Raw genomic sequence first — 72089 nt, 5'->3', positions numbered from 1 at the left:
TTGTCAAAATTGTCAAAATTGTCAAAATTGTCAAAATTGTCAAAATTGTCAAAATTGTCAAAATTGTCAAAATTGTCAAAATTGTCAAAATTGTCAAAATTGTCAAAATTGTCAAAATTGTCAAAATTGTCAAAATTGTCAAAATTGTCAAAATTGTCAAAATTGTCAAAATTGTCAAAATTGTCAAAATTGTCAAAATTGTCAAAATTGTCAAAATTGTCAAAATTGTCAAAATTGTCAAAATTGTCAAAATTGTCAAAATTGTCAAAATTGTCAAAATTGTCAAAATTGTCAAAATTGTCAAAATTGTCAAAATTGTCAAAAATGTCAAAATTGTCAAAATTGTCAAAAATGTCAAAATTGTCAAAATTGTCAAAATTGTCAAAACTGTCAAAATTGTCAAAATTGCAAAAATTTATTTTGTTGACAAAATTGATTGAATCAATTATCAAAATTGACAAAATTGTAAAAATATACCCTAAATGAAAATCTTAACAATTTTTCGAAGTCTTCAAAATCTGACGAGAATTTACAAGTAGGCGTTCTTAAATTTATTAACAATTTCTAGTTTTCACTTGCAGAAGTTTACAAATCGTTTCGTACCAAATTTCAAGTCATGAATCACTCTTCAAACGGAAGCAACGATCTGGAAATCATTCTGGATATCTACGAAGACGGACAAGTGAAGCTGGCCAGTTCCTGTGAAAACTTTTCCCTTCTCGAAAAATCCAGTTTGCGAAGTGTATGTTCCGAATGTGGAGTCAGCAGGAGCGTTTCTTCCGTTGGTGAATCCACCGTCGTAAGGTTGTTTCCCAGAGATCTGCCATCAGTCAGGGAACCGGATATGCTTCAGGTGATTCCGGAAAGTGATGATGAAGATTCCGAACGGGAACCGGAGCTGGTGGATGCTAGGCCTAGGTTTTCTTGCGATAACGAGTGCTGTGTTCAAAGAAGAGCTGGACCGATGAAGCATTTGGACGATGAAACTGTGATTCTGGAAGCAAATATTCAGCTGACTTTTCCCATCAAACGAAAAAATCTAGAACAGTTGCTAAAACTTACAAATGTAGTGCAGCGTTTTTAATGACAGATGCTTCGAAACCTTTAACTATCTGTCGTAATCTGTTCTTGGTGCCGTGTGATTAAAACCCATTTAAAATATGTTAAATAAACAGGGAAGCATTGTCAAAGCTGCAAACGGTCTCCCTTCTTTCATTTTTATAAAACACCTGAAGTTTTTCAATCGAGCTAATTTGTTTGATTTTTTTAGTGAGCTGGAAAACTCACCCCAGCTTCAGATGCTGAAATAAAACAAAGATGAGAAAAACTACATTACATAAGAGTCTGACTCTGATTTTTGAATTGAAGAAACTAAAGTGGTTTAATGTGGCAAAAATACAAATGTATGTAAATGGAAATCGAATATAGAATATTCCTTATTTTATCAAACACCAAAAAACTAAACATATTTAGTTTTAAGGATGATCATCTGAGTTGATGAAAATCCCGTTCAAAAAACATCTATTCCGTAGGGTAAAGCAAAGAGACTCTTTTGCTTTACTTCGAAACCGAAATGACTTCCAATAACTAAGCTGTTAGCTCAAACAAAAAATTTAATTTGATGTTTGTATGTTTTGTTGACTTTTTTTTTTGGAATTTTGGCCTCTTGGGTTTATTCATCCCATTTTAGAATTTATGAACTTTAGTTAGAAAATTTTACAAAAACTGGCTTGAGATTTTTGTCGTCACTTTCAAATGTCCAAAACATGAAATTTTTTTTCAAATAAAAATATTTAATCCAATATATCAATCGTTAGGGGAGAATGAGGATACTTGATCCCTGGGGATACTTGATTCCTTAGCTATATCTCGAAACTGGAATGTCTTACAAAGATCAAATGTTCTAGAAAAATGTGCCAAAATGAGCAAAATAACAATATTTGAAGTTTAAAAAATTTTAACAAAATAATTGTTTGAGTAATTGAACTTTGTTTGAAAAATTTCACAAAATGTAACTTGAAGATCTTTTTTCATCAGATTAAAATGTTCCTTACTTGGGAAAATTATGAAAAAAATATTTGTTCCAATGTATCAATCGCTCGAGCGTAAAATGAACTTCATAATGCCATATTTTCAAAGTAATGGGAAACTCTCAACTTTATTCAGAAAAAGTTTTCTAAAATTTGATTATGGGTACAATTGATCCCCCTTCCAAACGGCATATTCTTCTTCTGAATTGATCGTTATGATTGCTGATTAAGAAATTACTAATATTTATCCAAAAACTATTATTTATCGAACAATTGTCTGAAGAAAAGAGCAAAAATAATTGTTTTTCTCTGAATTATATAAAATAGCGCCTTTAAGTATGCAATGTTATTAGCGTTGAGACAAAGTTATAAAATTTTCTTCTTATGTCTGCTTTAAATTGTGAAATGAGAACAAACATGACCAAAATAGTCAATTAACATTCTATCTTGGGGTTTTGTTTGATTTTTATTCAAGGATTAGGGCTTCCTGAATAAAAGATCAAGCCTCCTTCAATAGGGGATCAAGTCTCCCCTAACTTCAGAAAAATCGCATTTTTTTTACTCCCACGAAAATGCGTCTAGTTCATCAACGGGTTCAAGTATCGCTCTAATTTTTGGAGCATAGAAACTTGAAGTTACAAGCTGTCAGAAAATGTCAAAGACGGCGAGTTGCTAAATTTTTCCAAAAAGATATGGTGAAAATAAGAAAAGGGGATCAAGTATCCCCACTCTCCCCTATAGTATTGTAAGAACTGAACTGTGATGCCATTGTATCGATGCAACTCTCAATCTAAAAAAAAGTTTTCTAAAATTATAGTACCTAATGAGTTCAATTGAATACGAAAATGGCTTAATATTTAATTTTAAGCAATCACGTTAAAAAATTTGAGAACAATATTTTCGAAACACCAGAAACAAATTTAAATTAAATTTCCAATTAAAACTTTACTTTAACCACCTTATGCTATTGAATTAAGAGAACTTTATCTAAATAACATATTTAATTTTGTTGTTATCATTATTGGCGAAAAAATCAAAATTCTTCCAGTTATCAAAAAAAGGGCTGAAAAAAATCATTTTTGAAGTTCACAACAATAACCATTGTCCTGATTTGCGCCTTTTTACGCTGCAACGGGCTGCCTGAAATCAGCGTTTGTGCTGATCCGCTTTCCAATGACCTCAAGTTTAGCGCTCATTATTGATTTCGGGGAACCTTCTTCGGGGAACTTTCTTCGGGGCAACCTTCTTCGGTTAAACTTTCTTCGGAGAAAACCTTCTTCAAAGAAGTTTTCCTCGGGTAACCTTCTTCGGGAAAACCTTCTTCGGAGAAAACCTTCATCGGGAAAACCTTCTTCGAGAAAACCTTCTTCGAAGCTCAAGTAGTACACTGGTTAAGATGTCGAATTGGCAAGACGATATAATTGGTGATGTGAGCTCGATTCTCATTAGTTTAATTCACCATTGAAAGCTTATTCTGACAAAGTAAAGGTTGAGAAATGTAGTCTCTCTAATAATCAATAGCAAATTGTTAAAAATTTAAATATGGAGTTTCAAGCGCAAGTTTAGCAGTTTTAAATTTCAAGCTATGAATGTTTTGAAATGAAATATTGGATCTTGTAAAGTAGCTTATCTCCATTGCCTGTTTTTTGTTTTGATTGAAAAGAATACCAAATATGATAATCGAAAAGCTTAGGCTTTTAACATTTTAAAAGAAACATTTTTTAATTTGAAAGGCCATTTTAATAACTTATTTATTAAATTTAAAAGACAACTCAAGACATCTTTTTTAATGCCTTTGTTTTATATTTGATTTGGAAATTTTGGCGACCTGTACTCGAAAATTCTGTTGAGTATTGTGTCACATGGCTATCAGCTTGTTGATGTGTCAAATAAGAATTTTACGTTTGAATTTCGAAATTGAAATGGTTTATTTCAATATCTGAAAAGGATTACCGTAAAACGGGGTAACTTTGATCACCGGGGTAAATTTGACCAACAATCAACTTTTGCACGTTATCATCAATAACTCAGTCTATAGTTTAAGTATTTGAAAACTGTTTTCTACGTTTGAAAGCCTATAAATAGAGAATTAAATAGGCAAATTTGGATTAGTATTTAAAAAAAATTCTGTTCATGAAAATGTAATTTCAAAATCTGAAAATATCTATTTTTCCAAGGCTTGCAAACAAACAGCTCTTCTGATGGAAACAAAAAGCTCTTAGAAGCAAACGGGTTGTTAAATGTGAATGGACTACTTTTTTCCTTTGTATAGGTATAGTTATAGTGCTATTTTTATAGTCATTAAGTGAAAAACATTTCCAATAGTAAGCCCGTACTGGACGAATGGATAGGAACCCTATCCCCCTTTGAAGAAAAAATGAAAACGGAAATAGTGGAGGTCCTACAGGAATGTGTGAAGGTAAAGTTTCATATGTATTTTGTAGCTCAAACTATTTAGCTATTATTTTGATTTTTGCCCCTAAATGTATGCACCATAATAGTTCTTTTTTCGATTATAAATGTTTTCAAAAGAAAGAGTTAAAAAGCAAGGTTCAATTGATAAACTAGCATTTATAAATATTATGAAGGTGTTTTGTATTTGTTATGGTCAAGAAAACTCGTTGAAACCGTCAAAATAGCAGCTGATTAATGTAACCCCAAAGGATCAAATTCTAAACAGAGACGAAATCGATGTTTAAATCAAATTAAAAGTAATCTTATTAATTTCTGCAATCATGTTCTACGTTCATAGGAGTCCAGTACTGCCACATTCCCCTTTATAGAAAAAATAATCGAAAAATATTGAAAAAAGTGATCAATATTACCCCGGATTACGGTAGTTACATTTATATAAAAACATTTTGAAAACAAATAAAGGTTTCTAAGCGTAAAGGTTTGAGATTCAACGCAAAAAGTTAGTGGAATTGCAATTTGAAATTTACCATTAAAATTATGTTCAATTTATGAACGCTACAGTGTCGTAAAATGAAATGCCTTAGGCCTAGAGCAATATAAAGCAGGGTTCTCGCTTTTGGCCCTCGAGACATATTATGCGGCCGCTCAAATTAAATTTATTTCACGATTTTTTTCTACGAAAGATGGTTTATTATCATTAAACAGCAGTCCTTACTGAACCAAAAATAATGTATTAATTATTTAATCATTTGCCCCATAGTCATCCAGATTGTTGACTTTTTTTGTAGGATTTCTCGACAAAAACAATATCTGTAATTATGTTATTCAACCCAAAAATTTGTGACAATTACTCAGCATTTTTGGTGCCTAAGTTTCAATAACTAATTTTGTTTGTTATATCTTGGCGACCTGAATTCAAAACACTTTACAGATTTGATCTATCTCTTCTAGTTTCAGTGATATGGTTTGTGGAAGTTTTAAAATCGATCAGTTTTAGGAAACATCGATCTTTTATAACTGATAAACCAATAAACCTTCATAAACAGTTGATCATTGAATCAAGAAGTGTTTGTTTTTTTTTAAAGTTTTGTCAAATAAGTACACAAATTGAATCACTTATTTTTTACCTACACTGCCGGCCAAAAGTTTGGGATCACCCGATAAAAAACATGCAAATTTTGATCGTTCATATCTCAGCCGTCTTGGGACATATTGCAAATCTCCTGATTTCATTTGAAAGATAATGAGCAATAGCTATTTCGGAGGTATTTTGTCCATAAATAATGTTTTAGTTTTGCACCTAAAACTTAACCTAAAGTTAGAGCATTTTCAAAAAATCGCACTCAATAATCAAAGCCAATCATCTCGCGATAGGGTGAACCAAATTTCAAAATTTGAGTTGCATTAGAATCCTTATTCTATACTTCTCAAAACACAATCAAAAAATTTTGTGCAAAAATTTAAGAATGTAGTTTTAATTAATAAAATAGACACTTAAGTTATCGTCCAAAAGTTTGGGATCACCCCTCAGTATGGTGTATCGGCCGAAAACATGCAAATTTATCTCATTCATATCTTTCTCATCTAACATCGTATTGCAGATCTGAAGGGTGCATTTGAAAGCTTAGGAATTGTTGTTTATTCATAAATTCATACAAAAATTATATTTTAAATTGATAACCATAAACAATTTACTTGAAATTAATTTGTTTTTGAAAATTCACACTTATGATTGTGAATTTTTTATGGTTATGGATTTAAAATATAATTTTTTAATGAATTTATGAAAAAACAACAATTCCTAAGCTTTCAAATGCACCCTTCAGATCTGCAATACGATGTTAGATGAGAAAGATATGAATGAGATAAATTTGCATGTTTTTGAAAAAATGATCCCAAACTTTTGGTCGATACACCATACTAGGGGTGATCCCAAACTTTTGGACGATAACTTAAGTGTCTATTTTATTAATTAGTAGTACATTCTTAAATTTTTGCACAAAATTTTTTGATTGTGTTTTGAGAAGTATAGAATAAGGATTCTAATGCAACTCAAATTTTGAAATTTGGTCCACCCTATCGCGAGATGATCGGCTTTGAATATTGAGTGCGTTTTTTTGAAAATGCTCTAACTTTAGGTTAAGTTTTAGGTGCAAAACTAAAACATTATTTCTGGGCAAAATAACTCCGAAATAGCTATTGCTCATTATCTTTCAAATGAGCTCAGAAGATTTGCAATATGTCCCAAGACGGCTGAGATATGAACGATCAAAATTTGCATGTTTTTTAGCGGGTGATCCCAAACTTTTGGCCGGCAGTGTATATTTACCTTATTTCCAAAACTACAGTTGACAAAAAAACTCATTGAATGACCTATTTGGATTCAGCGCCCCCGAATAAGTCAAAATTAATTCGAAAGTCATAAGATTTTCATGATCTAAACTAAACTAAATTATCTAAAAAAATTATGAAACCTGACAAAATTTCTTGAATCAAAAATTCAAACTGTTGCATTGACAAACAAATCTGGATAATAATCTGTGAAATTATTAAATTTTTAATGATTTTTAAACTTTGATAATATCTCAATGAAATAAATTTTTACGGAACTCAAATTAAAAAATAATCACCGTTTCTAGAAAAAAATGAGGCTTCACGATAAAGTTTATATTAATTGTGAAAAAACCTTTCGAAAGTGGGTACAAAAAAATCGCTATAGTTAAGTACCATTTAACTTTTAAATGAAAGTGACGACGAAAAATACCATCGCCTTTGTTCGAACAACACGAGGTATTCTCAGAAAACGATTCAAACCTTTAAACAAACCATAAAAAGACTTTCGAAAATTTTCGTTTTGAATTAATAAAAGGGCAGCAAATGATGTTTCCCTTTTGTCAAAATGAATATTCGCTAAACATTTCAAATCAATTTAAACATTATGGATCTCTAATCTAGATTGAGTGATTATTCAATTTCGGCTGATTTAATTACCTTATTCTTAAAAAAATGTTAATGCAAATGCATGAATTTGTTTTATTCATCCTTTTTCAGTTTTATTCTGTTAAAAATTTGTTGTTATAAAAAATCGCGAAGCTTTGCAATTATTTTAAACTAAATGTTGTTAAGAATGCGGGCCGCTGAAAAAATTTCAAATCAAAAGTGGCCGATTGCTTCAAATGGTTGCTCACCCCTGATATAAAGTATTCCGGTTTTTCGTTGCACGATACACGGCAGTTCTTAAGAAAAACCTTACATAAACCATACATTCTTAACGTGAATGGGCGATTGCTTGACCTCATTTTCGTTAATGAAAATGCGCTGCTGTACAGTGATACGATCACTGCCCCCGAACCGCTCATCCCACTTGATCTACACCATCCCGCAACATTAACTACCCTCCTAATCAAACCATCAATTCAGTACCATGTACCGCAGGATAGAAACCGTCTGAACTTTAAAAGAACAGATTTTATCCTGCTAAATGAAATGCTCCGCACTGTGGACTGGACTCAACTTGCTTCATGTCAAACAATCGATGATTCCGTCACACTTTTCACAAACCTGATAACCGATATGTTCCAGATCACAGTACCCAGAAGTCACCCCTGTCCGAAACCACCGTGGTCTAACCGTCAACTGAAAGTTTTAAAACGCAAAAGAGCCTCAACATTGAAATTTTATACGCATAACAGAAATCCCACATCGAAAGCTGCTTTTACTGCAGCAAGTAACGCTTACAAGAAGCAAAACCGTTTTCTTTACCGGCGTTATGTATTGCAATCTCAATCAAACCTTAAACGCAACCCTAAGAGCTTCTGGAATTTTGTGAACAACAAAAGGAAGGAAAATGGCCTTCCCTTAGCGATGTACCTCGGGGACAAAAACAGCAACAACGCCAGCGAACATTGCGAGCTTTTCGGGGAGCATTTCTCTTGCGTCTTTTCGAACGATCCAATTCATGATTCAGATATCCAGAAAGCACTCGTAAATCTTCCTGCTGATTCATTCCACATTTCCGTTCCAACATACACCGAAGAGGAAGTTCGAATTGCGATCACGAAACTCAACTATCCACTTGCCCAGGGCCAGATGGTATACCCACAATAGTGCTAAAAAACTGCGCCCATGTTCTCTGTAAACCATTGACGATTCTTTTCAACCGTTCGCTGCAGACATCTACGTTTCCTTCACGATGGAAAAATTCGACAATGTTTCCCGCATTTAAAAAAGGAGACAAACAGGACGTTCGGAACTACAGAGGCGTTACCTCACTTTGTGCATGTTCTAAGCTCATGGAAATACTGATATCAACGACAATTCTCACAAATGTCAAAGCATACATATCATTAGACCAACACGGATTCTACCCAGGACGCTCAACAACTACAAATCTTCTGCTGTTTACTTCGACCTGTCTGAAAGCAATTGAGGATGGGTTTCAGATCGACACAATATATACAGATCTGAAAGCCGCCTTTGATAGAGTCAACCATCATCTTCTACTAGCCAAGCTTCAACGACTGGGATTCTCACGCGAATTAGTTCAATGGCTAAAATCCTACCTAACAGACAGGAAAATGACCGTTAAATTAGGCAGCTGTGAGTCGAGTGAATTCACCAACTTTTCTGGAGTCCCACAAGGCAGCAACCTAGGTCCTCTGTTGTTCTCATTTTTTTTCAATGATGTACACTTGCTGCTCCCACAAGAATGCAGGATGTCTTACGCAGATGATCTTAAAATTTTCGCTAAAATCAGATCTGATGCTGACTGCTTCACATTACAAACTCTCATCGATACATTCATCAAATGGTGTGAAACAAACTGTCTCTGCGTTAGTGTTAACAAATGCGCTATTATATCGTTCAACCGAAGAGTCGATCCGATACAGTTTCCTTATCATATCTGTAATACACAAATCGAAAGAGTGGTTGCTTTTAAGGACCTCGGAGTGCTTCTAGACTCGAAATTGACCTTTCGCGATCACTATTCTCATATAATCTCCAGAGCAAATCGCAATCTCGGATTCCTCAAAAGAGTATCGAAAGAGTTCCGAGACCCTTACTGCCTTCGATCCTTATACTGCTCCCTAGTACGCTCATTACTAGAGTATGCCTCGGAAGTTTGGTCTCCTTATACGATGGTTTGGTCCAAAAGACTTGAAGCTGTTCAATCGAGATTTGTGAAGTACGCACTCAGATTCCTGCCGTGGAACCACCCCCAGGAGCTCACTGACTACAGCGAACGTTGCAGACTGCTTGGTCTAGACACTCTTCTGGAGAGAAGAGTCACAGCACGAGCTTTACTTGTGAACAAGATCTTCACAGGCACTATCGACTGCCCGGAATTACTCAGCTCCTTTAATATCAACGTTCCGGCAAGAACATTAAGGCAACGAGATTTCCTTCAAATCGACTTCCGACGAACTAATTACGGACAACATGAACCAATAAGAAGCATGAGTCGGATCTTCAACTGGTTTTTTGAACTTTACGAATTTGACATTACAACTAACTGTTTTAGATCTAGAATAAGAAATTCGCCACAACTTAGAAATCTGATTGTCTCGATAGAAAATTATACATTTTAGTGAATTATATTTGTAGTGTTCCCGTTAAACTTAGAATTAATCTTTCATGTAGACTATTCAGTCAGATGAAATGCGATAATAAATGTAAATGTAAATGTAAATGTAAATGTAAAAATTTTTTTATTTCAAATTTGCAATTCAAAAATGAAGCTTTATTCAAGCAAATCTGAGCAAGATTAAAAATTGATAAGATAAACATGTGAGAAAATCATTTCAATTTTTATTCTAGTTCACATGATTCTGTTTTTTTTTTTTTTTATTTTGATGTTGGCATTTTGCTGACCAAAATCGAGAAATGTCATTTTTAGCTTGCCGCGAATGTGCTACTCTTAGGAACATAACTCATATTTTTTTTAATTTTTTGAAAAATTCATATGCTATGATCACAACACGTTTAATAACTCAAATATACTAAATTTGTAAAAAAAAATCCAGTGATTTTTGAGACGAATGACAAATTTTTATGTCTTCCGGCTTAAATTTCTCGGCCGCCGATAATGTGTTAAAAGCTCTTAAAAAAATCATTTTTTAAACCTTAAAACAAAACTTGCATCACTTTATTTAGGTTTCTTTCTTTGTTTTGCAAAAAATATCTTAAAAATCCGGCCAATATTTAGGCAGTATCCCAATAATTTACTTGGAAAAAATCTCAATGGGGTGTTTAAACTCCTAAACTCTTCTAAACCCTGCAATGATTGATTTAAGCTTCCTAGAGCTTTACTTTCACAGGGACTACAATAAGCTTTTAAGACTTTTGTCCACACAGAAAATGAAACCTGTAGGGACTATTTCAAGCTTCCCAGAGATTTGTCCACACAGGAATGTGAAAAAGCTTCACAGAGCTTTGTCTTCACAAGGACAACTTAAAGCATATAAGAGCTTTTTCTTCACAGGAACTTCGATAAGCTTCGAAGAGCTTTATCCTCACAGAAATGTGAAGAAGCTTCACAAAGTTTTGTCTTCACAGGGACTACTTTAAGCTTCCAAGAGTTTTACCTTCACAGCAACTACAATAAACTTCCAAAAACTTTGCCCACATAGAAATGTGAAAAAGCTTCTCAGAGTTTTGTCTTCACAGGGACTATGATAAGATTCCAAAAGCTTTGTCTACACATGAGTGTGAGAAAGCTTCACAGAGCTTTTTCCTCCTTGAGACCACTTCAAGCTTCCCAGAGCTTTGCCTATAAAGGAATGTGAACAAGCTTTACATAGTCATCACAGGGGCAACAATAATCTTCCAAGAGCTTTCTCCACAAGAATGTGAAGAAGCTTCACAGAGCTTTGCCTTCATAGGAACTTCAATAAGCCTCCAAGAGCTTTGTCTAAACAGAAATGTGAAAAAGTTTCACAGAGTTTTGTTTTCCCAGGGACTACAATAAGCTTCCCAGAGCTTTGTCCTTACAGGAAATGAGAAAGCTTCACAGAACTTTGTCTCCGTAGGGACTACTACAAGCTTCACAGAGCTTTGCATTCACAGCTTCACTGAGCTTTGTCCTCGCAGGGACTACTTAAAGCTTTCCAGAGCTTTGTCTTCTCAGGGACTACGATAAGCTTTCCAGAGCTTTGTCCCCGCAAAAATAATTCAAGCTTCCCAGTGCTTCACAGGGACTACAAAAACTCCCCAGAGCTTTGTCTACACAGGAATGTGGGAAAGGTTCACAGAGCTTTGTCCTCACAGGGACTACTTCAAGCTTCCCAGGGCTATGCCTTCACAGGGACTACAATAAGCTTCTAAGAGTTTTATCCACACAGGAATTTGAGGAAGCTTCACAGAGCTTTGTCTTCACAGGGACAACTTTAAGCTTCCCTGAGCTTTGTCCACACAGGTGTGTTCACAGGGACTATGATAAGCTTCCCAGAGCTTTGTCTTCACAGAAATGTTGAAAAGCTTCACCGAGCATTCTGCTTTCAGGGAATACGTTAAGCTTCCCAGAGCTTGGGAGTAACGTAGCCTATCTTTCAATTAAACAAAAAAAAATCATCTTTGGAAACCACTTCGAAAATTACATTCTCATGCAGATTTGACATGTGCTTCTAAGACGATGTTTGCATTTCAGGGATAAATAAACTTTTTTCACACCATCCATCAAAGAGACCGGTAACTATTTTTTCAAGCTTCAGTACGGCGTCAATTTTGTTAAATTTGAGTTTTTCTTTGAGCAGCCATAATCTTTCTAAAGTTTCACTTTGACCAGGTTAACTCTTTACCTACCTTTCGATTCTTTAAACCCGTTGTTAGCCCTTTGTGCATTTTTCACTCCGAAATTCTTAGACCTATCCGACGCTCACTCTCTCTTTTTTTTTTTTTTTTTAAATATGTCTTTATTTGTACCAATTCATCATTACATTTGTATTACATTATTACATTAAATTAGGTGTTCAGTTCAATGATGAACTATCCAGAGCCCTATAGTTTATTATTCACTATAATTTATTTATTTGAATTAATTTTGCTGAGTGCAATCAAGTATTTTTATGTAGGAGAACATCCTGTAATGTCAAAAAATATTTTAAACTTACTACTAAAAACTAAAACTATCCTAAATTAAAACTAATTATAGAGAGAACGAATCTCTGCGATGGAAGACTGCATCGATTTGCCTCTGAAGTTGGAGATGATTTTGTTGGCCATCTCTTCGATCGATTCAATGCCCGCAATCCGATGAAGATCTTCGGTGCTGTGCCAAGGTGGAAGCCGCAAAATCATTTTCAGAACCTTGTTCTGAATCCTCTGGATGGCTTTCTTCCTCGTCGCGCAGCAGCTAGACCAAATCGGAACTGCATACATTATCGCTGGTCGGAAGACTTGCTTGTAAATAAGCATCTTATTCTTCAGGCAAAGTCGGGATTTCCTGTTGATGAGAGAATAAAGAGATTTAGTGTATTTATTACACTTAGATTGAATATCTTCAATGTGATTCTTAAAAGAAAGATTCCGATCAAGTGTGAGTCCCAAGTACTTCACGTGATCAGACCATTCTAAAGAAACCCCATTAAAAGTTATGGAATGATTTTCATTAGGTTTTAAAAAATTTGCTCTCGGCTTATGGGGAAATAAAATAAGTTGAGTTTTGGAAGTGTTAGGAGAAATTTTCCACATTTTCAAGTAATTCAAAAAGGAATTTAAATTTTGTTGCAATCTACTGCGTACCACCCGTAAATTTCGACCTTTGGCTGAAAGCAAAGTATCGTCAGCAAATAATCTTCTACCTTTTCCTTCTGGGACATCAGGAAGATCAGAAGTAAAAATATTGTATAAAATAGGCCCAAGTATACTACTCTGAGGGACACCAGCTCTAATGGGTATCCTTTCAGAGCATGAATTTTGATAGCTTACCTGCAAAGTTCGGCTAGTCAAATAATTTTGAATAATTTTGGTGAGATATACAGGAAAATCAAATCGAGCTAATTTAGCTACTAAACCTTTGTGCCAAACACTGTCAAAAGCTTTTTCAATATCAAGAAGAGCAACACCAGTTGAATAACCCTCAGATTTGCTAGCGTTAATCATATTAGTTACACTCAAAAGTAGATGTGTAGTAGAATGTCCATGACGAAAACCAAATTGTTCATCAGGGAAAATAGAATTCTGATTAATGTGATTCATCATTCTGTTCAAAATAACTCTCTCAAATAGTTTACTTAAAGAAGGAAGCAAACTAATTGGTCGATAACTTGAAGGCTCTGAAGCACTTTTTCCAGGTTTCAAAATTGGAGTTACTTTGGCATTTTTCCATTTATTGGGAAAATAAGAAAAGTGAAAACATTTATTGAAGATTTTAACTAAAACATTTAAAGTGCTTTCAGGCAACTTTTTAATAAGAATATAGAAAATCCCATCTTCCCCCGGGGCTTTCATATTTTTAAATTTTTTGAAAATCAATTTAAGTTCATCAATATTTGTCTCACAAGAACTTTCAAACACAATTTGCTTAGAAAGAATATCATCAAATTCTAGGGAAATTTGAGCATCAATTGGACTTACAACGTTTAAATTAAAATCATGAGCAGACTCAAATTGTTGGGCTAATTTTTGAGCTTTTTCTGAATTAGTTAAAAGAAGTTTATCCCCATCTTTCAAAGTAGGAATTGGCTTCTGGGGCTTTTTAAAAATTTTAGTTAATTTCCAAAATGGCTTTGAGTAGGGTTTTATGTCCTCTACTGCTTTAGCAAAATTTTCATTACGAATGAAATTTAAACGACGTTTGATCTCTTTTTGAAGGTCGCAATAAATTAATTTCAAATAAGGATCCCTAGTTCGTTGAAATTGGCGTCGACGAATGTTTTTCAGTCGTATCAAAAACTGAAGATCATCATCAATTAAAGGTTGATTAAATTTATGTTTAACTTTAGGTATTGAAGCGGCTCTAGCATTGACTATTGAAGATGTCAAATTTTCTACAGCCAAATCAATATCTTCTATTGAATTCAATGGAACGTTTACATCTAAATTACGTTCAATAAAATTCATATATCGCTCCCAGTTAGCCTTTTGAAAATTAAAAGTTGATTTTAAAGGGTTTTCAATGGGACTTTGGGATAAAGAAAATGTTACTGGAAGGTGGTCTGAATCGAGGTCCGCATGAGTAACTAATTGACTACAATGCTCGCCTAAATCCGTTAGAACCAAATCAATTGTGGAGGGATTTCTAATTGAAGAAAAACAAGTATACCCATTAGGATATTCAACAGTATAATAACCTGCAGAGCAGTCATTAAACAAAATATTCCCATTAGAATTTGATGAAATATTATTCCAAGATCGGTGTTTTGCATTAAAGTCACCAATAATAAAAAGTTTAAATTTATTTCTGGTGAGTTTTTGTAAATCTCCCTTCAAAAAATTTTTCTGTTCACCGCTACATTGAAAAGGCAAATATGCGGCAACAATTATAATTTTCCCCATAGAAGTTTCTAATTCAATTCCAATTGTTTCTAAGACTTTTGTATTGAAAGAAGGAAGAAGTCTAAATTTGAGACGACTATTGATGACAATAGCTACACCCCCACCTTGTCGATCAAGTCGATCATTTCGTAAAATTTTAAAGAAAGCATTGCTTTTCAAGTTATTGTCTGGCTTTAAAAAAGTTTCAGTGATGGCAGCAATATGTATGTTTTGAGTTTTCAAAAATAAAAAGAACTCGTCTTGGTTAGCCAGCAAAGATCTAGCGTTCCAATTCATAATATTTAAACATCTATTTGGATCCATGAGGGAATCGTAAAGTCATAATAATTTTGTTAGCATAATTAAAAGAAGTTTGGAAAGCTTCAAACATTGAATTTGCTTTCAACATAAGTTGCATCATTTCCATTAAATTTTGATGCAAAAATTTTAATTTTTCCTCAGTAATCTCACCCAAATCAACAAAATTGTTAGAATCAGAAGAGGAAGGAGAAGAAAAAGTATTTGAATTTCGGGGATTTTCCCAAGCCTTCGCATGACGTTGAGACTTGGTTTTTTCCCATTTTTATTAGTTAAACCTGAAGAGGGCAACCCATTTTCAACCACCTTTGAGAACGATAAACAACGAGTCTGGGGCGCAGAATCAGCCCAGGTAACATTAAAAGCACTTCGGGTATTACCCAGCCGTGATTCCAATGTAGGCCGAGGCTGACCGCGAACAGGCAGGTTGTTTGCCGGTCTGACGTGTGAAGACGAAAAAGAGGAAGGAGGAGAAGAAACTTTTCTGGAAACTTTGGGGTTTTTCCTAGAAGCAACAATTTTTGCCCTAACGGGACAATCTAGAGAATTCGAGGAATGATTACCTGCGCAATTCGCACACTTAAAAAATTCTGTTTTTGGCTTATCACCACCAAAAAGGCATTTAGATTTTTCATGATCGAATGAGCCGCAAAACATGCATCTGGCATTCGTTCTACAATTTTTAGTGCCATGACAAAAAGCTTGACAACGACGACATTGCGTAATATTTTGTAAAAAATTGGTAGTAGATTTACGAAAAGGTTCAAATTTTACTCGACAATGAAACATAAGACGAGCCTTTTCCATAATTTTTAAATTATTAACCTGATCCTTTTTAAAATGGATCAAATAAAGTTCAGGAGCAAAACCAACACTACTGGTATTATTCGTGTTGGTTCTTTTCCTCATTTGAATTACTTGAATTGGAGAAAAACCTAACAAAGAATTTAATTCATTTGTGATCTCATCCGGTGTCTGATCGCCGGTGAGACCACGAAGTACAACTTTAAAAGGACGATCACCTCTAGTGTCGTACGTAAAAAATTGGTGTTTTTTATTATTCAAATAATTTAAAATTTTTTGAAAATCATTAAAAGATTCCGCCAATATACGAGCAGTTCCCCTTCGACCGATCTGAAAAGAAATCTTCACATCCTTGACGGAAGTGACGATTTCTTTTCGAAAGGCATTGAAGTCAGGAATCGTGACCGTTATTGGTGGAATCTTTTCGTTTTTAAGAGTATAAGAAGAAGAAGAAGGTTTCTTAGTACTCTTATCAGAATTAAATATGAATATTTCCTCATCACCGATGTTATGAAGGACATCGAATGAATTGGAAATTTCAACTTTTTTGGCAGATGGCCCTGGATTAGGTTCAGCAATCCGTTTTCTTCCGGCCCTTGAGCCGGCCGAAGACTTCCCCATGCTGGAAAGAAAAGAGAAAATATGAATAAAAGAAAATGAAAATAATTTTAGCACTGAAAAGTGCTGATTGAAATACAGGTAAGGAAAAAATAAATAATGTAAAATGTTCCTGCAGGTACACAGCAACGATACGATGCTCCGGCGTACGTGTTGACGGCTCAACGGTACAGATGGAGGTGACGCTCACTCTCTCATTTTTTGTTTACTCTCAGTATACACTCTGATGATCAGAATAGTGCATTTCCATGTATTTTTAGCCCGTGTATTTTCACCATCTTCACTGATAGAAATAATCATTTTTAAATATTCTGATTGACTTCCATTTTTAAATACTTAATTATAATTATTTTCCTCAGCTCATTTCTCATCTAATACTCTTAACATTCATTGAGGTTCCTCTGAATAAAGGATAAAGTCATTCTTCCCTTATCTCTCAATAAGCTCTTAACACGTTCGTCGCCATGGGACCCATATTCGGGTTACGGGTGTATTTCCTGGAAGGCCTCGTCACATCAAAAACGTGTAACGTTCTCTTACTCAAGATAGTCACTCAGTGGATAGTTTCGAATTTTGGAGTTCTCCCTCTTTTCTTTCTCGCTCCGAGAATTTCTTTGGTTAAATTACCAAAATAAGCGTGACGACGAACGTGTCAAAAGAAGTTAAGAATTCTTTTCATAAGATTCTATATTTGTAGGTATCCACTAAATTTCGGTATGGATCGCGATTTTGATTCAAAAACCTTCTTAAAAATTCACATATGTTTGACATTTTAAAAAGTAGAAGAAACTTTTTGTTTTGGAGGTACTATTTTTGTAGAAGACATGGTAATTTCGGATGTTTTAGTTAAATGAAACGCAACAGTAAGGAACAGTTTTGAATCAAAAATTTCAGTTTGTATTTTTCCTGTTCGCTATCCTTTTTTGAGGGAATTCGTGGGGAGGTTATGTGCTTCCACAATACAACAATGTTTTTCATGTTTTCAAATCTTATCCGTCCCATAGGATATTCTGGTGTTTTGAATGGTACATTCTCCATCGTAAAAAAGCATTGGTCGTATTGAGAATAAATTATTTGCCTTGTGAGGTGGATTTCTTCTAGTACCGATTTTTAAGCTCATGGAAGCTCACTAACTCACTGATTAGGTTATTTTGTTTCAATTGGTGTGGGTTTGTTTGTTATGTAACTTGCTACAAGATATCTTCATACAAATATAACACCTTCATGCAAGGTTATCTCAATCTTTGTAGAGGAGTATTTTAGGTTTATGTTTGATTGCATTGATTCACTTCTTAGTGATTTGGGTTCGGATAATTATGTTTTTCTTCTTCAATCTAACTGATTGAATGACTTTCTAACAGAGAAACAACAACTAGATTCGTAAGTATTTTGTTACGTTTTTCTTTCGAGTCGATATGAGCGATTCGCAATTTCAAACTAATGATAGAACGAAGAAAAAATTGACTGAATTTGTACAGAAAATAAGAAAAACATAATCAAAGTAAAGAAAGTAATTCTTCTGAAGATTGTTCAAAATTCTTGGTTGTTTTAAACGAACAAAATTGTACTAACAACTGGTCAAACTTCTTTAAGGGAAAACTTTCCCCGTTCTTCGGTTGACAGTTTAAAAATAATCACAACTTACTGGAGCTTAAACCGAACTAAACAAAATAAAGATACTAAAACCTACAACTTACGGGCGTAACGTGCAGTGCAAAAGAGCTTAACATAATTATTCGCAAACTGGGAAATAATGATGAAAACCAAGTGCCATCGTGTCGTGAGAAAGGGTCCTGTTGCTGGGTGAGTATAATCTTTTTGGCAGTTTTGGCAATAAAACTAAAAAACTTAAAAATAAATAATCGAGTTCGTAACAAAACTCAGAAAAAAAAAAACTGAACGAATTAAAACTGCAGCGAAACGAATCAAATCAAATAGGGTGGTTTCTGTTAGTAACAAATTCCAAATTCCTTTCCTTGACTGATTGAACAGATGAATGGGTAGTTTTCATGAAATTAAACTTTTTCTGTTATTTTAAACAAAAATAAATCTGAGTATTAACAAAGTTTCGCAAGAGATTTCGTTCGTTTTTTCGTCGTTTTGAATTCTAACGTAGAGGGGAGTTTGCTTAAATAATTACGTTTTATCAACTGTTATGTGTGGGTAGGTGCTTCTGTAAAAACAAAACTGTACAAAAATTGGTAATTGGAGTGTGTAACAATTAAGTTTCTGTTTATGCTTACTAAAACTAAACCGGCTGAGCTCAATTGAAGATGCCAAAGTTTTGGGACCGTTTGAGTGTAAAGCCTTTCATATGCCTGTGAAGATTTCTTTCCCCTAATTTCCTGCTCTGGCTAAACACAACTAGTACTAACAACAAAATCAACGACTAGATTCAATTCCTTAACAATCTTCTCATCAATTCGATCCACCCTGCGCTCGCATCATTTGGGGTTAGATGGGTGGGATTTTCAATTTTCAATAGAGGTTTTGCTTTTCCATTTCCGGTTCCGATCGCCAAGTGTCTACGCATTTCACGATAGTCATTTTACATCATCTGAAAGAGGAAAGTTGAATTAGAGTTGGAAGAGATGAAAAATAACTACATGGTTTTAAAATAGTCGTACAGATAAAAATGGTTATTAAAATTCTAAAATATAAACTAGAAAGCCGCTTGGAGACATGAAACAATCTCTTCAGTTTAAAAATGGTAAAAAATAGGTCTCAAACTTAGAAGGTGATGGGTAATTTTAGAAAAACATGAGGATAAAAAAGAAGAACATTAGCCGTAAATATTATGAATTTTTCGAAAAAGATTCAACGGATCACCGACAGGACTTGAACCTGCAATCTGCGCTTCAGTACAACGGCGCGTTAGTCAATTACACCACGGTGACACGGTGATGAGCTCACTCGGTTGACTGCTGGACTTTCCATCAAAACACTTGAAGAAGTAATATGTCTGCCATAGCCAAATTTTTATTGATACTTTCTAGTTCCAAAACAAGTCTAAATGACCTTCTATAAAGTTTCCAGCAGCGTTTTCAGTCTGCTTCCTAAAATAAACAAAAATTATCTCTTTATCTCAATTTAAACACCTTAGGCATCAGTTCATAAAACTTCCCTACATAATTGACTGAGTTCCACCATGATGACACGCGCCTTGCTTCTTCCTACATTCAACATGAATGGTCTTTCAAGTATCCAAATTACTTTATGAAAAAAACTTGCCCAGCATGGGAATCGAACCCCGACCTTCGTGGTGACAATCATACACGCTATTCTTCTAATTGAAACTTAAACTCGAAGTGGTAATATGATTTTGTAGCATCGTTGCAGCTGGAACGTGCAACAGCGAGTCCAATCGTAAGTAACTATATGAGATGATCAAAGACCAACTGAGCTTCAAAAACATCTATAAAAGTATGCGTGCAAGAGGACAGAAATTGTAGTTTCCCTGGGCTGGGAACAATCAAGCAGACCGACGGCACCGCTACGGAATACCCGGCCAACCTGCATGTTTGGCGACCGTGACAGTTTATTTTTCGTGAATTTAATTGAACAGAAAATTATCAAAAAATCAAATCAAAAAAAGTGAACAAAGCGATCAAGGATTCACGTTGAATAAATGTTCATCACAGTTGCCTAGAATCCAGATATTTTATGAATTACCATTAAGTAAAAAAATGCTGTGAAATGGGTAATTCGTAGTTGAAGCCAAAAATAAGTACAGTCAGATGATTTCCGGGAACTATTTCGATCAAAGTGAAAAAAGATAACATAGTGCCGTATGTGATAAACAATTAGCATTTTTACAAATGACTCAAAAGTGTTTTAAGAAATAGTACCTAAATAAGAATGAAAATGAAATATAAGGCAAGTTTAAGGACAGCTTGGTTATGGTTGTGAGAGCAAAACAACATCAATGAACGAGTTGAGATGACAGCTTGGTGATAAATCGAATTGCAAGGATGAATCGAATTGCAAGGATAAATCGAATTGAAAGTGATTAAGCGAATTGAGAGTTCAGCTTGAAATACATTTGACAAAAAAAAAATGAATAAGCAGGTAGTGAGGACAAAACAACATCAAGGGACGAGTTGAGAGGGCAGCTTGAAATAAATAAAAAAACACCATTAAGCGAGTTGAGAGGGCAGCTTGGTGATAATTCGAGTTGAAAGAATAAATCGAATTGAAAGTGATTAAGTGAATTGGGACAGCTTGAAGTAAATTGGAAAAAATACAAATAAGTGGGTCGAGAGGAAAAAACAACATCAAGGAACGAATTGAGAGGACAGCTTGGTGATCAAGCGGGTTGAGAGGGCAGCTTGAAATAAATGAAAAAATAAATACCAATAGCCGAGTTGAGAGGGCAGCTTAGTGATAAATAGAATTGGAAGGACAGCTTGAAAAAAAAATTAATAAAAAACAACAATAAGCGAGTTGAGAGGACAGTTTGGTGATAAATCGAATTGAAATAAATTTGAAAAAAAAATTCAAATAAAAGGGTTGAGAAGATAAAACAACATCAAGGAACGAATTGAGAGGGCAGCTTAGTGATAAATCGAATAAAAAAAATGAAAGAAAAACACCAATAAGCGAGTTGAGAGGACACCTTGGTGATAAATCTAATTGAGAGAATAAATCAACTTGAAAGTCATTGAGCGAATTGAGAGGACAGCTTGAAATAAATTAAAAAAAAAATACAAATAAATGGGTTGGGAGGACAAAACAACATCAAGAAACGAGTTGAGAGGACAGCTTGGTGATCAAGCGGTTTGAGAGGGCAGCTTGAAATAAATGATGAAAAAATACCAATAAGCGAGTTGAGAGGACAGCTTGGTGATAAATGAAATTTAAAGGACAGCTTGATATTAACTAAAAAATAACACCAATAAGCGAGTTGAGAGGACAGCTTGGTGATCAAGCGGGTAAATAGGAAAGCATGAAAAAATTTAAAAGAAAAACACCAACAAGTGAATTGAGAGGACAGCTTGGTGATTACGTGAATTGAGAGGACAACTTGGAAGAAATGAGAAAAAATCTCCTCAGAACTGTTTGTGAGGACAATTTAAACAACAAATCGTGAAATGAGTTAAGAGATCATCTAGGAGAAGATGGAATCTCAAGTGAATTGAAGACATTTCGAAATAAGGTAAAAAACTGTTGAAAAGAGTTGAGGAGATAGTTTGTAATTTCTTCTGAAGTGCATTGAGAGCACATCTTGAAAACTCGCAGGTGAGTTGAGAAGACAACCTATGTGTATTGATCATCAAGCGAGTTGAGAGGACAGCTTGCAAATTCGTTAGCGGATCGAGAAGACAGCTTAAACGAGTGTATTAACTAGAAAAATAAATCGGGTTGAGAAGATAGCTTGAGGTATGAGGGAAGAAGCGAGCGAGTAGAGAGTAGGGCAGAAAAAAATTGTAATCAATTTCGAGTGCGTTGGAAGAACAGCTTGAAATAATGACAAAGCAAAATGAGTAGAAAGTTTTAACGAGCATTACATGAGATCTGAGGATATGTTGAGAGGACGATTGATTTAAAAAGAGTACTATTGATTAAAATTACAAGCGTGTTGAAAAGCGAGCGAAATTACAGTTGGAGATAAGAAAAATTTATGGAGTGTGTCGAGAGGACAGTTTGAACAAATCGTTCAATTTTCAAGTGAGTTTAGATAACAACTTGAAATCTAAAAAAGTGTAAAGTCTGTATCACATAGAATCTGGTCGCATCTTTTCATTTACTGCAGCGCCCCTAGTTGTCACATCGTGAATCTATTGACAGTGTTTTGATCCGGATGGTTTGTTCACTTAGTGGTGAAAATTTCATCAGGATTGAAGCAGCCAGTCAAAAGTTATCGACGATGGAACGCGAAATGCGAGAGAAAATTCTGCACACTCACGTAGAGAAACCGACGTGGTCAGGAGTAAAGATCGCGAAATTCCTGAAATATCCAAAATCTATTGTGAATTCGGTGCTGCAACGTTACCGGGAGACCCTTACGGTGGATCGAGCAAAACAAACCAGGCGTAAAAGTGGAACATATGACCGGAAGCTGCGAGCAAAGGTAATTCGATCAGTTAACAATAATCCTGCAATCTCCTTGCGAAATTTGGCGAAAAAGTTCAAGAAGAACCACAGTACAGCTCGACGAATTTGTTTGCGAGAAGGCTTGCGGTAGTATCATGCAAGCAAACACCCCAACAGGACGCTGAAACAAAACCTGGTTGCCAAAACCAGGGCATGGAAGTTGTACAAGAAAGTGTTGACCAAGTACAACGGATGCATTTTGATGGACGATGAAACTTACGTCAAAATGAATTTTGGACAAATACCCGGTAAAAAATTTTACCTTGCGAAGCGTGAAGGGAATGTTGCAGATAGATTCAAGTTTGTTTTCGCAGATAAATTTGCTCGTAAAATGATGATTTGGCAAAAGATCTGTAGTTTTGGGAAGAAGACTAAGATTATCATCACTGGGGACACAATGAATGGAAATGTTTACAAAGAAGATATATGTAGGTGCCACGATACTCGATTCTAAAATAAACAATGATAATAATGTGTTGTTATTGTTTGTTGACAGGGTTTTTTCATAGGGTGTTTCACGCCCTAACATCTTCTCCCTTAATACAGCAGGTACGGATCAAACCGGATCGGGGTCTTATGGTCCGAGAAGATCGACGAGGAAAGTATACAGCTGTTTGCTCGATGGCTGATTGAAACTCAACTGTATCAGAAGAGGTGAGGTAGAAGAAGACGTTGAAGGCAATGGTGAAATCGAGGGGATATATGGAGACTCCCAAGTAACATTTCAAACTCCTAATAGTTTTGTAAGAAAAAAGGGAGGTTTTTAGGGGCATTGGAAAAGTGTTGTTCGCTGTAAAGCTTATTTGGCGAATATCGTAATATATTTTATCTACAAGAAGGCTTCAAAATGACTTTAAAATAATTTATAAAACCCGTATCTATTTCAATATCTATATATATAAAAAGCAATTATCTGTATGTTTGTTTGTTTGTTTGTTTGTTTGTTTGTCCTCTATAGACTCAGCCGTCTTAAGAGCTAGAGATCTGAAATTTGGCATGGATGCTCATTAGGACCAGGAATGATGAAAAATGTTTTTAGATTTTTGGACGACCCCTTCTGAAGGGGGTCGTCCATACAAGACAAATAATGTTTTCACGTTATTGACGTTATTTTCCGTCGGATTGTGATGAAAATTTGCACATGAGTGTTTTGAGAGACGAGCAATCGATTACAGTTATCAAATTTAGGGTCAGGGGTCGGCCAAAGGGGTCGTCCATATCAACTGATTAATGTTTTTGTGATATTGGCGTTATTATACACCGGTTTGTGATGAAAATTTGCACATGAGTGTTTTGAGAGACGAGCAATCGATTACGTTTATCAAATTTATGGATAGGAGTCGGCAAAAGGGGTCGTCCATATCCACTGATTTATGTTTTTGCAATATTGGCGTTATTATACATCGGATTGTGATGAAAATTTGCACATGAGTGTTTTGAGAGACGAACAATCGATTACAGTTATCAAATTTAGGGTCAGGGGTTGGCCAAAGGGGTCGTCCATATTCACTGATTAATGTTTTTACAATATTGGCGTTATTATACATCGGATTGTGATGAAAATTTGCACATGAGTGTTTTGAGAGACGTGCAATCGATTACAGTTATCAAATTTAGGGTCAGGGGTCGGCCAAAGGGGTCTTCCATATCAACTGATTAATGTTTTTGCGATATTGGCGTTATTATACACCGGTTTGTGATGAAAATTTGCACATGAGTGTTTTGAGAGACGAGCAATCGATTACAGTTATCAAATTTAGGGTTTGAGGTCGGCAAAAGGGGTCGTCCATATCAACTGATTAATGTTTTTCCGATATTGGCTTTATTTTACATTGGATTGTGATGAAAATTTGCACATGAGTGTTTCGAGAGACGAGCAATCGATTACAGTTATCAAATTTAGGGTTTGAGGTCGGCAAAAGGGGTCGTCCATATCAACTGATTAATGTTTTTCCGATATTGGCTTTATTTTACATTGGATTGTGATGAAAATTTGCACATGAGTGTTTCGAGAGACGAGCAATCGATTACAGTTATCAAATTTAGGGTTTGAGGTCGGCAAAAGGGGTCGTCCATATCCACTTATTAATGTTTTTGCGATATTGGTTTTATTTTACATTGGATTGTGATGAAAATTTGCACATGAGTGTTTTGAAAGACGAGCAATCGATTTCAAGTTTCGAATTGAGGATCAGAAGTCAGCTGGAGGAGTCGTCCATACCCAACTTTAATGTTTTTGCGATTTTGACGTTATTCTATATTGGATTGAGATGAAAATTTCCGCATAGGAGTTTTGAGGGACGCTCTTTTGCTTTCAGGTTCCAAATCTTGACTCAGGGGTCGGCAAAAGGGGTTGTTATCTGTTCACTGTTTTTACGATATTCTCTTGATTGAGCATAGAATTGTAATGAAAATTGGCACATGGGAGTTCAACAGAAAAGATATTTGATTTCAGGTGTCAAGTTTTGAATCGTGGTCAAAAAAAGGCCGTCCATGTTAGTTGCTCACTGAATGAAAATGTTCAGATGAGGGTTATAAACTAAGAACAATTGACTCCAGGTAGCATGTTCCGTGTTCGCATGTTCACTGATCACTGTTTTCAAGTTCCTGACGTTATTTTACATATAATTTGAAAAGAAAAAATGGGACAAGGGAGTTTTGAGGAACGTAAAATTGGTTTCAATTATCGAATTTCGGGCCATGGGACAGAAAAAGAGGGTTTCATTGAAAGTTCAGTGTTTTGTGCAATAATTTTGTTGGAGGCAGTTAATTGATACCAATTTAAGTGTGAAGGTCAAGCAAAAGAGTCGTGCACATAAACAAATAGTACATGTTTCTGCCATAATGTCTAGATTTTGCAACCGATCGAGAAGAAAAAACTCTCACATAAATTTTAATAAAAAGCCAATCAACCGTTTAATTCGAATTTCAAGTAATAGTAATAGTAGCGACTTTAAACACTGAATTTTTTTCCCCAAAATTGTCGAAAGAATGTTTCGAATTCATTTTCTTAACTCATTTTGACGTACCAATGATTTAAAGCGAAACGAAGTTCGTACGGGATCAGCTAGTTATTTTATATTAAAGTCTTTATATTCGCATTCAAGGCCACTATACAGCAACTTCAAAACCTCGTATAAAACCGGAGTAGGTATTCTTAAATGAACGTGCATGAATTGTCAAACGGCTCAAAAAAAGAAAAAAAAATCATCAGGTTGTAATCAGAGATGCCAGGTGTTTTTGTCAAAAATATTTTATTTGCACCGAAAATTATCATCGGTTTAATGGGTTGATTTATTTTATTACGGATACGTTTCATGTTCTTATTTTTAAACTTTAAATTTACATAGTTATAATCGATATACTTTTTCGAAAAAGAGGATCAATCGGTACTTTTAAAGACTATTTTTTCTATTATCAGGACAGTTCAAGATTTTTTTTAAATATGGACGGTATCTTGAAAATCAAGCTAAGCTTGCATAGATCTGGACACTTGGCACCTTTGGTTTAAACGTAAACAAACTGAAAATAATTTTAGAAATCGGATCCGAATTCTTGGAGTGGTTTTCTCCAACGATTAATCTATTGATGAATACTAAAACTGAAGGAGATTTCATGAAGGTACATCCAGCTGGCTGCATTATCAATTGACATGCAGAAATTAGGAAAAAGTCACTCACGCCACCGTTTAAAAAATATAGAAACAATGCAAAATAAACGGAGCAAGAAGAAATTGGTAGGTGTTTAATTAATTTATTATATTTTAAATCTAAAATTATTGTGAATTTTACAGAATCCTGCACGAATTCCCAAGGAAATACAGCATGCAAGCCAAACTCTCGGAATCCGGAGAACTCAGACAGCTTCGGGAAGTGCCACGGAAGTGAAATGACTTACGATTTTAGTGAATTAGCTTGCGGTAGCCGTCTGTGTGAAAGTGTTTTTTGTACGAATGGAAAGTTTAAATAAACATTTTCTAATCGATTTATACCCGCAGTGAGTTTTAATTTTTATTATTTAGTGGTCCTATTTTGTCATCTAGTCGAAAAATCCATATATCACTGAAACAGATCCGGTGAAAGTTTGATTGTGAACCAAAATCATGCAATGAACTTTAATAATTCGTCACTTTAAGTGGGCGCACGGTTTATCTCCCAGTTTTTTTCAATTTTAATCGATAAAATTGAAAGCGCAACAATTTTACTCATGGAGATATCAAGAAGTTGATAGATATAATACTGGGAATATAATAGTCATTCTTCAGCCTTTGCAAATGAAATCTTTTTTTTTTTTGTTAAGTACGCTAATTTTATTCTAATTAAAAACCCATTGCGGACAAAAAATTCACGAAAGATTATTTTTACGCATCGAGATTTAATTTAATTATCTGCAACCTGCTCTCGGATGGTTTTATAGGGTGTTTGAAATGTTCTCTTCAGAACCTCCTGTAGATGGGCCTTTTTACTCTTATAAGTGTTATATAGATGTTTTAATGGGGTTAATATAACTTTTCGTTGTTTTATAACGAGGTTTTGTAGCGCCCTTGCAGTTTCTTATAGAATTTAAATTGTTACTTGGAACTGTCTTGTATCTCGCACAACAGTGTTCGGTGTAAAAGTTGGCAGCGAAGCTGTACGACCATACGCTGTTGATGGTGGGCTGGATTGCACAGAGGCTGAGGCCCGTATTGGAGGTTCTGGCAAGTTCCAGACGTCCAGCTGAATGGTCAACGGAAGTTGCGATGGTTTCGGAGAATTTGTTGGCCCACTTGGAATAGGATTGCGAAGCTGGCTTAAGTTGGATCGCACGAGCTTACCGTTCTCCAGATGCACGTTGGACATGACGTTTCCGATTCGTGTGACAATCGTTCCAGGTTTTAAGTGCCATTGGTTCCATGAAAACAACTTCGTGTTAATCGTGTCATGGCTCTGGAAGCTTCGGTTGAGCTCAGCTGGTGGATTTTCGCTGTGAACTGGTGGGCGAAGTAGATCCAAGGATGTTCGAATTCCCTTCAGGCGTCGCTGGATTGGGTGTGCTTTTGTAGGTCAGCAAAAATGTACACAACGCTTCGCTTATCGGTACCGAACTACTCATCCTTCGAATTTTTCGAATTTCCCGTTTGAAGGTGTCCACGAACCGTTCAGCTTGGTCGAGGTGGGGTGCTGAATGCCGTTTTCAGCGCAGAAGGTTTGGAACAGAGCGCTGCAAAGCTGGGGCCCGTTGTCGCTCACCAAAGTTGTCGGCATTCCAAAACGAGCGAAGAGTTCTCGGAGAATGTTGATTGTGGCAGTGCTTGTGGTGCTGCTCGTCCGAACGATCTCAGGCCACTTGGTGAAGGAATCGATCAGCATAATCGATGTGCACTCGTTCTCATGGCTTGGTGGATTTGGGCCACAGCGCAGAGTGTGGTGGAGATTTCACTGTCAGTGCACAGTGTCGGCAAGCCTGGACGTAGCTGGAGATTTCGTTGTCAACATTCGGCCAATACACGTATGAACGAGCGATGGCTTTCATACGCTTAGTGCCGGGGTGGCCACGATGAAGCTGGTCGAGACAGCTCTTGCGGAATGGAGCGGGAATGGCCAACCGTTCCCCGAAAAGTATGCTACCTTCGAAAATTGTGAGGGATTCTCTTCGGTTTACGACCGGTTTACGCTTGAGCTCTGGAATAGATAGGGCTTTTGGATTGGCCCAACCTTAGACCTTCTTCATGATCAGATCGGTTTGCGTGGCTTGTTGAATGTCGCTAAAAGTAAGGGGAAGTGCATTAAGAGAATCGAAAGCGACTGACCTCAGGTGATCCTCGAGAACCAAAGAAGCGATTACATAATCCTCGTCCGGCTTCGTTTGGTTTTGGATCAGCCGCGAAAGTACATCGGCGTCCCCAAACTTCGCTGTCGGCACATGTTCGATGGAGAAATTGTACAGCATCAGTGCCCATCGTTGCAGGCGATTCTATGTGTAGGAGGAAGTGGCGGCCAAATATCATTTTGTGGAGTATGGTCGTTGCTAAATGATTGCTAATCCTTCTCTGTCAGGCTGGCTATTATTTTTCTCCGCAGGTGTAAGCGCCCTGGTTGCACACTAGATGAATTTCACAAAATCGTCCAGACATCGGTGACGAATAGTAGCCCCAACTCCGACAGAAAAAGCGTCCGCCGAGACGACTATGTCGAGCCTCGGGTTGTAGTGGGTAAGCAGAAGATTTGAAGTGAGAATCTCCTTGAACTTGGAGAACGATTCTTGGCATGCAGGGGTCCAACTGAACTTAGCTGGCTCCGAGGAACGAACGGACTCCGGACACGTCAACTGGATTGGGCATCTTGTTGATGGCTTGCACTTTGGCTAGATCTGAACGTAGAACATGACGAGTATTTGATTTAAGGCTGGACGAAAGTGCATTTCTCCGGGCGCAATGTAAATCCGAAGTCGTGAATCCGCTTGAAAAGCGCTTCGAGATTGACTAGGAGTTCCTTTTTGGATTCGTCTCCAAGAACAACGTACTTCGAGGTATCCAGAAGTTCAGCTGAGACCAGCTGTCTTGGTGTTTATCGGCTGCTGAAAAGCTCCGGGTGCTGTTTTGATGCCAGGCGGAAGGCGATTGTACCGGTATAACCCGCGATGCGCGTTGATGGTAAGCAGGTTCCGGCTACCCTCATCAACCTCGACCTGTAGAAAGGCATCAGATAGATCGATTTGGCTAAAGACGGTGCAATTGTACAGTTTCGTAAAATTGTCTTCAGGGAGCGGAATCGGGTACTGGTGGGGTGCGGCTGCAAGGCTTCGTTCAACCCGGTGGAGTAGTCTCCAAAGTGAACAAATCCGTATCGACTCGTTGGATTTCCGCAAGACCACGATCGGAGCAGCCCAGTTGGAGAAATCAACCGGTGAAATGATGCCTGCGCGCTCACGCCAATAGAGGTCATCGTCAACGGTACCTAGCATTGCGTAAGCCACTGGACGCTTTGGCCAGAAAGCTAGCTGGACATCCGGTTTCAGTTCCAGCTGTACTTTGGTTTTACTGTTCAATCCTAGGGCACACCTTAAAATGGTCGGGTATGCTGCTTTTAGTGATTCCAACGATGTAGATGGTTTGGTAATCTGGTTGCAGAACGACGAAATTGGCACTGACCAGTAGAGGCCAAATGCATCAAGCAGATCGATGCCAAGCAGATTCTTTGTCCACCACGTAGAATGTTCCACGGCGAAGCTGACCGTTGACGTTGACGTCTCAGTCTCCCACACACGTTTCGACACGATACTGATATTGGATCCAGTGTCCAACTGGAGTTTCACTTCCAGCACTGTTTAATTTCGCCTACACAAAACGCCACTTTCTTTGTACTGTGCTAACACTGAGTGTTCTTGCCGGAAAAGTGTTAGTATTTCGTTTTCGATAGGGCTTTACACTTTTTAAGGTCGCACAATAACCTTCTCGGTGACCACCTTTTCCGCATTCACTACACTTGTGGTCCTTGTAAGGGCACTCAAGAGTGTTGTGCATTGCACCCCACTTCCAAGAAGGGGATGGGGGAATGTTTTTGTTTCCACTTTTTGATTTCACTGTTCCCTTCGGAGGTGTTTGAGAATTCTGCTACCGATGAATATTCCGCTACACAAATTGCATCGTTTATCCAGACGTTCCTTCCTGGCTGTGTCTTTCTTCAAGCACAACTGCCGCCTTTTCTTGGACGGCTCATTTACAATCGGGGAGTCGCGAACTCTTTTCGTGGTTCTCCTAGGTTTTGACACCTTCGAAGAACCTTGAGGAGCAACCAAGTTTGATTCTTCCCGGACTTTCTCCGCAGCCTCAGCTTTCCGAACTAGTTCGTTCTTTCTTCGACGGCACTCTGCAAAAACACTATCATTTGTGGAACACAGTTCTTGACGTGCATGTGCACGTTACTGATGCTTCGCATATACTCCTGCATCTTGTCAACCATATCGGCTACCTCCAAAAGGCCACAATTTGTTATGCCCCTGGTGCACCTCTTTCTACGATCGGGATCTGCTCCTACTACTGAGGTTTCCAGTGAACCCGTCTGCGGCAGGACTTCTCTTCCCTCCATTTGCAACCTATCTTAGCTCCTTTACGCCCTTGCTTAGTAGAGGAGTACTCTCTTTACAAAGACCTCCACCTGTGTTCTTATACACTATTCTTCTTCGTCCAAGCTAACATCAGTTGTCTCAAAGTTCCTTACGTTTTTGGTGTTGTCGTTTCAATGAATGATTAGTCAGTCAGTACGCTCTTGTGATATTCCTGTGCAAAACCAACTTCAAGTAAATATGAGGCTTTTGGTTGCTTGGGAAGACCATCCATTCCCAAGCAACCAAAAGCCTCATACTTACTTGAATGAAGGCTTTGAAAGTTACATATTGGCTAACAAAGATGATCAACTGCCCAATTCCCTCTAGTGAACTTTATGTACTCATAATGAACTTGAAAGTTGCAAAAGTGTTTTATATGTACGTTGTATGTGACTTGTTTTGAGTGAACTATATGTACTCATTAACGAACTTGAAAGTTTGCAAAAGTGATCTATTCGTACGTTATACGGGACTTAAGTCACAAAAAGTGCATTAATGCGCTTTCAAAATAAATACACCACTTCGAGTTTTAGTTTCAGTTAGAACAACATCTAGGCGTGATCTTGTGGTAGCGTGTTCGATTCTCACCACGAAGGTCGGGGTTCTATCCCCAAGCCGGGCAAGTTTTTTTTTTCAAAAAGTAATTTAGTAATTGAGTGACCATTCTGATGCGATATATGTAGGAAATGTAGGAAAGAAACAATTGAGCAATTTGTCGAGTTTGGAATCCGGCTCGTGGCATCATGGCGGCACCGGTGCAGCACACAGTAAATAATTAAGAGAAAGTTATATGAATCGAAGCCAAGGGTTCAGTTGAGATAAAGAGAGATTTTTTGCTCATTTTGCGATTTATTGGAAGCTGAATTAAGAGGCCGCTGGAAGCTGAATAGAAGATTTTTAAGACGTGTTTTGGAATTTGAAAGTATCAATAAGAACTTAAATTTTAAGTTGCATAGAACGTACTACATATCAATGATGGGGCTGATTAAGCGTATTTGTACCTGTTTTATGGGACTTTTGGTTGCTTGGGTTGTTTGTCAGTTTGTACACTAATGTAGGAAATACGGGCCAGTAAGTAGGATAAAATAATGTGACCTAGCCTGGGTTTTGAAAATGTCCTTCAAGTAAAATTTCGTGACAGTCAATTTGCAATTAATACTACATAGTTTTGAGCTTCGCGTTTTTGTGTTGTGATAAGAGTTAGCCGTGTAACACACACTGAAAGTCAGTGGTGCTCAACCTGTTTCTTCAGCGCAACTACAACAAATTATTGTTTGTGTATGAATGAAAATGCTTCACAGAGCTCTGGAAACCAACCTAGTCTATTCACTTATTGGATAGTTCCAGTGTTCTTAGACTAGATATTTAAAGTAGCGACATAACTACTTAATTATTTTTTATTTTAAATGGAGTTCTGAAGAAAAAATAATGCCTTACACTCAATAAAACTGAAGAGAATATTTCTAGATCTAATACGGCTTCTGGTAGTTAGTAAGGAAAGAAAATCAAATTTTCAAATCATGCATTTGCTAGCAAACCGCTACACTGATTCACACTTACCAAATATTCTCAAACTTACACATGGCTTAGATTGGTTTACTCTCACGATATCCTTCGTCGGCGATTAGTATAGACACATCTGGAAATCTTCAACCATGAACTGTATGTAAAGTTCGGACAACTGGTTGCGTCTCTTATCAAAAGCTAACACTCACACGAAGGCCCATTCAACCGAATCCAGATGGCAAGAAAAATGCGTATAAATATGATGATGATGATGATGACAACGAATGAGGTCCACACAAGCTGGATTAAATCCAGGATTAAGGCTACTGGGATGCAAAAAACCATGTTATTGGCCCCCGAAAATTCCTTTCCACCGGATCACATCGGGATCGATCGATTGGATGATGTGGGTGTTTTTTTTTCGTGTAAAATGTTTTCAATTTTTTTCTGTTTTGTTTTTGATATTTTCAAGGGTTGGTTTGTTTTGGATTTTTGGTAAAATATTTGAGTGATTTATGGATTTTTGTTTTCTTATTTACACCCAACGCGCAAATCGGCTACGGGCCTGCGAACAAACAGCCTGTGATTAGTATTGGGAAATTCAAAAGTAAACATAATTTAAAAGAAGCGACCGTTCTGTTGTTATGAGAAAGAAAAACATTTACAGCCAATTAACAGCCACCACCCAAAATTTGGAAAAATAAAATGGTAAGCGCTTGAGGAAAACCAACTGGCAACACTTACCTCTTCAACAAATGACTTCTTTGGTGCGCGGACGCCGCGGTTTTCCGCATTCAGGATGATGGTTTCGGCCAGACTCTTGACCTCTTTGGCTTCGGCCGCTCCGACCGTGATGGTTTTGGTGACCGGGAAACGGGATTTATCCTAAAAAAATAAAAGTTTATACGTGAGTCATTGTTGTCAAAACGGGCGATTCTACTTACCTCGCTTCCACTGCTATCGCTATCCCCAGGGAATCTTCGGGTTAGCGGATGAATCTCGTAGCCCAGCTTCGAGTAGGATCCCTTGATGGGTCGTTCAAGTTCTTGGGCCAGGCTGCGACCTTTCGAGTGACCACCGTTAAAGTGCTGCAGCTGATTGATCTGGGATTGTTTGAAGTGTAGCTCCTCGGTGAGATGCTTAATGCGTTCCTCGTCACAATTTCGCAGTGTTAGCAGTTCTCGGATGCGACATTCGAGCGTTTCAACCTCCTCCCTAAGCTCACTGTTGGTAACCTCAATATGGTTCAGTTCTTTGGTGACGCCAATCAATTTTCCTCGCATTTGACCGACTTCTGATTTGTGTGATTCTTCGACTTCCTTCAGCTGCAGAGTGCTGTGGATGAGTTCTTCCTCCAGCGTTAGGATTTTGCGTTTCTCCTTTTCCAGATTCTCGGCTGCTGGACCTCTTAAGTAGTTCTGCAACTTCCTGTACTCCTCCTTCAAGGTACTGTATTCTTCAAGCAGTGCAGCATGCTTAGCGAGAAGTTCTTTGTTCTCTTTGTTCAGCTTCGACACTCGGCTCTTGAGATTGCTCTCTGCTTCTTCCAAATGAGCGATTCGCTCATGAGCGTATTCGCTGTCCTTGCTAAGACGCTCTTCCAGCTGTGCGATCTTTGACTTCAGATTTGCCTCCACAGTCTCGCACTTGTTGATTTTATCTTTGTACTCTTTTTCCATTTGCGCCCACAGATTATCGGCATTCTCCAGCGTCTCGTTATACGCTCGATTCAGTTCAGCAATGTTCTGGGTGAGTTCCTTTTCTCGATTCATCAACTCGTTCAGTCTCATTTGCAGATCATCGTTTGTTGATTCATAGTACTCGATATGTTCAGGTGGTATGTAGTTAAGAGCGATCTGCTTTCGTCTGCTTGCCAACTGCTCGTGAATCTGCCAACTGTTAAACATTAACAAAAGCGGAATAAACGCCAAGACTAGATCTATCCGATCATTTAGCTCGTTCTCGGTTTCTTCTAGCACAAATATCCTCTCTTCACACTTGTGTACCAGCTCCTCCAAACTTACTATACTATCCCTGGCATCTTGGTACTTTGTCTGATACGAACACTTGCTCATCTCCAGCTCCGTATTCCTCTGGCTCATGACTTCAAAATCCACCTCCATTCGCTGCAACCTCAACCGCGTATCGTTTTCAATTTCCTCCAGCTCACATCTCTCTTCTTCCAGTCTCTCGTTCTCGTCTTCCATCTTATCGAGCTTCTCACTCAGCTGCGTCACCCATCCTTCTAGTTGAATTTCTCGCTGTAATCTCTCCGCCAAGTGTCGCAACTGCTTGTCTCCACTACTCTCATACACCTTCAGCTTGTTCTCCAATTGCTCCAGCCGGTCTTCGTAAAATTGCAACCTCCGTTTCTCGCAAGACTCCGCAGGTAAAGATAAACTCAGCCCAACCGGGCTCTTCCCAGGACTCTTTCTCCTACTCGAGCATTCCTCAATCTTCTGTCGAAAGCGATTTAACTTCTCAATCTCGGCACACAATTCAGCATTCGTCCTTTCCAAACAAGGGAAGTCCTCCACCTCGGTCTGAGTTCCGCAGCAACTCGTGACAACTCCACTTCCAACAATTTCATCCACAAACACACCGCTTTCCTGTAAACTGGTCGAGCCCCACTTGGAAGATTTCTTCATGCCTCCAAACTGTTCGGCGATCGATGCGATCGAGAAGCTCTTTGGTGATTCGCTTGCAGTTCCATTGCTTTGACTGGTATTGCTGACTGTCGACGTTGTTAGTGATGCTGGTCCGTTGTTATTGAATGGTTGTACTGTAGCCACCATTTTTCCACTGCTCGGTTGGACATTTTTAAAGGGTGTTGATGTTGCGAGCATCGATGGTGCCGATGTTGATGTTATAGATTTTGATTGGTTGTTGTCCGAAAATGGGTAAATGTATTTCTGAAACGAGAAAGAGGACAGTTGAAGTGTTGGTCTGTTTCAACAAATATTTTTCACAAATAAACAAATAAACAGAATTATCTTTGTTTATAAAAGATTTCAGTCCCTTCAGAATTAAATTTGTCAACCTGAAGAATAACATTATAATTTTAATCTTTTTAAATCAAAACAGCAATAGTCACCTAAATGCAATTGTCTGACATTCATCAGTACATTATTATGATTATTATTTAATAAGGGACCATCCGTTAGAAAATAAAAAAAAATCATTCATGGGTTCAAAAATATGAGGTCTAGCCTGAATTCGTATTCCATATTTCAGATTCAGATTTCAGATTCAGATTTCAGATTCAGATTTCAGATTCAGATTTCAGATTCAGATTTCAGATTCAGATTTCAGATTCAGATTTCAGATTCAGATTTCAGATTCAGATTTCAGATTCAGATCCAGATTGTAGATTCAGAGTTCAGATTCAGATTTCAGATCCAGGTTTTAGAGTCAGATTTCAAATTCAGAGTCCAGATTCACATTTCAAAATCCAGTTGTCATTTCGGAACATCAATTCTTATTTAAAAAACTACAGATTCACCGAATAGTGGTTTTGGCTAACGGCCAAATCCCAAATATTTACCATTTCATCTATTCAGTGAAACGAATATTCGGTCAAATTGTCTGTATAGTTTAAAGGGGAAAACAAAATCGATTATTTCAATTTACGTTTATTGCTTCCACCTTAATGTCCTCACGTTTTAGAGTCGATGGTTTTTGACCAGATGCATAAGATTTTCCCCAACAATGGATCTCTCGTCAATCCAAGATTACAAGAGTTCAAATTAATTACAGCGCGCTCCATTGAACGTCGGAGGATGTCGCTTTTAGGGTGATTATCAGTAGAGAATTAATTACAGTGAAATCTGGGACAAAATATGTCGAAACAGATTCCAAGCAATTTGAAACTGTTGATTCGAATTAATGACAAAATTGAGCAAGAATTCTAAGAAAAACGATATTTTGAAACCTTAAGCAATCATACCTTCTACCACAGTTCTGCCCGATTTTATGAAATATTTGGAAAAAAAACATTGCAAATCTATTCATAATCTAGACATTATTCAAAAACATACAAGAGGAAAGTGATATAAAATTACTTGAAATTTGCATTATTCATCGAATCTCATTAGCAGCGCTCACATCGTAGCTAAGAATTAAATTAAAATTTATGCTTATTCTTTACTTAACTTTTCATTTCATTTTGGATCACAAAAACTAAAGCTTTGAAGAGGAATTTAAGTTTTTTCTTGTATTTAACAAAGTCCAAGTTTCACTTATTTGCCCTAAACGTATTAAAACAATGTTTTCAAAACATTCACCCCAATTGAATTTAATGAAAAAAATTGAAAGTATTAAGTGACTTTAAGATGATACCGCGTTATTTGAGTAATGTGCAACCACGTACACTGCCAGCCATAAGTTTGGGATCACTCCTTTGAAAACATGCAAATTTGATCGGCCCTATTTCAGTCATCTTAAGACAAATTGCATATCTTTTAATCTCATTCAAAAGATCGTGAGCAAAACCTTCCTCGAATGAGTTTGAAAAAATTACCTTCATATGTTTGCTTTTTATGACTTATAATTAAGTTTAAGTTGGAAAATTAAAAAAAAAAAGAACTTAAAATTTGATTCCGATCATCTTAGGGTGGGGTGGACCAAATTTCAAAGTTCAAGTTACATTCGAACCCTAATTCCATACTTATCAAAGCATATCTCTTGAGTTTTAGCTTAGCTTAGCTTAGCTTGATTGACTACTCACATCCACCTTTGAACTATGGAACCCGAAATACTTCATCTTGAATGTTTTTTATCATTAGATAATTCCATTTTTGCTTCCACATTACTTTTAATGCATTTCGAGCTCCATTGTCGCAGGCGTGGCTCATTAGAACGAATTCCACATCGCCAATGGTTGCTACTCCGTGATTGACCGAGGCCATCAGTTTTGCTCAAAGGTCAAAAGAATGGTGCTTGGGATTAGCAGCTCATCCTCAATGCACAAAACAGATGCTCTCTCTTTAAACATCAATAACGGCGCCGGCCACGTCCTAGTAGTCAATGGATAGATTGGAAAAGGTAGAAAGTGATGAAAGATCTAATTTGTGCATTAGGACCGAGGTTACCTCTGCATCCTAGCAAAATAATTTAAAGTTGGAGGTTTCGGAGAAAAGGACATGAGCAGGATACACTTTTGACTAGTGTGTAAAAATGAGAAAAACCAAATCCTTTATATTGTAATACACTCGTGTTCTTCCCTAACGACACTCAAAAGTTTGAAAATACTATTACTATTACTAACTTGCAATATTGAAGAATAAAATTGAAAAAAAAATGACATCAGTGTAAAAAAAATCTTTTAATAAAACAATGGTGACTGTCTTTCTTTTCTTTAACCATCAACATACTAAATTTTGTCAAAACTTATTTTACTTTATGAAAAAATTACTATTCTGTTACCAAAAAAGTTAATTATCCATTAAAGTTTTAGCCAAATTTCAAAATTTTATTTTTTTTTTTGTGAATTCTTTATTTGAAAAATTTCAAAATTTCAAAATTATGGAATCCAAGATTTATGATCCTACAAAAATTGGAATTCCAATCAAAACTGCAACTTTCTGGCCAATTTTTAACCTCCGAAAATGCACTTTGACGCCGACGAATTCTGTAGTTTATTCTAAGTCAATTTCATGACAGAAAAAAGTGATGTAGATTAACAATATATGTATGTAGGTAACTGCATATAATAAATATTACGGTCGATAATCAGAAACATAACTAAACGATTAACTGAAATCAAAGTTTTCCGTTAGAAGCTAAAATTGTACCACAATTTAGAAACTGTGATTTATGAAATTCTAATCTTACTCAAAGACTAAAAATTAAAAAAAAAATACTTAGCTTTGTGCTATCAGGCTGATAGTATCAGATTTTCTAATGAAGAGAGACCATCCGAGTCAGGAATCGGGAACCTAACTGGTAAGAATAATCAAGGATCGATCACACCAAATTCTTCCATCATTTCCCTGTTGAAAATATTGTAGGTTCAGCAGTCCATTCCCTTCGCTTGATATTCTAGGGCCCCAGAGCAGTTTGGGAAAACATTTGATCGAAAATTTCCGCTGCTCGCCCGTTTGGGGAATTGGGTATTATTTTTTCTCTGCATACACTCGATTGTTCCTAAAAACTCTTGAAAGTTTCGGAGCCTTTTCTTATCAAAGCATATCTCTTGAGTTTTGTGCAAAAAATTTAAAATGTACTTTAAATAAATCAAATGTTTGTTTAAGTAATCGTCCATAATATAGGGATTAGTCTTCTCAAACAAGTAAATTTATTTCGTGCGTATCTCTGTTATTGAACAACGTATTCCAATATCTGGTAAGCTGATTTGGAAGCTAATGGGTTGAACTTGATCTGTAGATATTTCGGTAAAATATTTCTTAGACTAACTGAATTCGCTCCCATAAATTTGTATCAATCTCTCGAATTATTATTGATAGAACAAACTTTTTTTAATTAATCAAGTTCAGGTGACATCGGACAGATTGCTTAATTGAAATCATTAGAGAAGCGCGTACTTGAGTTAGAGAAAAGATGTATTTAGTGTCATTTTTCTCGCTTTTGACACTTTCTTTTCGCAACATTTACAGAAGAAGATAATACCTTTAAACAATATAAAACTATTTTTAACATCTCTTCATCAGCGTTTGTTTTCAAGTGGCTGAGATATTTTCTTTTCACAATACAGTTTATTAGAGATTTTACAGATAACTTCATATAAAAATGAGATAAAATCACCATTGTAGCCTTCGTTTTAAGTTCAAATAAAAATTTTATAAATGTTCACGTTTAATAATGCTCCTGCAAGTATGAAAAAAGGGGAAATAGGTTAAAGATTTTGAATGAGGCTAGTATAAAATGATAAGGCTAGTATAAAAAATACCCTGCCCATCGATGATGTGGCATGGATTGACTTGGAAATGGTCTGGATTCGTATCGACCTAGGCAAACGAAAGCTTTACATTGGTGCTGTGTACCTCCCCCCCGATCCTGCTAAAAATGCGACTTTTGCTGAATCCTTTTCTCGTAGCCTTTCCAAAGTTAGCTCAATCACTAATCCTGAAGACGACATCATTATCATCGGAGATTTCAATCTGCCTGGTTTAAAGTGGTGCTCCTCCCAAAGTAGCTTCTTGTTTGCTGACCCGGAAAGATCCTCATTCACGTTGCCCTCCAACATCATCCTCGACGCTCTAAGTACGGCCACTCTCCGGCAAATCAACAACATCGTTAACGAAAATTGCCGGACGCTCGATCTCTGTTTCGTTAATGACGGGTCTCTTTCACCAACAATCGAAGAAGCTCCTGAGCCTCTGGTCAAGTCCGTCCCTCACCACCCCGCTTTGCTGCTTACGCTCGATGTTTCCGGAATTGTCGCCGTCACCGAAAATCCGGCATCCTTCTTCCACGACTTTAAAAGTGCCGATTTTTCTGCGATTTTCTAAACACTGGACACCATTAACTGGGAATCTGAACTGGACCCTTCTGATCCAAACGCTGCTGCTGTTAAGTTCACTCACATTGTAAACTACATTATCGATCGCCATGTGCCGAAACGCTCTGCAGTCTCAAATCTACGAGCACCTTGGGTCACGAAAGAGTTGCGACAAATGAAAACGCTGAAGAATAAAGCCCTCCGTTATTACACCAGGCACAAGACTCTTCAGGCCAAAAATCAGTATCGCAAACTTAACTCAGCCTATAAAATACTAAGCACGCGTTGCTATCAGAGCTACCTAATCCGGATTCAGCGTGGTTTTAAAACAAAACCTAAATCATTCTGGCAGTACATCAAGGATCAACGGAAGGAATCCGGCTTACCATCACACATGTTCCTGGATGATACGTCGGCGACTTCGGACCGTGAAATCTGTGATCTCTTTGCACAGAAATTCCGTAGTATTTTCGACTCTGGCTCAATATCCTCGGAGCAGTTAAATAGTGCAACAAGCAACGTCCCTCATTTGAGCACTTCATTTGATAATTTTGCAGTCGACGAAGATACCATCTTGAAGGCTTCCGTGAAGCTGAAACACAGCTATTCTGCAGGACCGGACGGTATACCAGCCACTTTTTTGAAGCGCTGCATATCACATATGCTAACACCTATAAAACGAATCTTCCAAGCATCGCTCAACACGTCTACGTTCCCCTCTATATGGAAAGAAGCCTACATGTTTCCGGTCTACAAGAAAGGCGACAGGAGGAATGTCAACAATTACCGCGGTATTTCTGCCTTATGCGCTATTGCCAAGTTATTTGAGCTGGTTGTTTTAGACCCTATCTTCTCGTACTGCAAACCATATTTTTCTAATGATCAACATGGCTTTATGCCTAAGCGCTCTACGACCACAAACTTGCTGGCGTTTACGTCTAAGGTGCAAGACAGTTTTGCTTCAGGATTCCAAACAGACGTCATCTACACCGACCTGTCAGCCGCTTTCGACAAAGTGAACCATGAAATTGCTATCGCCAAACTCGATCGCATTGGTTTTTGTGGGTCTCTACTGAAATGGTTTCGCAGCTACCTGGTAGGTCGGAAACTTACTGTCCGAACGGGAGAATCCTTCTCCAACCAGTTTTTCGCCACCTCTGGAGTGCCTCAAGGGAGCCATTTAGGACCTATACTGTTCTTGATTTATTTCAACGACGTGCTGTTACTCCTCGATGGACCAAAATTAGCTTACGCAGACGACCTGAAGTTGTTTCATCCCATCTCCGGCCCTGACGATGCCAAGTTCCTGCAGGACCAGTTCAACCTCTTCGCCTCCTGGTGCGATGTCAATTGTCTGCCTTTGAATCGTAGTAAATGCGCAGCAATTTCTTTTTCCCGTAAGCGGCTTCCATCAAATGCAGCGTATTTTCTCGGCGGCGAGGCTATTGCTCGAGTTGAGCACGTGAAAGATCTGGGTGTCATTCTTGACAGACGGATGGATTTCAAGATTCACACCAATTACATCGTCGATAAAGCTTCTAGAAGCCTAGGTCTATTGTTTCGCATGGCGAAAGACTTAAAAGATATTTACTGCTTGAAGAGTCTTTATTGCAGTTTGGTTCGTTCGATCCTCGAATATGCCTCTGCTATCTGGTGCCCTTATTACCAAAACGGCTCTGAGCGTATTGAGGCTATCCAACGGCGCTTTATGAGATTCGCCCTTCGTCACCTGAGCTGGCAAGACCCGTTCCGACTTCCCAGCTACGAGAGCCGCTGTCGTTTAATCGACATTGACACGCTGCGAGCCCGCAGAACCGCCGCACGAGCCTCTGTCGTGGCTGATTTGCTTACATCCAGAACTGATTGTCCCGCACTGTTGGAAGGTCGTGATTTCCAGCTCTACGTCCCTCTTCGTCTGAATAATTATGGGGCTAACACAGCACTTATAGGTGTAATCAAGACATTCAACCGCTACTCCGAACATTTTGATTTTGACGTTTCGAGGGATGCATTCCGAAGAAAAATCCTTAAAGCTTTAAGTTTAGTGTAGACCATTGTATTTGTAGTGTCTTTAATTTTAATTTTAATTTTTAATTTTATCATTAGGATCAATATGTGATCTGTTGATGTACAATAAATAAATAAATAAATAACACAACAAAATGGAATGAATTGCACAAAAGATTGTTTGCATCAAAATTGCATACTATCTACTTTGCACAAAACCGATAAATCGAGTAAATTTTTAACCAAAATTTAAATTAATAAAAAAAAAATATAGCTTCCATCTTCCACATTCTGCTCTTTTGCTCTTGTAATTGTTCGAAAATACGGTTGTTTTTATTTGTAGAACACAGAGATTTGTTAAAATTCCTATCTTTGACAGTTTTTGTTTTGCTCATATAATTTTATGAAAATTCGATCAATTTATCTGGTTTTTAATTAAATACTTGAAACTTTATTTATTTCCCCTTAGGGAGTTGTTAAAACTGAAGGGAAAAATGGCATGACTTAAGAAGAATTTGATATTTGTTCCGGCCTTAATATTGGTCAGTGGTTAGCGATTAGCGTTTTAAGCTTGAATCGATAACTTTTTTGGCACATTTAGCGTATTTAATTAGCGATCGCCAACTTTGTATGAGTTAGCGATTTAACTAGCGACGCTAACTTTTCAGTTAGCAATGCCGAACACTGTCCGTTTGTTTTCTGATAATTTTTACCAAATAGTTCAACCGGTAAATAAATACATGCAAATTTGTTTCACCATAACCTTATTATTGTCGGACACAAATGTCAAAAGTTGGTAAAATGTCCTAAATTAAATTGATAATAATAATAACCTAATTATCTTACAAGTTATGACAGATCACTTTGGCTTATGTGTGGCCCCTTTTGTAAAGTGACTTGATAGTGCTTCTCAAATCTACCAAGGATTTTGAAAAATTTGCTTTTTGGAGCAACCAACTTAGCAGGAGAAGTTAAAGTAAATATTTCGTGAAAAATGAGAAAAACACTTAAAGATATCTTTGTCGCTCTGTACAAACTAATCTGTTCAAGATAAACCTTAACCTTTTATCAAATTATTTGAAATTTCGAAAATGTTTATAAAATTTAAAGATATTAAATTTATAAAATATGTTCCTGGACCTAGTTATGACAAGAATAGTTTTAAATAAAAACGCGCAAATTTTCAACTTTTTCAAACATTTTTAAGATCAGTTTTCAGCAAATTCCACATCGAATGACATATTCAAATAAAGAACTAAGTTTCAACTTTTTGATAAAACAAAATGTGGTTGCTAGTACGTACCAATGAAGAAGTTATTAAACTTTTTGTGAGGCATGTTTTTTATGAAATATGGCAAATGGCAGTTTAAAAGTGATTTTAATTTTTCATTTAATCAAAAAAAAAACAAACTGAATCCATTTTCTGCGTAAAAATATGATGTAATTATTGAGCTAATATTTTCGTCATTCAATTCTTATTTTATTTAAGGTTGCCAGAGTTTTTTCAGCACGTATCCGGGCCAGACAAACCGGGCAATTTTATATAAAAACTGGGCATATCCGGGCAGTTGATTTAAAAAATGACGACCATAAATCCGGGCAACATCTGGGCAAATTTCTCAAAAACCCAGAAATTACTCAACTAAAATCAAAGGAATTTTTTTTTTTCATCAATACTCATCGACAGATTTTGCATCGTATTTAAGGCTTCCAAAAAACTTTTCATAATTATTATTATAAAACATTCGTAAAATTTCGTTTTTGAGACGTTGGTTGGTTTGTTTGATTTTCCAAAAAAAAAAATGAATAAATCTGGTCAAACTCCGGGCAAAATCTGAGCATTTTACAATTAAATCCGAGCCGGGCCGGACTGTTCCCAAATTGTGTATTAAATATCCGGGCAAACCCGGATAAAACCGGGGAATCTGACAACCTTATATTAACTATTCCAGGGCATGAAATAACGTGCATTTAATTTTGAACTGAAATTATGTGCGGAAGGTAGTAGAAGAGCAAATTTACATACGCCAGAAAACTGCTACATTTTTTCCGTTTTTTCAAGCCTTATTTTTCTTTGACACTGCGTAACGACTAATGAAAGATCGAAGGAAAATTTATTTATTGTATTTTGATTAAAAGACAGCAAAGAAATGAATTTATTCAATTATCTGTACATATAGAATGAAAGTTTGTCTGTCTGTCTCTCTGTCTGTCTGTTCCCTTTAGATTCGGAAACTACTGAGCCGATCATCGTCAAAATTGGCGTATGAGGGTTTTTGGGACCGGAGATGGTTTCAATTATAGTTACAAACCCCTCCGACTAAAGAGAGGAGGGCTCTCATACAAAATTTACATAAAATATGACACAATTCGTACAATTTATTAGAAATTTTCATAAAATTTCCCACACAAACATATTTTGACATAATACAATGATTTTTTAAAGTGGTGGACAGGTTTTGATGTATTTGGCCAAAAATTGTACAGACCCCGTTCGTTTTTGGCAACATTCGATTTTGGCAACATCCGATTTTGGCACATGTGCCAAAATCGAACGGTTTTTAGAAGCGACATTACCTTTTAGTTTTCTCGATAACAGGACCAACATAATTTGGACAAACGCCAAAAAAAACGTTTTTACGTTCAGAAATGGTGATAGAATACAACAACAAAAACAAAAGTTTTTAAAAATTTATAAAATACTCAAAAATTACAAAATTATGAAAAAAATTTAAAAAATCAAAAACAAATACAAACAAAAGACTAAAAACGACAAAATTAACTTAAAAATGAAGAAAAATGACAAAAATAGAAAAAATGACGAAAAAAAACTAAGATTATAAACAAAACAAAAATAGTGCAAAATGCATCAAAAAGATGAGAAAAAGAAACTTTAAATATTCTAAAAATGGTTGGGAACTGACTTTAAATAACGTTAATATTTATAAAAAGTGTTATTTTGTTAAAATAGGAGAAAAAAATTTCAGAATAAAAACCGTTCGATTTTGGCAACATTCGATTTTGGCAACACAAAATGTTCGGGCATGTTGCCAAAAACGAACGGGGTCTGTATTTAAGAATATTTTTGTAGGAAAGAGGGGAATTTATTGTAAAATATAACAGAACTCGAACAATTTTTGACCGATTTAATAATTTGACCGAACATAATAAAATTCCATTTTTTCCAATTCCAATTCCATTTTTTTCCAAAACTAAATAAATATTAGGATTTTAACATGATAAGATGATTCATTGATTTGACAAACAGGTTTATTTAATCAAATGATATGTTGTATTGAAAGACTGTTACCATTTCAATGATGAGAGTACTCATTTATATCTGTTAAAATGAATGTTTGTCTGTCTGACTAGCTGTTTCCTATAGACTCGAAAACTACTGAGCTAATCAATTTGAAATGTGGTATGTATGAGATTTTTTTTGACGGAGGTGGTGTCTAATATTCTTTCAAACCGCTCCGACTTAAAGGAGAGGGGGCTCCCATACAAAATCAATAAAAATATGACACAATTCAAACAATTTCCGGAAGCTACTATACCGATCAACGTTAAATTTGGTTGTAGCCGAGGACCAGGAATAGGTTCTATAATACTTTCAAACCTCTCCAAATTAAGGGAGCGGGTGCTTCGATACAAATTTAATAAAAATATGACACAATTCGGAACATTTTCGGAAACTGCTAAACCGATGAACGTGAAATTTGGTTGTCGTTTTGAAGACCGATAATAGTACCTACAATACTTTAAACCGCTCCAAATTAAAATATGGGGAGGGGGGCTACCATACAAAATTATAAAATTATGATACAATTCGAAGAATTTCCGGATACTACTGAACTGATCAACATAAAATTTAGTGTTTAGCCATTTTTAAGACCGGGAATGGTTTCTATATTACATTCAAACCTCTCCAAATCCAAAAAGCGGGGGTTCGCATAAAAAATCAATAGTAATATGATAAAATCCTCGATGGATTTTTTGCCAAAAATTGATAAACGTAACCGTTCCAATACAATTGATTATGATTTAGCGAAATGACAAATATTTTTTTACAAAACTAGATGATTTATTGTATTGAAAGACGCTTCCTACTTTAATAAATGAAGATTCTCATATTCAATAAATGTTACATACATGTTATTTGGCAGACACGAACTCGACAAGGGTGGTAAAGTGTCGTTAATTAAGAAAAATACATGTTATGAACAAAATCAATGCCTGGGTGTTTTCATAAAGCTTGGCACACTTTTTGATTGTGTGGAAATTTGCCTGTATATAAAAATTCCTTTTTTTTTATCGAAAAAAATGTGTTGGATAGGGCACTGTGTAATCTTTAATGTAGAAGTTTCAATCTTGTAACTATTTTTCGTTTTGGAAATATCGGTATGAAGCTTAAGTGAACAGATCATCTGAACAGATCTTTACCGACGTTTATTTCCAATTTGGCACCGTAAAAAAAAACGAATTTATTCATTGAGCTAGAATATCCCCAACAAGCCGATAAGATAGCGAGAACATTTCATCCAAAGACATAAAAACTTTATGAGCAGGTTTAAAGAAGTTACGAAGTTTTGTCCACCACAAAGCCTGTTCTGCCCCACTCTGCGTGGTTTGCTGGTTGTTTGACTGTTAATGATACTTGGAGATCTTGGCTATTACCCTAGTGATGGCACTTCGAACGTTGCGACGCCGTCTCATCACACAGCGATTCAATGACCCATCAATGGATTACATTGATAAAACAATAAATTTTGAATACAACTAATAAGTTGCAAAGAGTCTAACATTTAAAATTGTCGAATCATTGTACCTTCGAAGCTGTCAATACCAATATTTTTTTCATGTTCGATTTATAGTTACTGTCAGAACTAATAGATAAAAATGACATGCTGAAACTTCGCAAATTATTTCGAGTCACTTCAAATGACAGAGTGACTCAGTCACAAAATTATGTAATGGGACCCTGAATATACTGAACTTCTGATGTGAAATATTTTGTCCAATTTTATACAGGTTCGTCAAAATCAACTCTTCTATTCCTTTTTTCAACAAATTATCGTCGAATTATAGAAAAATAAGTTTCAGTTTTTGAGTTATATTCGATTAACATGAATTATATCCACATAAAAAAACCTCCATAATCCCTTACCACATTCATCTCCAGGCTCATTTCGTCGGCCGCAATCTCGTGATCCTGCGAGAGCGCCTCTAGATTGTTGAGCAACGAGAGCACCTGTAGCAGACACATCTTGTCGTCCTCGTCGTAGCACGACCGTTTGCTCATCAGAATGATACGCTTCCGAACGTCATCGGTCGGGATCTGATCCAGAAGGGACAGATCGCAACACGGCGACGGAACTCCACTGGTCCGATGATCCGAATCCGACAGATGATGGTGGCTGTTCGGTGAAGTGACTCCCGAATCCGATCGCTCCGAATGGTGGTGCATGATCAGATCTTCGTGCTCGTGCTTGTCGTGCGTCGTGTCGGTCCATACGTTATGATTGTTTTGGTGGTGCGGGTGATCTTTCGGATGGCTTCCGTTGAGATTTCCGTTAGCGTTGGCGCCCACGTTCGGCCTCACCGGAAGTTCCTCCCCGACCGGACTGTCGATGGCCTGAAGCCGATGAAGATGATGCAGATCGTTACCTCCGACCGTTGTTGGACTGCTCGGGTTGCTTCGGACTGACCACTGAAAGAGAGAGCGAAAAAAAAACAGTGAACGGTTAGAATGATTGGAATTTCTAATTTATGTAGGTAAACGGTGTGGCAGAAACTGCACACCGACTAGTTATAATGTGTTTCTATTTTGTAATTGCCATCATATACACTTTTACTCGTGCCTCAGTCGAGAACGAAGCGAAGCAGCGCGGAAAGATGGAGTCCAACCGATGATGACGAAAGAAAGAGGTTGAGTTGGGTTGGGTTCGCTCATATCGCACCCATCAGAGCAAACGCATAGAAACTATGAATGTGCCCTCGCGCAGCTGATGTGGAAAACAATTTAGCTCCCCATTTGAAAGTATAAGTAAGTGCCCGACTAATCGGTTTGTGGGTTAGTCCGTAATTTTCACAGCAGGATTCAAACGGTTGCTTCATTGATTTATTAGGGATCACAAGCTGATGGGCAGCTATCAACGATCAGTTGTTAAAAGTATTCATGAGATCAGGCATATAAAAATCAAACTAACTGAGCGATCACTGCTTATTCTTATGACTGAGTGATTTTTGTAAAAACTGGGTCATTTTGAAAAACAAGTTTGGAAAAACCCTGATATTCAATATTCATAACCTAATCAAAGGTTGCGGATATCTCACTCAATCTGTCCAATTTTTGTATAAAGTTTTCCCGTAATCAAAACTGTCAAAAATGTCGAAAATGTAAAAATGTCAAAAATGTCAAAAATGTCAAAAATAACAAAAATGTCAAAAATTTCAAAATGTCAAAAATGTTAATGATGTCAAAAATGACAAAAATGACAAAATTGCAAAAATGACAAAAATGACAAAAATGACAAAAATGACAAAAATGACAAAAATGACAAAAATGACAAAAATGACAAAAATGACAAAAATGACAAAAATGACAAAAATGACAAAAATGACAAAAATGACAAAAATGACAAAAATGACAAAAATGACAAAAGTGACAAAAATGACAAAAATGACAAAAATGACAAAAATGACAAAAATGACAAAAATGACAAAAATGACAAAAATGACAAAAATGACAAAAATGACAAAAATGACAAAAATGACAAAAATGACAAAAATGACAAAAATGACAAAAATGACAAAAATGACAAAAATGACAAAAATGACAAAAATGACAAAAATGACAAAAATGACAAAAATGACAAAAATGACAAAAATGACAAAAATGACAAAAATGACAAAAATGACAAAAATGACAAAAATGACAAAAATGACAAAAATGACAAAAATGACAAAAATGACAAAAATGACAAAAATGACAAAAATGACAAAAATGACAAAAATGACAAAAATGACAAAAATGACAAAAATGACAAAAATGACAAAAATGACAAAAATGACAAAAATGACAAAAATGACAAAAATGACAAAAATGACAAAAATGACAAAAATGACAAAAATGACAAAAATGACAAAAATAACAAAAATGACAAAAATGACAAAAATGACAAAAATGACAAAAATGACAAAAATGACAAAAATGACAAAAATGACAAAAATGACAAAAATGACAAAAATGACAAAAATGACAAAAATGACAAAAATGACAAAAATGACAAAAATGACAAAAATGACAAAAATGACAAAAATGACAAAAATGACAAAAATGACAAAAATGACAAAAATGACAAAAATGACAAAAATGACAAAAATGACAAAAATGACAAAAATGACAAAAATGACAAAAATGACAAAAATGACAAAAATGACAAAAATGACAAAAATGACAAAAATGACAAAAATGACAAAAATGACAAAAATGACAAAAATGACAAAAATGACAAAAATGACAAAAATGACAAAAATGACAAAAATGACAAAAATGACAAAAATGACAAAAATGACAAAAATGACAAAAATGACAAAAATGACAAAAATGACAAAAATGACAAAAATGACAAAAATGACAAAAATGAGACAAAAATGACAATGACAAAAATGACAAAAATGACAAAAATGACAAAAATGACAAAAAATGACAAAATTGACAAAAATGACAAAAATGACAAAATGACAAAAATGACAAAAAATGACAAAAATGACAAAATGACAAAAATGACAAAAATGACAAAAATGACAAAAATGACAAAAATGACAAAAAATGACAAAAATGACAAAAATGACAAAAATGACAAAAATGACAAAAATGACAAAAATGACAAAAATGACAAAAATGACAAAAATGACAAAAATGACAAAAATGACAAAAATGACAAAAATGACAAAAATGACAAAAATGACAAAATGACAAAAATGACAAAAATGACAAAAATGACAAAAATGACAAAAATGACAAAATGACAAAAATGACAAAAATGACAAAAATGACAAAAATGACAAAAATGACAAAAATGACAAAAATGACAAAAATGACAAAAATGACAAAAATGACAAAAATGACAAAAATGACAAAATGACAAAAATGACAAAAATGACAAAAATGACAAAAATGACAAAAATGACAAAAATGACAAAAATGACAAAAATGACAAAAATGACAAAAATGACAAAAATGACAAAATGACAAAAATGACAAAAATGACAAAAATGACAAAAATGACAAAAATGACAAAAATGACAAAAATGACAAAAATGACAAAAATGACAAAAATGACAAAAATGACAAAAATGACAAAAATGACAAAAATGACAAAAAATGACAAAAATGACAAAAATGACAAAAATGACAAAAATGACAAAAATGACAAAAATGACAAAATGACAAAAATGACAAAATGACAAAAATGACAAAAATGACAAAAATGACAAAAATGACAAAAATGACAAAAATGACAAAAATGACAAAATGACAAAAATGACAAAAATGACAAAATTGACAAAAATGACAAAAATGACAAAAATGACAAAAATGACAAAAATGACAAAATGACAAAAATGACAAAAATGACAAAAATGACAAAAATGACAAAATGACAAAAATGACAAAAATGACAAAAATGACAAAAATGACAAAAATGACAAAAATGACAAAAATGACAAAAATGACAAAAATGACAAAAATGACAAAAATGACAAAAATGACAAAAATGACAAAAATGACAAAAATGACAAAAATGACAAAAATGACAAAAATGACAAAAATGACAAAAATGACAAAAAATGACAAAAATTACAAAAATTACAAAAATGACAAAAATGACAAAAATTACAAAAATGACAAAAATGACAAAAATGACAAAAATGTCAAAAATTTAAAAAAATGCGAACTTTATTATTCTTAACATTATTTCTGTCCGTAAATTCATAAGCACAATCACAAAAAAATGATTTATTGTTTGGAAAATTAACTTGTTAGACAAAGTAAAATGCCTTTTTAATGATTTTTTTCAATGATTTGATAAAAATCTACCATGCATTATGTTCGGGACGTAATTTAATTTAGTCATGCTTTTGATGAACTCGAGTCGAACTTGTCCTAGTACTTTAGACAAAAAAAATAAGAATCAAGAGATCGTGACCTTTTAGAATATTTCGTGGCCAAATCGACGCAGCACCAAATATTGGGGGAATTGACCAAACCCAGACCAAAAAAAAAAGGCGCATATCTGGCTCAGTCAGTGGTGGCTTAAATTCAAGGCCAAGAATGTCGCGGTTCTTACCCGGTAAATAAATAGCTAAGTTCTTAGCATGAAAAACACCCCCAATCTCATGACACAATGCTCGACCGGTAGGAAATTCGTGACAGCATAAAATACAATCAAAGTCGGATTAAGCCATTTTTTTCTTACTCTAAGCTGGCAGCTCCAAGAGAAATTCAAGTGACTTGAAATGAATGAGTAAGTGACGAACGGGGCGAGCAATGTGTATTAACTTGCTGCAATGAAATGACAGCCCGCCCATTCCAATCCCGGTAGCGGCAAATTGGCTGTTGGGTTTTGTTCCGGTTATTAATTACCCTGGCAAAGTATTATTTGTTTGATGTACTTTTATTCCGAAAAAATAAAATAGTAAATCTGTCTTCCTACGGTTTTGGACATTTAATCTATTTCTATTCATAATAAATGTGAAAACTCAATATATGCTATTCAACAATGATGAATCAATCATAGAGTTGGATTTTTTTTTTTCATTTTACGAATAACAAAATGAAGCTGCTTAAAATCATAAATTTTCCTTTGGAGATAGAGTTTGATCTTAAGATAACTTAACAATTCACTTTCAAAGAAAGGTAGAGAGAAACCAGATCCATTAAAAAAAAACCCTATTTAATACACTTATCAGTGGATTGGAGCATTTCCAACAGAGTGTTCATTTTCTTTGGATACATATGTCACAATGATAGTTTTCGTATTCATAAATATACAATAATGGTTGAAGAAAAATCCAAAATCAATGTAAAAACCCGTTTTTAATACACTTGGCGGTGAATTGTAGCCTTTCTTACAGTCTGTTAATAATATATGGATATATATCATACGAAATCATAAACAAATGAAAATTATGTAAGTTTTGAATCATAAAAATTATGATTTCAGAATTTCTTACGCCAAAATCCAAAATTATTAAAAAAATTATTAAAATTCAAAATTATTTATTAGATAAAAGTATTTGAAAATTAACATAATTTTCATATAAATAACTTCATTTGCAACTTATTAATGATTTTTAGATGCTGGAACCTGGAATATCCTGTATGATACCGTTTCTATTAAATATTTTGAAAAAAGTATAACCTCAATGAACTCTTTCTGGGGTGCACATGGTAACTCAAAAATGAGAATAAACAAAATATTTTAAAATAAGATGCCCAAACATGTATCTCAAATAATTTAACGGTTGTCTGGATGGATTGAATAAAAATGAATGGGTAAAATACGATTCGATAACGTTGGGGTCCAATAATCGATCGAATTAACAATTAATTTTAAACATTTTGATATTTATGACAAATTTTTAAAATTTTGTCAATAATTTCAATTATGTTTTTTTTTTACAATATGTCAATTTAGTGGAGTTTTCACTTTTTGTAATTTCTGCCGATATTGTAATTATTAACAGAAATTTGAAATTTAAAATTTGAAACAAAACACCAAAAATTGACAAAAATTAGCAAATCTCACAAAAAATCAGAAAAATTTAAATAATTGACAAATCAGATAAAAAAAAAACATAAATGATGAAAAAACCAAACTGACAAAATAAAAATCAGAAAGAAATCTGACAAAATTAACAAAAACTTACAACATTGACCGGTTTGACCAAAAATTGAAAATTGATAAATTAAAAAAAATTGAAACGAATGATAAAAAAAAGGAAAAATTGATAAAATTTGAAACAAAAATTGTCGTTAGTGACAAAATAGACCACAATGATAAAATAAGCTTATTTGACAAAGCCAACAAAATTTACCAAATTGACTACATTGATAAATCTGACATTATGGATATAATTGACATCGATGATAGAAGTGAATTATGCATATTGTCAATTTAGTTAAAAATGAGAAATTTTTTTTTTGTCAGTTTAAAAATTTGTCATTTTTTGTCAGTTTTTCAAATTTGTCATTTATGTCGTTCTTGTCATTTTGTCATTTTTGTCATTTTTGTCATTTTTGTCATTTTTGTCATTTTTGTCATTTTTTGTCATTTTTGTCATTTTTGTCATTTTTTGTCATTTTTTGTCATTTTTGTCATTTTTTGTCATTTTTGTCATTTTTGTCATTTTTTTCATTTTTGTCATTTTTGTCATTTTTGTCATTTTTGTCATTTTTGTCATTTTTGTCATTTTTGTCATTTTTGTCATTTTTGTCATTTTTGTCATTTTTGTCATTTTTGTCATTTTTGGTCATTTTTGTCATTTTTGTCATTTTTGTCATTTCTGTCATTTTTGTCATTTTTGTCATTTCTGTCATTTTTTATCATTTTTGTCATTTTTTGTCATTTTTTGTCATTTTTGTCAATTTTGTCATTTTTGTCATTTTTGTCATTTTTGTCATTTTTGTCATTTTTGTCATTTTTGTCATTTTTGTCATTTTTGTCATTTTTGTCATTTTTGTCATTTTTGTCATTTTTGTCATTTTTGTCATTTTTGTCATTTTTTGTCATTTTTGTCATTTTTGTCATTTTTGTCATTTTTGTCATTTTTGTCATTTTTGTCATTTTTGTCATTTTTTGTCATTTTTGTCATTTTTGTCATTTTTGTCATTTTTGTCATTTTTGTCATTTTTGTCATTTTTGTCATTTTTGTCATTTTTGTCATTTTTGTCATTTTTGTCATTTTTTGTCATTTTTTGTCATTTTTGTCATTTTTGTCATTTTTGCCATTTTTGTCATTTTTGTCATTTTTGTCATTTTTGTCATTTTTGTCATTTTTTGTCATTTTTGTCATTTTTGTCATTTTTGTCATTTTTGTCATTTTTTGTCATTTTTGTCATTTTTGTCATTTTTGTCATTTTTGTCATTTTTGTCATTTTTGTCATTTTTGTCATTTTTGTCATTTTTGTCATTTTTGTCATTTTTGTCATTTTTGTCATTTTTGTCATTTTTGTCATTTTTTGTCATTTTTGTCATTTTTGTCATTTTTGTCATTTTTGTCATTTTTGTCATTTTTGTCATTTTTGTCATTTTTTGTCATTTTTTGTCATTTTTGTCATTTTTGTCATTTTTGTCATTTTTGTCATTTTTGTCATTTTTTGTCATTTTTGTCATTTTTGTCATTTTTGTCATTTTTGTCATTTTTGTCATTTTTGTCATTTTTTGTCATTTTTTGTCCATTTTTGTCATTTTTGTCATTTTTGTCATTTTTGTCATTTTTGTCATTTTTGTCATTTTTGTCATTTTTGTCATTTTTGTCATTTTTTGTCATTTTTGTCATTTTTGTCATTTTTGTCATTTTTGTCATTTTTGTCATTTTTGTCATTTTTGTCATTTTTGTCATTTTTGTCATTTTTGTCATTTTTGTCATTTTTGTCATTTTTTGTCATTTTTGTCATTTTTGTCATTTTTGTCATTTTTGTCATTTTTTGTCATTTTTTGTCATTTTTGTCATTTTTTGTCATTTTTGTCATTTTTGTCATTTTTGTCATTTTTGTCATTTTTGTCATTTTTGTCATTTTTGTCATTTTTTGTCATTTTTGTCATTTTTTGTCATTTTTTGTCATTTTTGTCATTTTTGTCATTTTTGTCATTTTTGTCATTTTTGTCATTTTTTTTTTTCATTTTTTTTTGTCATTTTTGTCATTTTTTGTCATTTTTGTCATTTTTGTCATTTTTGTCATTTTTGTCATTTTTTGTCATTTTTGTCATTTTTGTCATTTTTTGTCATTTTTGTCATTTTTGTCATTTTTGTCATTTTTGTCATTTTTGTCATTTTTGTCATTTTTGTCATTTTTGTCATTTTTTGTCATTTTTGTCATTTTGTCATTTTTGTCATTTTTGTCATTTTTGTCATTTTTTGTCATTTTTGTCATTTTTGTCATTTTTTGTCATTTTTGTCATTTTTGTCATTTTTGTCATTTTTGTCATTTTTGTCATTTTTGTCATTTTTGTCATTTTTGTCATTTTTGTCATTTTTGTCATTTTTGTCATTTTTGTCATTTTTGTCATTTTTGTCATTTTTGTCATTTTTGTCATTTTTGTCATTTTTGTCATTTTTGTCATTTTTGTCATTTTTGTCATTTTTGTCATTTTTGTCATTTTTGTCATTTTTGTCATTTTTGTCATTTTTGTCATTTTTGTCATTTTTTGTCATTTTTGTCATTTTTGTCATTTTTGTCATTTTTTGTCATTTTTTGTCATTTTTGTCATTTTTTGTCATTTTTGTCATTTTTGTCATTTTTGTCATTTTTGTCATTTTTGTCATTTTTGTCATTTTTGTCATTTTTGTCATTTTTGTCATTTTTTGTCATTTTTGTCATTTTTGTCATTTTTGTCATTTTTGTCATTTTTTGTCATTTTTGTCATTTTTGTCATTTTTGTCATTTTTGTCATTTTTGTCATTTTTGTCATTTTTGTCATTTTTGTCATTTTTGTCATTTTTGTCATTTTTGTCATTTTTGTCATTTTTGTCATTTTTGTCATTTTTGTCATTTTTGTCATTTTTGTCATTTTTGTCATTTTTGTCATTTTTGTCATTTTTGTCATTTTTGTCATTTTTGTCATTTTTGTCATTTTTGTCATTTTTGTCATTTTTGTCATTTTTGTCATTTTTGTCATTTTTGTCATTTTTGTCATTTTTGTCATTTTTGTCATTTTTGTCATTTTTGTCATTTTTGTCATTTTTGTCATTTTTGTCATTTTTGTCATTTTTGTCATTTTTGTCATTTTTGTCATTTTTGTCATTTTTGTCATTTTTGTCATTTTTGTCATTTTTGTCATTTTTGTCATTTTTGTCATTTTTGTCATTTTTGTCATTTTTTTTTTCATTTTTGTCATTTTTGTCATTTTTGTCATTTTTGTCATTTTTGTCATTTTTGTCATTTTTGTCATTTTTGTCATTTTTGTCATTTTTGTCATTTTTGTCATTTTTGTCATTTTTGTCATTTTTGTCATTTTTGTCATTTTTGTCATTTTTGTCATTTTTGTCATTTTTGTCATTTTTGTCATTTTTGTCATTTTTGTCATTTTTGTCATTTTTGTCATTTTTGTCATTTTTGTCATTTTTGTCATTTTTGTCATTTTTGTCATTTTTGTCATTTTTATCATTTTTGTCATTTTTGTCATTTTTGTCATTTTTGTCATTTTTGTCATTTTTGTCATTTTTGTCATTTTTGTCATTTTTGTCATTTTTGTCAATTTTGTCGTCTTTTTTACAAAGTTTTTGAACCAATTTTGTAATTTTCATTTCAATGACCCATTTCATAAATTTTCTCATTTTTGTGCAATTTGTCAATTTTTTCCAATGTTTTGAATTTTATCAAATTGGTTAATTATGATAATTTTTGTCATTTACTCCATTTCTTAATTTTTTTCAATTTTTTGTTAATTTGTCATTTTGAAGAAATTTCGATAATTTAGTCAACTTTGTCGATTTCAACAATGTTGTTAATTTGGTATTTTTTGAAAAATTTGCACTTCTGAAATGTTTTCAAATTGTTCCTTAATTTTTGTTAAAAAATAAATGTGTTCTATCGCAGCAAATATAGGTCGGTAAGTAGAATGATGACTGATTTTAAAATTTGGTTTTACACTGTAGTCTATTTTTTTTTTTTTTTTGAAAAAAATATTTACTTGAGGTTGAATATTTTTCACTTGTTTAAATAAAAAAAATTTTGAATATGTCAGAAAAGCCAAAGATTTCATTTCAGATTTCAAAAAACTTGAAAACATAGAGTACAATTTTTTTTAACAAAAGTCAAAACTGTTAACGACCTTCTCGATTTGCGGTAAACATTCAAGTTATTTTATTTGAAAAAAAGACTCATTACTTTTCATTAGTCAGGTTTAAACATCTATTTTAGCATTTTCTATCGGTTTTGTTTTGTATCATGGAAAAAAATTCTTTTCTGGTGCAAATTTTTCTCAAACAAGAACTGAAGAGCAAAAAATAAATTGTTTATTGTTCATCACTGACTGATTTAGTTCCAAATTTTTCAACCTTTAATTTTGTTACACTATTTAAAGATCACTGAATATATTTATTTATGAATGGTTAAAAAAATTTCAGACTTAACTAAGATTGCCACAATTTTTTCAGCACGTATCCGGTCCTTAAATATCCGGGCAATTTTATTTTAAAACTAGGCAAAATCCGAGCATTTGATTATGCAATTGTCAACCAAAAATAATGGCAATTCCGGACAAATTTGGTCAAAACCGAGGAACTATTCTACAAAAGTCAAGAAAATAAACTTAAAAAAAAATTCGTCAAAAATTATCAGCAGATCGTCTTTGAAGCTAGATTTCACGATTGAAGCATCAGTAAAAAAACATAATAACACAATTTGTTTTGTTTTTGTTCGATTTGGAAAAAAAGGTGAATGAATCCGGGAACAATCCGGATTTTTAGAGCTTAGACTAAACGCATAGCTTCGTTGTACTGAATGCATCTATTGAAGGGTTTTTTTTTCTTATCGAATGGCAATTTTATCAGAAAACATTCAATTTAACTCTTAATTGATTTCTCGATATTGGATACAATTGTGATATATTGTGTTTCTAGAAAAGTTTTAACCTCATAGAATTTTTTCTGTAAACTTATAAAAAGGTTTGTTAAAAATTCAACCCTCTACTGCGTGTTTACTCGACGTTTAGTTTAAACATTCATCATCCCTTTCAATCTTCAGACTGTATCAATAAAACTGATGATATATTTAACGATAACCTCAAGCAATACAGCCCTCCCTGATCAATTGAGAAAGCTTGCGGGGGTTTCCATAAAGCACAATACTCAAAATTCAACAAATTAATAACACACATACTTGGCATATTTTTTTCCTTCACCTAATGTGGTTTCTTTCTTCAAAAATATCATTCGATCACAGCCTTTCTTCTTCACTTCGGCTGACCCAAAGCAACAAAGTGCGGGCGCACTCAATTAATGCTTGTTGCTTTTGATGTGATAATTACTCCGTTGGATCCATTCAGTTTTGTTTTTTTTTTGCTTTTTCGTTTGGCTCAGATCCTCTCGACCGTTGACCGTAAACTTTAAACGCTTTTACCGTTTTTCAATGATTTTTTTTTTGCTTTTTGGGATGGGGGAGCCTGAAACTACGTCATTTGTAGGTGGAAAAAAATAGCTGAGACACGAAAAGTGGAAATCAATCTGAGGAAGCAAAACTATCATTCGGCATAAATTTAAACGAAAAAAAATGTGAAGGTGCAACCGTCAAATTGAATCGGTTTTTAAATTATACGGGTTGATGCCGCGCTTGTTGGTTGATTTAGCTATGAATTGATTTCTTTTTTTAATTAGTGAAATGTTATATGGGGTGTTTATATGCTGTTAATTATGGGTATGGTCTGTGAGCACATGATTGAGCGATTCGTCTGATAAATCTTATCGAACATGTGTTTCCAAAACGTCTCGTGATTTTCTTCATCAATCACAGCGTAGTCAATTTTTCCTGCATTTTTGTAGACAAACTTCAATCTGGTCTAAATCAAACAAATCTTTTCTGGATCATGAACTCTCAATTCAAACGGTGGTTGCGAAACATTAACTCTATTTGATGTACCACCAGTACCTCAAAATTTCCCCCTCTAGAATCGAAAACAAACTCCATTCATATTCTTCACAGTAAAGGTGCTCAGATTTATGGCTTTCCATTTTCCACCCCTCCATCAAATGAAGAAGATAGAGCTCTGTTCTGTTTTATCTTTCGTAAAACGAAAGCCCATCACAAAAAAAAGGCAGGAAGACGCGCATAAATTAGCACCCAAATTGCCGAATTACACCCAACGAACGCCCACATATTTAATTTCAAGCGGGCGATTGGAGGTTTTCAAGATGTTGAATGAAGAAATACTGAGCTGCTCAACTATGATTTTTAAGTAGCAGGGCGGGGGTTCGGGAAAATTGCACGTGATAATTTACAACGGCTCCCAGAAAAGAGGGAAGAAAAACATGCGCGAAACAGCACGCAAGAATTTCGTGAGCAGCCCAAAAAGCACTCGACCTATGGAAAAAATTGAAACTGTTGATGATGATGGGAAATCTATAAATTACTTTACTGCTCTAGCGATAAATAGGTTGTGTGGTAGTTTTCTTTTGCTTTCTTAAACAATTCAAGTCATCTTCCTTCTCATGAGATTTTAAGTCAATTACCCTCACTGGCCTTAATGGATGAATATTTATATATAAACCGAGAACAGGTGGGAGTGCAAGAAGGCCGTTATCTTTGAATGATAACATGAAAATATTATCAGCTTCAATAGCATTTAAATTATTTTGGAACACTGCCACACCATGCTCAGCTCATAGTTCTTCTTAAAAAAATATTTTTTTAACCCATTCATTCAACCAACAATTCTCGCGTGAGTTTCATTACGTCGTATGAAACATCTTATGAATTCACAGAAAACTGCTGTAAAAGTTATCAAAACAACTTTAAAATCTTTATATTACATATAGAACCTGTTGTCCAGGCAACAAATATTCTAAATAAGAAATTGCGACTAGTTTATGTCAATGTTTGTATTTTTTCGTAATAAAACTATTTATTTGTTTACATTTGGTTTCATACGACGTAATGAAAGCTCCCGCGAGAATTAAAGATTTGTTCAAAAGACTACACTTTAAAATAAATCGTTTTTAAGTTTCGTCATTTTAGATTTTGGTATTAAGACGAAAAACCCATTTCAATATCAGTTAAATTGTCAACTCTTTTAAATGACCGAACTTATTGCTCGAAAAAAAAACACTTTGGATTTGAATTCTGAATATTCAAAGGTGAAGTCTGAATGTTGAATAAGCTGAAGTTAACTTTAAGTCACAGAATTAATGATCTTCGACTAAACAAATTATTGTTCCCTTTATGATTATCGTAGTTTTAGCCTCGAAGTTCAAAAATATATTTGTTAGCTTCAATTCGAATTTAATGTCGATAGTTTCAATTCTGAACAATTTCTTTTGAAATTATTAGTTCCTCATAAAAATAATTTGATCTCTCATCATTTCAAGTTTTTAAGAAGTCTGTAGACAATTTTGATGATGCCTCAAATTAGAACAAAAAAAGTCACTTTTCTTTGAGGCGTGGATGCAAATGTACCTGACTTATTTATAAGATAACCTCATATATCTTCGTTTTTGTTTCATTTTATTTCAACGGTTTCATCTTATTTCATTTATCCTAAATTTTTTTTAAAAATGTATGAAATTATTGAAATCTCAAGAAGCAGAGAATTTAAAAAAAAAAAAAAATATTGAACAGTATAACACTATTATCGAAAAGCGAAATGCAACATAGGATTTTCAAAATGTTGCAGCCACCACTTTACAGAGCCATTTAAAAAAAGTTACTTTATGTAGCCAAACTCAAACTCAAACTTGCTCAATTTCCCCACAATTGGAAAAAAATTAACACAATTTCAAGCATTGGCTGCAAAATTAGCGTGATCACTGGCATATCTTCTTCCTTCATCTCAATCCCCCGGGCAAATCTGGTCTATTTTATTTAAAAACCTTGAAAAATCCGAACATGTTTGGTAAAAACCCTGAAATTACTAGAGTATCCAATACAGGGAATTCCAGGGGATTGAAAATTTCTTGTATTCCAGAATCCCGAGAAACTTTTCAAAATCCCGGTAATTTTCAAACCCTACAAATAGAGCGAAATTCCAAACAATTCAAAGCTCAAGCTCAATAAGTAAAATGGATTAGATCCAGCATAAAAAATGATTTTTCTAGCTTGGATTCTAGCTTTTTTCTTAAAACTCAAATAATATTGAATTTGAAAAAAATGCATTTTTTTCGTATGAAATCCTAATGTTATAAATGAAAAACGACCAGGAACATGTAAATCTACACAATTTCAAGAATTTTAATGTTTTATTTTGCAACACCCATCGTTTATAACTTCCTTCCTAGTCTTGCAAGCTAAACTCTATCAATAGTGAAAAAATTTCCTTTACTTCAAAAGAATGCTGCAAGAAGCAGTCAATTTTTTCGGTTGAAGTACAAATACACTTTGCTTTCGATTTCATATTTTTCTAAGTACATACTCTGGTAAATTCAATGATTTTTTTTGGAATGAAGAGCATGATATTAAACAATTAGAATTTCTTTTTCGGTGGTAATAGCTATGTGTATCTATAACAATGATTTTTATTTCATACCCTTTTTTTCAATATTTTTAACTGCATAAATAGTGTAAAAAATTGTTACATGTTTCTTATTCTTTTTCGGTTTTGAAATTGCTAATTGATTTGTTGAAATGTTAAAATAGATTGAAATATTCTATTATACTACACTGCACTGGATTCTTTTCCTAAACGATCTTATTAAACTTCTTTTGACCGAATCAATTTAGCATACATTTAGGCGTTTTCTTGTCTACAGAAGACTTTTGTTCAAATAACAGAAATATTTCGAATAAATTTCACAGTATTTTTTCAACCCTTTTTTTTTGTGCTGCATTTTTCAGAAAATAGAAAATAATATTTGCTATGTTAGAATAATGTTTAAGGACTAATCCAGATAGAAGAATTGATCCAACACAAACCGGCATGTCAATTGAACTGGGAGTATAGAACTAGTTGGCACCATGAAATAAGTAGATTATTATTATTTAACAAATTACTAATGTTACAAAAATATTTAATATATAGTTGAGGCAAAAAAAACATTTGAAGCGGATATTTTTGCCTACAAGCTAAGCAGTGATTCATTTCAAGCTGCTTCATTTATTTTTAACTTAGATGCAAATGTTGATGCAAGGGATACTTTTCAAAACTTCTTCCAAACAAGCTTTTTTAGCTTTATATGACTTTGTTTTTTAAATTCTTTAGTGGGTTATATGTTCGCCTGGAATATGCAAAGATTGTACTCGATAGTCATTGATTTTTGACTAATAATAATTTTGACCCTCATTACTGAATACCAATAAACTGTTGATATTGAATTTATTTATTTTATCATTTTCATTTTATTATTCATTTATATATTGAATCATTCAAATATCATTTATGAATCAAAATATTAGTTCGAAGTTTGAATTTTTTTTCAGCTTTCAATTATAATTTTTTTAACATTATATTTTAATTTTGTTTCAGCATTTTCATGATCTTGTCAAATATTTCTGCGGTTAACTCATATTTCAATCTTTTTCACAGCATTTTAGTTACATCGTTTAGTAGTATATAATGTTAATTAAAACTTATAATCAATTCATTTTTGATTATTATTATAATCAATCAGTACATACAATTAGGATATTTTCTTTTATATTTACCTTCTAATTTTTTAACAAAATCTTCAACAATGTTTTCCCTCTGTAAGAATTTATAACATTATCTTTCAATATCAACTATAAATAATTTTTGCGAACAGTTTATAGTAATGCTGTTAAGCGACAAAAAGTTCATTTTACTTAACTATTAACTACTTGTCTTGATTTCAGTTTCAGAATAGTTTCAATTCTTTGAGAGAATGGTCTTAATGGAGCAGAGCATCAGACCATCAAGTCATCATCACTGTCTTCTTAATAATTTTTTATTGTAATTGAATTTAATTTTATCGTTTCTTAAATTTAATCTTTTTATATGTTGTTATGAAAATTAAACTGTAAAACAACCAGCGGCAAGTGGGCGCGAATTCTATGTGAACGAAAGCTTGAACAACCGAAAGCTTAGACCCATTCAGCTGTCAAAATAACATCTGTATTCTGTTTTACAGTAAATTCTGTGTTGTCGTTATGAGCTATGGGATTTAAATAGTTTTTTTTATTGAACTGTTGAGCTTATAGAAATTTATGGACTAGTCTGGATAATTAGGGAAAATTCTGGACCAGACAACATGAGTTCTGTATTTCTGGATGACACATAAAAATCTGGAAGATTCCAGAAAAATCTAGAAGGTTGGCAACGCTGGGTCTGGTCCCTGTTTCAGATGGAATTTCGAAAATATGCAAAGTTAACCCGAAGTTATGTATACTTTTTTTATAATCAAGCATACATGCATATTATAATCGATCCGTGGATTAAATTCGTATACCACCTTCACGGTTTCGTAACGCTTAAACGTAACGATTTAGGTCGGGCGTTAAGCGATTTGAGTGATTGCGTTTTATCCGGCGACATAAATCTTTCGTGCGACGATAACTAATACCACATTGTTATTTTTTTTTTTGACTAAATGAAAATATTTTCTCTCAAAACATATTTGATTGACATCATTCACTTACATGCGCCCGTTTAAATATATTTCAAGTAGGTACCAGTACTAGCACTGTTTTTTCCTATATAACTTAAATGCAGTTGGCAAGATTATAGTGATTCTGTACAAGATATTGATGTGTGTGGAATTCAAAATAACATATGTTCTATTATTAATTGATTTCAGATCCTCTGTTTAAATGGATCTCGGTTCGCCGAAAATATGAAAAGGCTTTATTTTATAAGAGTTCTATTTATGAGTTTTTATTCATTCTTGGAAAATGTAACAAAAAAACTTGCATACTTCTGATTATTTGTCTGCAACAGGGTCGAAACTTTATATTCAACAGTGCATTTAATTTTGATTGATTAAAGATTATTTTTCTTACGCTCATAAACATTTAGTTATACCTTTTACTGCAAATATATTTTTACAGCCATTTTTACATTTTAAGTTGATTGTTTTATTTTTTCACTTTTTTGTTTATAAACTAAAGTAAGATTGTTTATTTTAAGGATGCTGTCTAAGCTTTGGGTACTTTCTCGGCTGCCATACACTTCACTTCTTTAATAAAATGCCCTTTTAACCTTTTTGTTCTGTTTTTATGCTTAGTAAAAAAAATATAAATCTTGGAAACGATGTGGTAGTACTTGTAACTTTTTGAAATCAAGAGTTACACCAAGAATCGTTCTTAAGGCAAAATACCACGTTAAAAGAAGCCGTATTTAATAAATTGAGCAAAATCTATCCGCATAAATAAACATTGGAGTTATTTTCTGTAACCAATTGGTTTTAAAGAGTCATATATACATCACATAGTTTTCAGAAGGCAGGTCACGTGAAATTTCACCAGTTAGTTAGAATTAGAATCACTATTATTAATATTAAAAATGACATTCATTGATATTATATAGATTTTTTATAACTGATCAATTAGCATTTCATTATTATAGTTGAGAGTGTTTTAAATTTACTTGATTATCGTGATTTATCTATCAGGGTTGTTAATTTTTTCTTAACACATTTACCAAATATCCAACGAGTTCCAGGTCCTCAAATCAATCAATTTTTTTGTTGTAATATGTTTTGTGAATTCAGTTTTCACTAGCAGTCTTCATCAAAAATCTAAATACTGTTTGGAATAATTTATTTTATCAGCCCGATGTATGATTTTCAGTAATTTATTACAAAAAAACAGAAGTTTATTATCACTTACATTGAACCCATAAATTAAAATAAAATTTTTCGAACATTAACAGAGGAATCATATTTTCGTTATTTGTCGTTATATCGAAATGTGGGTAGTCCAAGCGTTTAGGCTTTACAGACTGAATAAATGACGTGGACAACTTAAGATTACATTTAACACCAAGTACCGAGATGGGAATCGAACCCATGCCATCAGTGGACCAGCGATTACCGTCTTACCACGCTAACCACTCGACCACCGAGACGTACAATATTCCCAATCATATTCATTATATTCATATTCATTATATTCATAATCATTATATGTATTCATATTCATTATATTCATTACATTAATATTCATATTTATTATATTCATATTCTTATTCATACTCATTATATACATATATATAAACCACTACACAAACCATATAACAGAAATTTACATGATTTGCGAACTGTATTGATATTTATGGGATTGGTGGGATGCATCAGGGCATCAAACAAAGGGATTGAGCGCATGGGTATGTATCTGTTGCAGTACTACTCGTATTAAGTTCTCCTGCTGTTTGACGCGCTCTTCTTGGGGGCAAATCTTGGGGGCGGGGACTTCAGAGACTTGCATAGTGAGTTAGTTGTATATTCGGCAATAACTTCTCCAGACCAAACTATCCTTACCCTTCGGATATTGTAAGTTACTCTACTTACGAATCCATTCCCTTGAACGTCTCATCCAGCAGTTATTAACTGGATATATGTAGTTACGGTAACTAACGGTGACTTGTTGATGAAGCCTTAGCCACAACTGTGGTACAACCGTGCACCCAAGGTGGCTACCATACATACATACATCCATACATAAACCTTTATTTAGAACCATTCAAATTTATTTGTTAAAACCACTTAATGAAATGATATTTTTTTATTTGATATTTTAAGAATTTTTGAATCTAACTTAAATTTAAATTGATTTCAGCCTGTTATGTAAAACTGTTGTGATTTCTGAAAAGATTGAAGTTTTTTAAAGAATGTAGTGTGAAAGGATCTAGTATTCATAAATAAGAGTTTTCTTGTTGAAAAAAATCGAAAATAAATTCACTATCCGTAAAACACCTCACATTCTTGAATATTGTTCAGATGTCACTGCTCCAATCAATCTCTGTCACATTCCTTGTGGATCAACGACACAAACCGCTTACAATCACAACACATTCACATTCTCCTCCACGATCGATAGCCAAGTAAAAGGGACCAACCCTACAGCTAATTGGTGGTTTGTGTCAACTTTCCTCAATCAAATAGAAGGTAACAGCTATCGGGTAATCAAAAAGAATGACAATAACAAAGTGAGCGCCAACCGGGGTAAAGCACAGAATGCCAATTAGCATTTGTCAATAATAACGGTCAATTTGCACCTAATGACCGGCACATGTCTGAGAGCCACTGACTTCTGTTCAATCGATCAGTCGCTTGATTTTAGGGTTGAGCTTTTGCCCACAGAACTAAATGAAATGTTGTTTTCTTAATGCAAAAGTTATCTGAGAAGATTATATTAAAATATCTCACCATTCAGTAGATTCTGCATTTATCGCGTAAGTCTCAAGATGGATGAATCGAACCTTCAGGAATTGGGACAATTTCCGTTCGAAATGATAAAGTGGTTCGTTGTACCAGCTTCCAGACGACCGTGTTTATTCCCTTAAAAATTTGTTTGTTGAAAAAACAATCCCCATTTAATCCGATCGAAGCCGATTATCGACCGCGGATCGTTTGCGATGTTTTGCGGGTTGCGGCACACTAAACGACTTCTTTGCCCTCACGAGTCCCATAAATTTTCAATGGGATCGTGTGTTCACTTAAACCCATATTATTGCTTCGACTTATGACACTTTGTGTGGCGATCTTCCTCCTTCCTTTTCCGAAACTGGGTTGGTGGCGCCAAAGTTTCTAAATCACTCCATCCATTCACTCAATCTAGCTGAGCTCCAATGGACGATGGACCTCGCCGTTTGGGAGCTACAATTGGTTTTATTGGTTTCACTTTCAAAGATTTTCACGAATCACTCTCGTGAAATGTGGAGAAGAAAAAAAACACACACACTCGATCCACATAAATCATAGATTAGAAACGACTCCGGGCTGTTTGATGTTTGCCTCCCCGAAGCTTGTCAAACATCTGGCCGGACAAGCCCTTTGCGACACGCGAGCGAACCGGATCCAGTTCGCATCAATCACTGTCACTGGCAATTACTAAGATGCCTCGAACGAATGGGAACCTCCAGAGTGCCGGGCTCCCTCCAAAATTAATAATAAAAAAAAGAAAAACAAAAGCACGACCAAGCCGAATGCTAAAAGCCACTCTATCATAACAAATCCCAGATAGCGAAGCACATCTCAATTGTACAACACGACGTCACTGTTTATACCTCACATCGCGATTTTTCCGCGTCTTCTAACACGTTGTGTCTCAAAATGATCCCAAATCTCGAAAATCCAACAAACCAAGTACGAAACTCCCCGAAAAATATCGAAAAAAAAACTCCCTCGCACCGAACTCGCTGATCCAGTTACTGGTCCGGCAGCCGTCAAAAAGCAGACTGGCGAACAATTTTGTTTGAGAGACTTGCGCGAGCGAACTCTCCGGCGCAGACGACGAACCCCTTTCTGTTTGTTGTTATGACGGTTGCCTTTTTTCCCTATTTCCATTTCATATGCCTTGGTCATTTGGCGTTGTTGATTCCGGACCGGGCTTCAAGTTCCTTCCGAAACAAACGACGAGACTATTCAGAAGGGTGACGAGCGAGTTAGTAAGCTACTAAGAGACGTCCCCTGTGGGCATTTTTCGATGTTGAACCACTTGGTTGCTCTCCGATGACGATGACGAAGGGGTGATCACTCTTACTCTCTGTTTTTGGGTAGACGCCATTGGTTTTCCAAAAAGGGGGTGATCGTACGTAATCAATATTCGAATTGGGACGGTTTTGAAAGTTGGATACTTCTAATATTAAAAATTCAGCTGAGTTTGTATATAAAATTTAAATTCTTTGCCATTGCATATCAAAACAATTAAACGCACGCAGAAATAACCTTAAATCAAACCAGAAAACAAAATAGTCAAGTTTTTGGCAAAAAAAAAGGTAGAAACGATTGCAACTAAGAGTCAAAATTAAAATATAAGAAACATAAAATTCAGTTTTGGTTATTTAAAAATCATGGGATAATAGAAAACACTTTGGTTGAATTTACTTATGTTGGAGTGGGGGTTCCTTTTCTTTACTTAATATTTTTATGAAAGGTCATTTTAATATGAATTTTAATGATGTTCTTCAATTTTTAATAACTAAGACTTATTTTTTAAGTTGCATATATTAAACGACAAGGCGGTTGAAAAAAAACCGAGTCGGGTTAACAAAAACGAGCGCTTGTGATTTTTTGATTCAAAAACTGTTTTATCCCAAAGTTCAAGATAGTCCCAAATATTTTTATTCTTATGAAGGTGTATGTTATTTGGATTATCATTTATCCACTGTATTTTAAAATTTTTTGTTGACTTTGTGATAACATTTTCTACCCAGTTACATACAATACTTGACTTTTCACAAGATGAACAAGCATTGCTGTCATCTTTTTGACAAATCACGCAAGAAATAATATCTACTTCTGAGAAGCTATGACTGTACATTAGACTGAATCGATTTGGAGTCATTTTTGAATTTTTTAAACCCTAGGATCTAAAAAGCTTCGTTTTGGTTCAAAACTCATCCATGATTTTTTGCAGAATTTTTAAGTAACGTTTACATGAGTAAATTTGAACTTTAATGTTTGTATGGGAAAATTTAATATATTCTACCTACTGGAAAATTAACATCATTTTGTTCTTTCTGTGGAACCGAGTCTGCTTACGGTTTTTGTGCCAATGTATAAGTTCTCTGAAGAAAATTTTTCGCTAAACATTTCTGTCCATAAAAGTAATTTCGTATCTTATCAGGCAAAAGCTGTTTTACAGGGGTATGTCTTTTGGCATTGAAAAACAATAAATTCAATTGATATGACCGATGGCACATCGCGTAGGATTGCATGAAAAATATTCATGCAATACTTCGCTGGACACTCAGCAGTAATGTTAATTGAATTTATTGTTTTTCCATGCCAAAAGACAAACCCCTGTTAAACAGCTTATAAATTGGCACAAAAACCATAAGCAGACTTGGTTCCACATAAGGCACAAAAATGATAATGATTTTTGAGTACAAAATATAAAATTTTCCCATACAAACTGAAAAGTTAAAATCTACTCATTTAAACGTCACTGAAAAATTTCGCAAAAAAACATGGACAAGTTTTTAACCAAAACGAAGCTTTAAAGACCCCAGGGTTTGAGAAAATCAAAAATGACCCCAAATCGACTCAGTCTAAATATTCTAGACAGAAGAAAACAAGAAAATTACATATTCGAAAACATGTGAATTGCAATTTTTTCCTTGATTTAGGTTATATTTTTAAACTTCCATTCTCATACTCTAATTTCAAATCTAAATGCTGTTACTTATCTTCAATTTTCCTCACACCTTAGTCTTACCTAAATTTTTTAGCAATACGTAGTGCTTAAATAAGATTTTGTTTAAAAAAAACATTTTTTGTGCTACTGGGTTCGATTTAATTAAACCTACAACTGAAATGTGATGAAAATAATGAGTAAGATTCAAAATTTAAAATCAAGTACCTAACATGTGTGATACCATAGGCTTTGAAAAGGTGACTAATACTCAACAATATTTTTATCAAAAAATTTATTATCGTTGATTTAATAAGTTCTATGACGAAAACATAAGTTGCTTAATTCAAAAGTCAAATTTCATAACTCTAATCTGATTATCAGATTTTTTTAGAAAATTATTTAGGAACGTCAACATCTTTTAACCATTTGTTGCTGACGGAAAGGCTGGCAACCCTTCCTCAGTCGAGCAGAAAGCGCCACAAAGGACAACCAGCAGCGAATGAGATGGAAGATGAAAAACAAACTTAATTTTTCACTTCTTTCCTTCATCTAAGCGGATCACCTCGTTTGTATTTCAGTAAATTTGTAAAACATTCCTAGATTCTGGAAGTTACGATTATAATTTGTTAATCTATTTTAGTGCCTAACATCTACCACATAATTCCAACGATATAGTGATAAGAAGAAAAGTGAATTGGTTAGAACAGAATCGATATCGGTGAGATTTATTTGAAAATTGTTAACCTACCTAAGTTTATTAGTTTGATAAAATCGTTGTCATTCTAGATCTAAAAAATCTACAATTTTCTACCTACAATTCGTTAAACTACAATTTGATAACCTACAATCTAAACCGAAATTTGTAAGTGAACAGAAACATTTTAAATAGTTTTTTAATTTTTTTTTTAAATAAAACTATTTACAGTTGAAGCCAGCGTTGCCACATTTAAATCTGTATTTTAGAGGCAAAAAATCATTTAAATCTGTATAAAATCTCAAAAATCTGTATTAAAATCTGTATTCAAAATTTTGATTCCGGATACTAACATTGCACTACGGCGACCTTTTTTATAATGCGTGGCGCACTAATCTAGTTGCCCTCTTCATTATTGCAAACTGCGACATTTGTTCGATCTTTCAAATCAGTTTTAATCCTGTGATTTTGCTACATGCAATCCGCTTTTTGGTTTGTTTGTACAAATAATTGCGACTTCGAAACATTGCACGAAATTATATTTCCAGTACAACGAACAAAATACATATCCGCTACCGCTACATGTAAAAAATAAGGTCACACCAACTTTAAAGTGGATATGTTTTGTAAAATGCAACGATCTTTGTCCAACCGGAGTTTAACAATCAGATGGGATTTGGAAATTGTGTCAATTGTCTCTGACCAGTTTCTGTATTTAGTTGTAATCGCTGTATACTGCAAGAAAAATATTCACTGCAGCTGAAGTTAGTCAATAATTTTTAACTAGGTACCATTAAAAGATACATTTCGTGTAATGCAATGTCTGATCTTGGTGTATGATTTTCTAACACAGGTTTGAAAACTCTTTTCAAATCCTTGCATTGATGCAGTTCCGAACTAAAGTCTGCTTAATTTAATATTGGAACAAATTCTTTTGCTCATTGTGGCGCTCCTAGTGGACGGATTTGGAAACTTTTTTCACCCACTTGTCGGGAAATTCATTACCTTTCATGATGTATTTATGTCATAACACCAAACGATAGCATTTTGTAAACAACCGCCATGAAAGCCGAACGGAGAGATCAAATTGTGCACAGTTTTCTTACGAGTACGAGTACGAGAATTTCTTCGAAACAGCAATGAATAATTTTTTTAATTTTTTTATGAAAGAGTAAAGAAAATGCTACATTTGCATGAAAAACAAATTATGAATTCGTTAATAAATGACTGAACTACACGCAATTGTTTGTGTTCCAATATTAAATGAAGCAGACTTTACATCCGTCGAACTTGGTCAGCACTTGGTCGTACAGCTTTCGAGCACGGATTCTGGCCACATTGATTTGCTTCAGCGTCCGATTTGGCTGTTTGCTGGCTCGGAATGACCTTATTCCTTCCCGGAGACGAATTCGTCGCACCGTACTGTGAGCGGCCTGGAACTTATTGGCCAAATCGCGGTCTGAAAAATTGGGATTCCTCTTGACGGCCTTGATGACTTTCCCACGCAGTTTCTGGTCGACAGTTCCACTCCGACGCTTCGAATGCGGCTTCCGAGCCGTCGTCAATGTTTCCTTTTACTGCTTGATAACACGCCATACGGTATTTCTGGGCATTTTAAGCTGTTTAGCTAGCTTCGATGCCGACAACAATGGATTTTCAAGAAAACTGTGCACAATTTGATCTCCCCGTTCGGCTTCCATGGCGGTTGTTTACAAAATGCTATCGTTTGGTGTTATGACATAAATACATGGTGAAAGGTAATGAATTTCCCGACACGTGGGTGAAAAAAGTTTCCAAATCCGTCCACTAGGAGCGTCAAAATGAGCAAAAGAATTTGTTCCAATATTAAATGAAGCAGACTTTATAATCTCATTTTTCTCATTTGTGAGCATGACAATTGATGGCTTGAACGTTGGATCATCAAAGGAGACTATTCTCGATTAACTCAAAGCATAATCAAAATATCATAGAGATTTTTTCATTTACTGAAAATCTGTATAAAATCTGTATAAATTTCCAATTATCTGTAATCTGTATATACAGATTCTTGGTTTGAAAATTTCAAAAAAATCTGTATGTTCACTGAAAAATCTGTATATGTGGTAACGCTGGTTGAAGCCTGTTCACACCGAACCTAACCTCGTTTGAGTCGTGACTTGCTGGAAGAAATCGGTCCCACCAACAATCGTTCCCAACTTCTAAAGAGAAGCAGGGACAATCTTTTACTCTCCCAGAGCCAAAATCAACACCCTTTAATGCATAGAGTTGTTATAAGACAACATTTACTATTTTGTTTCGATTATAGTCGTTTTACCATCTTTATGGCATTCGCGACTTTATCAACGTTGCAGTTGACGGATCGTCATTGAAAAACTTATCCGGTACAACTGTGTT

At 34.4% G+C, this 72089-nt stretch overlaps 2 protein-coding genes across 3 annotated transcripts; one reads left to right on the top strand and one right to left on the bottom strand.

Annotated features, from left to right (window-relative positions):
* The first annotated feature begins 563 nt into the window (after positions 1 to 563).
* Positions 564 to 1190, top strand: LOC129758653 (uncharacterized). Its single transcript, XM_055756216.1, has one exon. The coding sequence runs from the start codon at positions 617 to 619 to the stop codon at positions 1082 to 1084; it is 468 nt and encodes a 155-aa protein (XP_055612191.1). The 5' UTR covers positions 564 to 616; the 3' UTR covers positions 1085 to 1190.
* Positions 1191 to 17532: 16342 nt separating this feature from the next.
* Positions 17533 to 47430, bottom strand: LOC129751828 (putative leucine-rich repeat-containing protein DDB_G0290503). 2 transcript variants are annotated; one of them, XR_008738801.1, is made up of 5 exons: positions 46979 to 47430; positions 33290 to 35257; positions 33090 to 33230; positions 32419 to 32910; positions 17533 to 19215 (listed from the first exon to the last, which is right to left on the bottom strand). XR_008738801.1 is itself a non-coding variant. In XM_055747562.1 (4 exons), exons 1-4 carry the CDS (start codon positions 47276 to 47278, stop codon positions 19207 to 19209), a joined length of 2418 nt encoding a protein of 805 aa, XP_055603537.1. In that variant the 5' UTR covers positions 47279 to 47430; the 3' UTR covers positions 17533 to 19206. The 2 variants fall into 2 exon arrangements, 1 of the variants encoding a protein (XP_055603537.1); XM_055747562.1 differs by lacking the exon at positions 32419 to 32910.
* Between the last annotated feature and the right edge of the window lie 24659 nt (positions 47431 to 72089).

This window comes from Uranotaenia lowii, chromosome 3 (assembly GCF_029784155.1).
Source record: "Uranotaenia lowii strain MFRU-FL chromosome 3, ASM2978415v1, whole genome shotgun sequence".
Lineage (NCBI taxonomy): Eukaryota > Metazoa > Arthropoda > Insecta > Diptera > Culicidae > Uranotaenia > Uranotaenia lowii.
This window is presented reverse-complemented; position numbering and strand designations above follow the sequence as displayed.

What these genes read in the sequence shown, in the direction of transcription:
- LOC129758653 (XM_055756216.1), top strand. Translation starts at nt 617, where the DNA reads ATGAATCACTCTTCAAACGGAAGCAACGATCTGGAAATCATTCTGGAT.
- LOC129751828 (XM_055747562.1), bottom strand. Translation starts at nt 47,278, where the DNA reads ATGCACCACCATTCGGAGCGATCGGATTCGGGAGTCACTTCACCGAAC. An exon ending in TGAGCCTGGAGATGAATGTG is followed by an intron (nt 35,258 to 46,978) that starts GTAAGGGATTAT and finishes TTCTCGTTTCAG; the next exon opens with AAATACATTTACCCATTTTC. An exon ending in GCGATAGCAGTGGAAGCGAG is followed by an intron (nt 33,231 to 33,289) that starts GTAAGTAGAATC and finishes TTATTTTTTTAG; the next exon opens with GATAAATCCCGTTTCCCGGT.